This window comes from Macaca fascicularis, chromosome X (assembly GCF_037993035.2).
Source record: "Macaca fascicularis isolate 582-1 chromosome X, T2T-MFA8v1.1".
NCBI lineage: Eukaryota > Metazoa > Chordata > Mammalia > Primates > Cercopithecidae > Macaca > Macaca fascicularis.
Genome location: NC_088395.1, coordinates 1775811 through 1847899, shown reverse-complemented (window position 1 = coordinate 1847899; position 72089 = coordinate 1775811). Strand labels below are relative to the sequence as shown.

General features: G+C 46.2%; 1 long non-coding RNA gene across 1 annotated transcript; it reads left to right on the top strand.

Annotated features, from left to right (window-relative positions):
* Window positions 1-24966: 24966 nt before the first annotated feature.
* LOC141409395 (uncharacterized) lies at window positions 24967-61061 on the top strand. The gene is made up of 5 exons (XR_012429895.1): window positions 24967-28183; window positions 50219-50361; window positions 54325-56365; window positions 57998-58221; window positions 60081-61061. It is a non-coding gene; the product is annotated as an uncharacterized lncRNA (long non-coding RNA).
* The last annotated feature ends 11028 nt before the right edge of the window (window positions 61062-72089 follow it).

Genomic DNA, 72089 nt, shown 5'->3' with positions numbered 1-72089 from the left:
ATTTTACCCTGGGGAGACCCATTTCGGAGTTCTGACCTCTAGGACTGCGAGACCATCTATTGGTTTTGCTTGAAGTCACCTAAAGCAGCTTAGTGCTGTGGGCACTGGACATGCACCTCCCCCCCAAATCCCACCCTGTCCAGGTGGCCGTGATGCACGTTTAAGAGGCTCTGTATTGTAGAGATGGGGTCTCGCTACATTGCCCAGGCTGGTCTCAAACTCCTGGGCTCAGGCAGTCCTCCAGATGGGCTCATCCAGTTTCAAAGAAATTGCCCCACACGCTGGACATTTCTTACTATGGCCTGAGTTTCTCCTTGGCCTTAATATGGTCCAGCACTGAAATCTATCAGGACACAAACATGCAAGGTCTCCTTGCACGGAAGGAGAGCTCGCAAAACTGTGTGTTGGTGAAAATCAACTGCGCCCCCCACCCCTGCATTTTCCTGCTCCTCTCTTTCCCTCCCTTGCTGTGAGGATTCCTCTCTTCTCCTCCTTCCCCGCTCCCCTCCTCCTTCCCCGCTCCCCTCCTCCTTCCCCGCACCCCTCCTCCTTCCCCGCACCCCTCCTCCTTCCCTGCTCCCCTCCTCCTTCCCCTCTCCCCTCCTCCTTCCCCGCACCCCTCCTCCTTCCCCGCACCCTCCTCCTTCCCCGTGGCTCTCCTTCTTGGATTTCCATTTCAAATTTCTACCAATTTCCTATCAGCTGCCCCGCAGTGTTTGCTGGTCCCTCGGAAATTAATTTAGCGACTTTCACACGGACACATCATTTCTAACTTCAAAGTCCCGGACGCGGGGGTTGAGCCTCTGTCCAAGGGCACAGACACAGAGCCTGCAGTCAGAGCCCTGCCCCTCCGGGTGTTTGCTGCAAACCACATTAGTCACTGACGCCCTGACCTGCCGGTTTTAGCGCTGTCCTCTGAAAATTCCACAGGTCACTGTGGATCTCAGGATCTGTCAGTATGAATGATAAGCTAGAGAGAAAAACAAAATAAACAAAAAACAAAAGCAAAGGAAAAAGAAGGGCCTTCAAATTAAATAAAACCTTACAATTTAGATGCAATAGCTCGAAGCAAAGGCGTGCACCTGTGGATCTATAATACCTTATCCAAACTCAGCATAGGATCTCCTTTATAAGGGAAAGCTGGGTGGGGTAGAGGGGGCTTCAGCGGTCACTTTCAGCCCTTCCTCCCCCAAAGCTTGGGAGAGGAGACTCCTTCCATCCCGAAGCCCTCCACACAATACATTTTGAAGTGGTGGATTTTTGAAAAAGATCAGGGTTCTGCAGGAAGTACTGCTGGATAAGCGTCACGCGCGTCCGTGTGAAAAGACCACCAAACGGCTTTGTGTGAGCAATAAAGCTGTTTATTCGCTTGGGTGCCAGTGGGCTGAGCCGGAAAAGAGAGTCAGCAAAGGGAGATGGGGAAGGGGTGGCTTTACAGGAGTTGGGTAGGTAATGGAAAATTACAACCAAAGGTAGTTATCTCTTGTTAGCAGAGGAGGGGGTTGTAAGGTGCATGGTGGACAGACCATAAGACTCGTTGTCCAGAAAAAGAACATCACAGAGCTGATTGATCAGCTAAGGTAGGGCAGGGACAAGTCCCAATAGTAAAATATTGTAATTTTAGTTAAGGCAGGGACTGGCTGTTTTACTTCTTTGTAGTTTTTTTTTCTTTGCTGCAGACTTCCTGGCTCCTGCAGGCCAACTGGATGTATTTGTGCAGGTCACAGGGGGTTATAAGGGCTGAGCTTTGACTCAGAGGCCTGACAGATACGATCCCACTTGCTGGGAATGGTACCTTCCACCCAAGGCGGTGACCCCCCTTTTGCCCAGGAATGGTACCTTCCACCCAAGGCGGTGACCCCCCCTTGCCCAGGAACGGTACCTTCCACCCAAGGCGGTGACCCCCCCTTGCCCAGGAATGGTGACTTGCCGGGGAATGTACCTTCCCCCCAAGACGGTGACTTGCCGGGGAATGTACCTTCCCCCCAAGACGGTGACTTGCCGGGGAATGTACCTTCCACCCAAGGCGGTGACCCCCTTGCCCGGAAGTGGTACCTTCCAGCGAAGGCAGTGACCCACTTGCCCGAGAATGCTACCTTCCACCCAAGGCGGTGACGCACTTGCCCGGAAATGGCACCTTCCACCCAAGGTGGTGACCCACTTGCCCGGAAATGGTATACCTTCCCCCCAAGACGGTGACGCATTTGCCCGGGAATGGTACCTTCCACCCAAGGCGGTGACCCCCCTTGCCCGGAAGTGGTACCTTCCAGTGAAGGCAGTGACCCACTTTCCCGGGAATGGTACCTTCCACCCACGGTGGTGACCCACTTGCCCGGAAATGGTACCTTCCAGCGAAGGCGGTGACCCACTTGCCCGGAAATGGTACCTTCCATCCACCGTGGTGACCCACTTGCCTGGGAATGGTACCTTCCACCCAAGACGGTGACCCACTTGCCCGGAAATGGTACCTTCCACTCAAGACGGTAACCCACTTGCCCGGAAATGGTACCTTCTAGTGAAGGCGGTGACCCACTTGCCCGGAAGTGGTACCTTCCAGCGAAGGCGGTGACCCACTTGCCCGGAAATGGTACCTTCCACCCACGGTGGTGACCCACTTGCCCGGAAATGGTACCTTCCACCCAAGGCGGTGACCCACTTGCCCGGAAATGGTACCTTCCATCGAAGGCGGTGGCTCCAAGGTCATGGGGATTGTAAGTTGAGCTTTTGAGACACAGAGGCTGCTTCGGTGACAGTTTTGTGCTGAAACTTCCACTTTCGGGGGCGGGGTGGGGAGGTATCACCAAGTTTGCTGGTTTTGCATCAAAAATTGAGTGTCTTAAGATGCTTTTATTTTCTAAAACAACGTTTCTCAGCCTCAGCACTGCTGGCATGTGTGGGCCGGAGGATTCTCTGGGGAGGGGCTGTCCTGTTCGCTGTAGGGAGTTGCGCGGCGCCCCTGGGCTCCACCCACCAGATACCGGGAGCACCCCCACAGTTGTGACAAACGAAGCTGTCCTCAGATATTCCCCAGTGACCCCAAGGGAGAAAAATCACCTCCAGTTGAAAACCACTGTCATAGACAGATAAATGATAGCGATAGCTGGATAGATATAGATAGATGATAAACGGATAAAGATTATTGATAAAGAGATACAGAGATGATAAATGATAGGTAAATAGATGCTAGATAGATGATAGAGACACAGATGATAAACAGGATAGATAGCTGCATAGATAGGATATGATAGATTGAAAGAAGGACAGATGATTGATGCATTGATAGACGATTGATAATTAAATAGACAGACAGATAGAATCTCTTATGCCCAGGCATTACCTTGATGTCAGAGTTTCTCAACTTCAGCATCACTCACTGACATTTCAGACTGGAGGACTCTCTGTGGTTGGGCCATCCTGGGCATTGTAAGGTGTTGAGCAGTGTCCCTGGGATCCATACAGCAGAGGCCAGGATCTCCTCCATCAGGTGGTGACAACTAAAGATGCCCTCAGATGTTATGCAGTATGTCTTGAAGGGCAGAATTTTCCTTGGTTGCAAACCACTGCCACAGATAGATAGATGGGTGGGTGGATAGATAGATGATAGATAGATAGATGATAGATAGATAGATAGATAGATGGGTGGGTGGCTGGCTGGCTGGCTGGATAAATAGATAGATAAATACATACATACATACATGATAGGTAGGTGCATGGATAGATAGGTGGATGGGTAGATGGATATATAGATAGTAGGTGGATGGATGGATAGATAGATACATTATGGGTGAGTGGATGGATAGATAGGTGGATGGGTAGATGGATGCATAGATGTTAGGTGGATGGATGGATAGATACATGATAGGTGAGTGGATGGATAGATAGGTGGGTGGGCAGATGGATGGATAGATAGGTGGGTGGATGGATGGATAGGTAAGTGATAGGTGGATAGATAGATGATGGTGATAATATAGTTAGACACATGATGGTGATGATAGATGATGGTTAGATAGGTAGATGATAGATAATGATAGAAGGATGGATGGATGGATGGGTGGGTGGGTGGATGGATGGATGGATGGATGGATGGATGGATGGATGATGAACAGACAAGAAAATTGATAGGTAGATACAGATGGATGCTAGGTGATGGCCACATGAGACATAAACAGATAGAGCCTCTCATGCTAAACCAGAGTTTCTTGACCGCAACACTATTGCCTTGTGGGGATGGATAATTAAGGGGCTGTGCTGTACAGCATCCTGGGTCTCCACCCACTAGATGCCCATAGCATCCCTACTTTGTTATGACGGCCAAAAATGTCCCTAGATATTGCCAAGTGTCCCGGGGTGTGTGTGTGGGGGGGGTGTAGGGAACAGAACCACTCCCAGATAATAATCGCTACTATAGAACGAGGTTTTCTTTGCATGTAAAAAATATCAGAACGACTCCCCTGAGCGTAACATAGCAGACACACGTGCGCGTACGCGTGCGCACACACCCACACCTGTCTACACCATGGTGCGGACCCCTAGCCCTGCATGAGGTGCAGAGCACCTGCATGCATTCTGGTCACGTTCCAACAGGCGCTGAGTGTGTCCTTCCCGCCTGCAGGACCGGAGGTGCCGCTCCTAGGGATTTAAATGTGTCAGTGTGAATCATCGCAGAGACACCAAAGCCGCAGCATCGGGCAGCATTCAGGGATGAGGCACGGTCATGCACATAGATACAGGAAATGATCCCAGAGGATCTGGGGATGTCCAGTGCCCGGTATTGAGAATAGAGGCTGCCACCGTGATGCCTTCCGTGGAGCATAGAGCTGCAGGTCTATGCAGTAGATACATAATACATAATGCAAGTCCATGCAACCTCTCTGCAATAGATACATAATATATAATGCAAGTCCGTGCTACCTCCATGCAATAGGTACATAATACATAATGCCAGTCCGTGCAACATCGATGCAATAGATATATAATACAAGTGCATGCTACGTCTGTGCAATAGGCACATAATACAAGTCCATGCGACGTCTATGCAATAGGTACGTAATACATAATGCCAGTCTGTGCAACATCTATGCAATAGATACATAATACAAGTGCATGCTACGTCTGTGCAATAGGTACATAATACAAGTCCATGCAACGTCTATGCAATAGGTACATAATACATAATGCCAGTTCATGCTACGTCTACGCAATAGATACATAACATATAACGCAAGTCCATGCTACGTCTATGCGATAGATACATAATATATAACGCAAGTCCATGCTATGGCTATGCAATAGATACATAATATATAATGCAAGTCCCTGCTACTGCTACACAATAGATACATAATATATAACGCAAGTCCATGCCACATCTGTGCAATAGATACATGATACATAATGCAAGCCCATGCTATGTCAGTGCAATAGATACATAATATATAAGGCAAGTCCATGCTACGTCTATGCAATAGATACGTAATACACAATGCAGTTCCATGTTATGTCAGTGCAATAGATACATAATATATAAGGCAACTCCATGCTACGTCTATGCAATAGATACGTAATACACAATGCAGTTCCATGTTATGTCAGTACAATAGATACATAATATATAAGGCAACTCCATGCTACGTCTATGCAATAGATACGTAACACACAATGCAGTTCCATGTTATGTCAGTGCAATAGATACATAATATATAAGGCAACTCCATGCTACGTCTATGCAATAGATACGTAACACACAATGCAGTTCCATGTTATGTCAGTGCAATAGATACATAATATATAAGGCAACTCCATGCTACGTCTATGCAATAGATACATAATACACAATGCAGGTCCATTCTACGTCTGTGCAATAGATACATCATACACAATGCAAGTCCATGCTACCTTTATGCAATAGATACATAATAGGTAATGCAAGTCCATGCTACGTCTATGCAATAGGTAAATAATGCATAATGCAAGCCCATGCTACCTCTATGAAAGAGGTTCATTTGGCTTTGTTAATCCCACGTCTTTATTGTTCAGGCAACGTGAACTTAAAGGAGGGCATTTTGGGAACCAAGGCTTGCACGTAGAGAATGTTAAGTGTTTCTTTTACTCCTGGGTGTGACTTCAGCCATTCCAGACATTCCTCATTTTAACAGCGGAGCACAACTTCCTTGTCCTAGAGAAGGAAGAATTTGGCATTTGCCTAACAGATAAGGCGGATAATACAGAGACTGTTTCACCAAGACGTCCTGCGGTGAACAGCGGGTTCTGAGAAGCTTTAGGACAAAACCCTGTGAGGGAATCATGCAGAAAGGCCACTAAGCTCTTATTTTTATTTTCCAACTTCCGCCTTTTCTTTGTTGGAGGAGATCTGGAGACAATCTGCTGCCCAAAGACAGAACTCAAAGAAAAGAAAGAGACAGGATGTTGGCTCCTTACTCAGACGGAGGAATGAAGTTGGATAAAAATCACTGTACTTGGCCGGGCACAGTGACTCACACCTGTAATCCCAGCACTTTGGGAGGCTGAGGCAGCCGGATCACGAGGTCAGAAGTTCAAGACCAGCCTGGCCAACATGGCGAAGCCCCGTCTCTGCTAAAAATACAAAAATTAGCTGGGCGTGGTGGCATACGCTTGTAGTCCCAGCTACTTGGGAGGCTGAGGCAGGAGAATTGCTTGAACCCGGGAGGCAGAGGTTGCAGTGAGCCGAGATTGTGCCACTGCACTGTAGCCTGGGCGACAGAGCGAGACTCCGTCTCAAAAAAAAAGAAAAAAAAAACCGTGTAGTTCACGGTGCTTACAGTGTTAGCCCAGGGCTGATGCTTTAAACCCTAAAGTCAGCCTAGGACAGTGACCCACCCTACCTACCGCCTCTGCTTCCCATTAAATTCTCCTTCTCTAAGCCTCGTGTCTCCTGTTTTCTCATCAGAAATACTCAGAATTAATTGAGAAGATCCATGAATTTACTTAACGATGAATTTCTTCTTCCAACAAATATGTCAACGATGAGCCAGATACTGGTTTTTCACCTGAAATAGATTCAGGATTAAAAGGGAGAGGCAATGGGAAAGGAAATACAGATACAGATAGGAAACAGGAATGGAAATGGACCTAGGTACAGATAAAGCTATCGGCGTAGCTATACAGATACAGATAGACAGAGGCATAGAAATGAATTGGAAAGAGGCAGAAAATAGATATGGTCATAGATTCAGATACAGAATCTGTAGGAAGAGACACAGACATGGCTATGGATACAGAATTGGGTCTGGATACAGATGTACATAGATGCATCGGTCCATAAGATAGATGTATAGATTTGATGATTGATAGATGATAGCTAGATGATATAGATAGTAGCTAAACTAGATAACTGATGGACAACAGAGAAATAACAGATAATAGATGATTGATAGTCATAGATAAGAGATAGATTAGCTGGGTGCAGTGGCTCACGCCTGTCTTCGCAGCATTTTGGGAGGCAGAGGCAGATCATGAGTTCAGGAGTTCAAGACCAGCCTGGCCAAGATGGTGCAATCCTGTCTCTACTAAAGATACAAAAAATTAACTGGGCGTGGTGGCGCGCACCCGTAACCCCAGCTACTCAGGAAGCTGGGGCAGGAGAATCGCTTGAACCAGGGAGGCGGAGGTTGCAGTGAGCCAAGATCGCACCGTTGTACTCCAACCTGGGTGACAGAGCAAGACTCCGTCTCAAAAAAAAAAAAAAAAATAGATTGGATGATTGATGGATAATAGATAACAAGTAGTTAGATATGCATAGATTAGGTAGATAGGCAATAGATGACAGATGGATATAAATAGTAGACAAATTGATTTGATGACAATAGATAAGTATATTAGATGATAAACAGACAATAGATAGATTCATTGATATTAGATAGATTAGATAGATAATTTAGAAATAGAGACAGATAATGAGATACATAGATGATAAATAGATGATGGATAGATAGATGATGGATAGATATATAGATAGATGACGATGGATGGATGGATAGATAGATGACGATGGATGGATGGATAGATAGATAGATAGATAGATAGATAGATAGATAGAGAGAGAGAGAGAGAGAGATGGCAGACAGATGGATGATGGATAGATAGATATGTAGCAGGTCGAACCGCAGACAAAACCTCTCAGACACCGGGTTGTAGAAGGAAGGGCTTTATTCAGCTGGGAGTATTGGCAAGCTACCGCCTTAAAATCCGAACTCCCTGAGTGCACAATTTCTGTCTCTTTTAGGGGCTCACAACACTAAAGATTTCACATGAAAGGGCCGTAATTGATTTGAGTAGGCAGGGGGTACGTGACAGGGGCTGCATGCACCGGTGGTCAGAGAGAAACAGAACGGAACAGGGAGCTTCACAATGTTCTTCTATACCATGTCTGGACTCTATGGATAACATCGGTTTCTAACTTATGAGTTGATTTTTAACTACTGGGTTTAGGCCAGGCAGGCCCAGGCCTGGTTTCGGGCCTGGCGCTGGGCTGCCTGTCTTTCGTTTTACTTCCTTGTTTTTTTCTTAAAACAGGTACCGAGTATAAAACAATATAAAACAATGTGAGAGGGTCTCTCTCTTTCCTCAGATAGATAGATAGATATAGATAGGCAGACAGATGATAGATAGATAGATAGATAGATAGATAGATAGATAGATAGATAGATACATAGATAGATAGATAGATACATACATAGATACATACATACATAGATACATAGATAGATACATAGATAGATAGATAGATAGACGGACAGACAGAGATAGGCAGACAGATGATAGATGAGCTACATAGATGATGGATAGACAGATAATGGAGATATGATGCATAGATAGATATAGGTAGATACATAGATGCCAATAGGTAGGTAGGTAAGTAGGTAGATAGATAGAGATAGGCAGACAGATAAAGGATACATGGGCTACATAGATGACAGATAATGGATAGATGATGCACAGATGGATAGATGATGGAGAGACACATAGATGATAATAGGCAGATAGATGATCGATAGATACACACATAGATGACGCATAGACAGATCATGTATAGATAGCTGTGTAGATAGATGATAGAGAAATGGATGGATAGATAGATAATGCATAGATAGGTAGGCAGATGCGTAGGTAAATAGATAAATGGATAGATAGGTGGATGGCTAGATACAGGTGTAAATGCAGGTAGATGTGAGTGTGGATGTGGGATGAGACACAGGCATAGTCGCAGACATGAATATAGCCAGAGAACGTTGAGAGCCAAGAAGAAAGCTGAAGGAAGGTACCGGAGAGAAGCTTCTAGAGAGTGGTGAGAGGGTGAAGGAAGGGTTGGCCTTGAAGCCAAAGACACTCGTGATGAGAAGGTGAGAGCCACACGGGTATGCGGGGTGAGAGGAGAGGACTCCAGTGAGAGGGAACAGCACACACAAAGACCCCAAGGCAAGAATTGACGTCGCGATTCCAGGAGCAAGAGAGGTCACTGTGGTCAAATCCAAGAGTCTTCCCTGCACGTCAGGGCCCTGGGCTGAATTTCATTCCAGGAGCTGGGGGAGCTGAGCAGTGGACTGACATTGCCCAGGCTGGACAGGGCCTCAGAGATCTAGGCATGGAGGGCAACACGGGGCGTCAACAGTGAGGAAGGAAAGGCAAACTTGGGGTGCAGCTGAGAGTAGAGAGACCAGATAAAAAGGAGGGAAGGGCTGGGCGCGGTGGCTCATGCCTGTAATCCCAGCACTTTGGGTGGCCGAAGCACGCGGATCACGAGGTCAAGAGGTCAAGACCATCCTGGCCAACATGGTGAAACCCTGTCTCCACTAAGAATACAAAAATTAGCCGGATGTGGTGGCAGGCGCCTGTAATGCCAGCTACTTAGAAGGCTGAGGCAGGAGAATCGCTTAAACCCAGGAGGCGGAGGTTGCAGTGAGCCGAGATCTTGCCACTGCCTTCCAGTCTGGGTGACAGAGCGAAAAACAAACAAACAGAAAAGATTGTGGTTGCCATGGTCAAATTCTAGTGGAACCTATTCTCTTTAGTGAGACAGAAGCAACAAAAGAGACTGGCTAAGTTATTTGAGGTCACAGAGCTGGACTTGGGTTAACACGTCCCAAGCCTTTTTGCAAAGTTGAAAGAAGCATTGTTGCCCCAGACGGCACTGTAGGAAATGGAGCTGCTTTGGACCAAAGAGGATGGATTGTATTGTGGTTTTGCTGAATTTTAAGAGGCCAAATGCAACCACCCAGTTTTTATTATGTTATACACATCTCATTGTGCCTCAGGTGTCTCTGAATGCATGCATGTGTGTATATGCATACATATGTGTGTGTGTTGTGTTTGCATGAATTCACACATCCAAATGCACGTGTGCACACATCACTGCATGCCTGCAAATGCATGTGTGAATTTGTGTGCATGAAGGTGTGAATGTGTATGCATGATTGTGTGAATGCCTTGTGCATACACAAATGTGTGTTCAGTGCACACATGCATTTATGTGCACGTGAATTTGTGTGCCTGAAGGTTTGATTGTGTGTGTCCGATTGTGAATGCCTTGTGCATATGCAAATGTGTGTTCAATGCACACCTGCATTTATATGCACATGTGTGTGCATGCATGTGCATGCACTGTGAAAGTGTTCCATGTGTATCCTGCATGTGTGTATTTCTGTGTATGTGTACATGCATGTGTGAATATGTGTGTACCTGAGTCAGTGTTTGTGTGTGCATGTATGAAAGTGTATTCATGGGGATGAGAATGCTTCGTGCATGTGTAAATATGTGTGTGGGCCCTGCATTTATTCATGTATGTGTGTAGGTGTGCATACATGTGTGCGTGTGCTTGAGTGTGAAAAACTGCACCTGTGCCTGTGTGCAAATACCTCATGTATGCGCGCTTGTGTACAATGCACATATGCCTTTGGCTGCCTGCATATGTGTGTACGTGAGTGTGAAAACCTGTGCACGTGTGAAATGTATAGATATATGTGTGTGCATCAGTGTGAACACCTGTATGCATGTGTGAATGTGTGTGTGCAATGTACATGTGCCTTTATCTGCATGTCTGTTTCTGTGCACACATTAGTGTGAAAACCTGTGCACATAATGCAGTGTGTATGTATGTGCATGAGTGTGCATACGTGTACATACGTGTGTGCAGTGTATGTATATGCACGTGTGTACATGCAGATGTGAGTGTATCTGTACATGCATGTTCATGCCTGGGTTTGAGTGGATATGGGGAAACCAGGAGGAGAATCACTTAGACGCTGACACACAAGTTCTCATTTTGGTAGATGAGCTGGTTGTGTATGTAAAGAGGAGAACAGAGGACAAAGACAGGTGGGATCAGCATTTAGTGCTGATGATGACAGCTCTGGACTCCTCTTGATGAGGGCTGTGGCACACATTGAGGGAAGCACTGCTGAAAACAACATAGAATGTGGTTTGGACTCAGCGTGCAATCCACAATGGCCACGCTGCCAACACGGGGAACACGTTGGTTGACACGTTGGTGTTGGAGACGAAGATCTCCAAAGACGCTTTCTTGAAATCACCAAAGGAAAGGATCCATGCAGGAGAAGGAGTGCAGAGAGAAGGGCAGAGATCACAGAGTGCACCTGTGCACGTGTACAAATGCCTCACGCATGTATAAATGCATGCGTGCGCGTGTAAAATGCACATATGCCTTCAGCTGCGTGCATATGTGTGCAAATGAGTGTGAAAAGCTGTGCACATCTGCAGTGTATAGGTCCATGTGTATGCATGAGTGTGAATGGCTGTATGCGTGTGTGAATGTATGTGGATGAGCGTGGAAACCCTGAAGGGAACCTCTTTGCAGTTTCTGGAACACAGTTTGTAGTTAACTGGGACAGAAAGTCCATAGATTCCTTTACGGGATGCTGATGAATCAGGCCTGCTACCAGAAAGGAGTGTTGTGCACGCCAGGGTTTCTCTTTGGCTGAGGCTTTCTTCCACCAAATCTGTCCCAACCGTGCTGCCCTACCAGCGGCTGTCAATCCGCGTAGGGCTGCATGAAGACCCAAGTTCCTGTTTGGTTGCTTGGTAACCACTAGATGACATTGACTGCGTCCTCAGCGTGCACATTCTAATCCCTGTAATTTTGTTGACTCCGTCAGAGGAGAAACATGGTCTCTTCTCCACTTTCCCAGCTGTAATGCAAACCTTAGCATACAAGAAACAGAAGGAGGCAAGCTAAACACCAGAAGGAGGAGGTTAAGGGAAGGGAGGAAAGAGGAAACCAAAGGATGGCGGTGGGCTCAAACCACAATTTGTGCCACTGGATCGTGTGGTAATATTTCTGCGTGCTTGGGAATTACAAGCCCACATGGAATAGTATGCAACTGTGGAAAAAGAATGAGATCATGTCTTTTGCAGGAGTATGGATGGAGCTGGAGGCTGTCACCCTTAGCAAAGTAACGCGGGAACAGAAAATCAAATACTTTCTCACTTATAAGTGGGAGCTAGGCTGGGCGCGGTGGCTCATGCCTGTCATCCCAGCACTTTGGGAGGCCGAGTCAGGCAGATCACAAGGTCAGGAGTTCGAGACCAGCCTGACCAACATGGCAAAACCCCATCTCTACTACAAATACAAAAATTAGCCAGGCACGGTGCAGGCGCCTGTAATCCCAGCTACTCGGGAGGCTGAGGCAGGAGAATGGCTTGAACCCAGGAGGCGGAGGTTGCAGTGAGCCGAGATCATGCCACTGCACTCCAACCTGGCAATAGAATAAGACTCTGTCTAAAAAAGAAAACAACATGCGTGCATAAGTATCTTTTTCATATAATGACTTCTTTTCCTCTGGGTGAATTCCCAGTACTGGCACTGCTGGATCACATGGTAGTTCTTTAAAAAACCACCACACTGCTTTTCTAGTGACTGTATGAGTTCACCGCATCCACACCCACACCTATTATTTTTTGATGTTTTGGTTATGGCCATTCTTGCGGGAGCGAGATGGGATCACATTGTGGTTTTTTTTTTTTTTTTTTTTTTGGAGACGGAGTCTTGCTCTGTGGCCCAGGCTGGAGTGCAGTGGCCAGATCTCAGCTCACTGCAAGCTCCGCCTCCCGGGTTCACGCCATTCTCCGGCCTCAGCCTCCCGAGTAGCTGGGACTACAGGCGCCCGCCACCTCGCCCGGCTAGTTTTTTGTATTTCTTAGTAGAGACAGGGTTTCACCGTGTTCGCCAGGATGGTCTCGATCTCCTGACTTCGTGATCCGCCCGTCTCGGCCTCCCAAAGTGCTGGGATTACAGGCTTGAGCCACCGCGCCCGGCCACACATTGTGGTTTTGACTTGCGTTTGCCTGATCGTTCATGACGCTGAGCATTTTTTCATACGTTTCTTGGCCGCTTGTCTTGAACAGACAGTTCTCAAAAGCACATGTACAAATGGCCATTATCTGCACATTGCGAATTTGTGAATGCCCCTGCTCACTAAAATTGATTGGTCACCCCAAATCAATACTGAAGGTGCTTCCTGGGTCACTCACAGACATGCACTGGATAGGAAAATATTCGAGTCACCCGACACACACACGCACACACGCACACACACACACACACACACACTCCTAGCTGACATCTAAGAAAGAAAGGTTCTGTCTTGTGACTTCAGCTCTCACACTCTAAAAAACAAATAAACAAAAGTGTTCTTTTTGCTTTCTCTTCAGTGCCACACTTCTTGTCTTCTTAGGCTTTTTCTTTGTGACTTTGCTATTTAAAATGACCCCCAAGCAGGCCAGGCACGGTGGCTCATGCCTGTCATCCCAGAACTTTGGGAGGCCAAGGCGGGCGGATCATCTGAGATCTGGAGTTCCAGACCAGCCTGGCCAACATGATGAAACCCCTGTCTGTACTAAAAATAAAAAAAAATTAGCTGGAGGTGGTGGCAGGTGCCTGTCATCCCAGCTACTTGGGAGGCTGAGGCAAGAGAATCACTTGAACCCAGGAGGCGGAGGTTGCAGTGAGCTGAGATTGCGCCACTGCCCTCCAGCCTGGGCCACAAGAGCAAAACTCCGTCTCAAAAAAAAAAAGAGTCCTATTTAGTGTTCCGAAGTGCAAGAAAACTGTGATGTGCCTCGCAGGCAAGCTCCATGTGTCAGAGAAGCTTTGCGCAGACCTGAGTGATAGTGCTGTTCACTGTGACTTCCGTGTGAATGCATCTACAATGTGTATTCAGTAAAAGGTGTCTGTAAACAGAAACACACACACAACAAGCTGATGTATGGCTTGGCTGCCAACAATTTTGTGACCAGTTGCTCACGGGAAGCTAACTCTGTATTTCCCCTGGAATCCCTGGCTTCATGTTTGCTAATTTAGTATTTGCTATGACTTTATAGACTCTCTCTACCCTAAATAATAAGAAAGTACTGAAATTGTAAAGAAAAAATCTTTTATTTTTATTTATTTATTTATTTATTTTGAGACAGGGTCGTGCTCCGTCACCCAGGCTGGAGTGCAGTGGCATAATTTTGGCTCACGACAGCCTTGACCTCCCAGGCTCAGGAATTCTCCCACCTTAGCCTCCCATGCAGCTAGGACTACAGGTGCATGCTACCATGCCCAGCTAATTGTATTGTGTTTGTACAGATGGGGTTTTGTTGTGTTTCACAGGCTAGTTAAGAATGTAAATGTTAGCACATTCTCCTCCCACAATTTAGAAAGACTTGGAACCTACCCAAATGCCCATCAATAATAGACTGACTAAAGAAAATGTGGCATATATATACACCATGGAACACTATGCAGTCATAAAAAAAAGAATGAGTTCATGTCCTTTGCAGGGACATGGATGAAGCTGGAAGCCATCGTTCTCAGCAAACTCACACAGGAACAGAAAACCAAACACCGCATGTTCTCACACATAAGTGGGAGTTGAACAATGAGATCCCATGGACGCAGGGAGGGGAGCATCACACACCGGGGCCTGTCGGGGCTTGGGAGGCAAAGGGAGGGAGAGCCTTAGGACACATACCTAATGCATGCAGGGCTTCAAACCTAGATGATGGGTTGACCATCATCTAGGTGCCGCAGGAAACCACCACGGCATGTGTATACCTATGGAACAAACCTGCATGTTCCGCACACGTATCCTGGAACTTAAAGGATAATTTTTTTCTAAATGGAATTTTTGTTATGGTTGTTGAGACAGTCTCACTCAGTCCCAGGCTGGAGGGCAGTGGTGCAATCTTGGCTCACCGCAACCTCCACCTCCTGGGTTCAAGTGATTCTCCTGCCTCAGCCTCCTGAGTAGCTGGGATTATAGGCACGCACCACCAGGCCTGGCTAATTTTTTGTATTTTTAGTAGAGACGGGGTTTCACCGTGTTAGCCAGGATGGTCTCGATCTCCTGACCTCGTGATCTGTCCATCTCGGCCTCCCAAAGTGCTGGGATGACAGGCGTGAGCCACCGCCACTGGCCTAAAAATACTTTTTTTAAAGAGAAATTAAGAACAAAGTTATCAGCAGGTTCCAAGTCAATCCAGGGGGCTTTCTGGCATTCCTCATGTGGTTGGAGATACGAAGTGAAATAAATAAAGGTCCTTGTTTTTCAGGAGTGACCACCTAGACAGCAAGACAGGTCCACCGTAGCGAGACTGGCGTCTGACGAATTTAAGCCGAGCAGGCGCAGGAAGTGCAGGGAAGGTTGCGGCCATGGGGGAAGGTGTAGGTTGGAGATGGGAGGGGCTGTGTTCATCAGGTGGACCAGCAGAGCAGGCAGCACAACTAGAAAAGCACACGCCCATCCCAAGAGATACCCCACAGCCAGTTGTGTGGGAGAACACCACCAGCTAAGACGGAGACTCAAAGGGGAAGAGGATGTGGAAGAACATACCTGGGGGAAGACTGAGCCTCTCAGAGCTCCTTGGGATCCATTCCCTGGAGACTTTTAAGCTCTCGGTGACTCCTGCAAATGTTCAGTGTCGAATTCTCACCTTCACCTGCCTCCTGGAAGACAAACTCGAGACAGAGTCCCCAGTGGGAACGAACCACAGCATGAGCTGGAAAGCGTCGCTTACAATCATTTCACCTTGTTCTCTATTCCAAAGGCACGCAGCTGCCCGCTTTTCGTCTGAGGCAGCGGCTGGAAAGCAGCATGTGTCCGGAAACCCTGCCCGTGCACACAGCAGCACACGTCAGCTTGGAGGCTGCTTGCCTTGCGGCCTGGGGCTTCTGTCGTTTTGAGCTCCAATGCCCGTGCTCGTTACAGTGGACCAGCACAGCGTGGGCAGACGCCGTGCAGTGACGGGCATCCGTCCTGCAGCGTTCTGCCTGTCTCTAACAGGTGCTTCCAAAGCTCGTTCCCTGAGGCCCCTAAGTAGCCCTCAGGGGACAGAGACTCTGTGACTAAAGTGGCCAAAGAAACGTGCCCTTCATTCATCGTTGGAGCTCGATGCCAACTTAATTTTGCTTGGAGACCAGCACCCCGCTCTGCAGAGCTGCCGAACACAGACCCAGTCGCATGAGACGTTCCCAGCTGTGCGTCTGAACTCCTCTGTACGGAAAACGGAGGTCCTAAGACCTCCTCCGCTGTGTTGCTTGAAAGATCAAACGCAAAAGATGTGTGAGTCCTTACACAACAGTCTTGGGCAGTGACGCATTTGTAAAGCCTATTGATGTTTTAGGAACCGAAGAAAGCCTTGAGGACGTTCTTTGTGCACGGTGTCTGCCATACTGCCCAGAAAATACGCATCTGACATTTCATTTTCCACATCTTCCAGCAATCTCATGGTAGAAAGTCATTGGAAGATCATACACCAATATGGCACCCACTGCAAACCAATCACGTAGACGTATATAATACGCTTTGTCTCTTCTCTCTGTTCTGCATGTGGCAGAGCTCTGTCTTACTTAACACTGCAAAATCTGGACAAATCTGGAGATTCCGGAAGAAATACCAAGCCTGAGATGAAAGCTGTTGGTCCCTGGTGCCACCGTCCATGCCTCCTTTATGTCATTCTGACTTAGAACTTGCTAATGAGCTTTTCTCTTCATTTGTCTTTGAAACATTACTTTTCATGGCGGTGAAACAGCACACCACAAAACGTACCATCTTGACCACTTTTTAAAGTGTACAGTGGCGTTGAGTACATTTATAGAGTGGTGGGACCATCGACACCATCCATCTTCAGAACTCTCTTCCATTTGCAAAACACAAATTTTGAACTCATTAACAAGTAACCCCTGTTCGCTCCAGTCCCCAACCTACTGGTAACTTTTCTCCTTGACACTCTGATGATCTTATTTTTTTTGAGACGGAGTCTCACGCTGTCACCCAGGCTGGAGTGCAGTGGTATGATCTCGGCTCACTGCGACCTCTGCCCCTCAGGTTCCAGCGATTCTTCTGCCTCAGCCTCCTGAGTGTCTTGGACTACAGATGCACATCACCACGCCCAGCTAATTTTTGTATTTTTAGTAGAGACAGGGTTTCACCATCTTGGCCAGGCTGGTCTGGAACTCCCGACCTCGTGATCCTCCCCCCTTGGGCTCCCAAAATGCTGGGATTACAGGCATGAGCCACCGCGCGCGGCCTTCTGATGGTCTTATAAATAGCAACTGTGATGACCTCTTACGGGAGGCTGCCCTGGCCAGAACCAGAACATTTTGCAATTCAGAGGTGTGTGGAGCCATTGAACCAAATCATAGTGTCTACCCGGATCCCCTCGACTTACCGGAAATTCTTCGTAGGGAGCATAGCTCCCCAGGCAAGGTGAAGTTTCTCCAAACGGCCATACGCTGCACCTCCTTGGCTTCCTGCCGTGATCTGACTCCACCTCGAATTCTCACGTTCATCGGAACTCTCAGGAGAGAGAAGGGACTCTCCGGTCAGGGCAGGCCCCCGACGTAGGTCATCACAGTTGCTCTTTATAAGACCATCAGAATTCCCACACGTGGTGGGAGGTGCCTGGTGGGAGGTAATTGAATCATGGGAGCATCTATTCAAAAAGAAAATGAGCATATGAACAAATGAGCACCTACTTATGTCTGACAGTTACTGCCCAGCAAGGTCTCCCCCTCTGGGCCTCTTTCAATAATACCAGGCATGGTTTCCACACCACTGTTGCGTGCATTGATTTCCTGAGTGCTCCAGTTGTAACACTGAACTGAGCACACTGGATTTTAACCCTTGTCCCCGGTGGGGCAAAGAGCAACTCAACTGCTGTGTGTAGACTGGGCAGTGAGTGTAGATGGTCATATGCCAAGGAAAGGTCTTCAGTCAGAAGGCTGTGGACCTGTAATGTGAGGCGTGAACAAGGAAAAGTGTGAGAAATGGCCACAAGGGACTATGGATTTTTATCTACCCCAAGAGTAGTCCATAGAATCGATAATAGGAATATATAATACGTGTCTCATCGGAAGGCATCGTCATTCATTTTTGCAAATAAGACACAAACGTCATAAATTACGCGTGAAGGAGTAGTAGCTTTTGGGGGCACGGTGCATCTCCTCATTCTAAGAACAGTATGATACCCTTCAATCATGGGGGTTGCATGACGTTTTTTGATATCCAAAAGGAGCCCTGCTGCTCAGTATGGTTGAGACTGATTGGTGTGTGTGGCGCTGTTGGCAGCCGATGGTTCCTGAGATGAATCCAGATGTGAAGTGACGCGAGTCGTCTCGGCAGAATAACATCTGCTCCAGGCACAACTTCTTGATGCTGCCGCCAGAAAATCCAGGGCAGGGAATGGTTTTAAAATAGAGGCTTTATTATGATTCAGGTAGAGGAAGGTCAACAGACCAGGAGACGACTAAGAAGAGGGGGGTGTCATGTCAGGCAGGACCCCATGGGGAGCTCAGGAGACAGAAGGAGCAGGAAGAAAGAAATGGGTGAGAGGCGTTATTGTGGTTTCCGCAGGAAGGAACAGGTGAGGTAGGATGAGTCGTAGGCTTAGGATTGCCTGGTTTGAATAATTTCAGCAAGCTCTGGGGTATATTCCCACTCACTGTGGGAGGCACCTGCTGGGAGCTAATTGAATCATGGGGGCAGGTCTTTCCCGTGTTGTTATTGTGGTTTCCACAGGAAGGAACAGGTGAGGTAGGATGAGGAGTAGCATAAATGTTTGTCAAGGTTGGTTCTTCAAAGGGAGTGCTTCGGACCTCCCACGGCATATTTGGAAATGTCTGCAGACATTTTCCGTTGTCACCAGGGAGGTGGAGGAGGTAGGTGCTCCTGGCCCCTGGTGGGTGGAGCCCAGGGGCGCTGGTCAACACCGGACAGTGCACAGGACGGACGGCCTCACCACAGAGTCATGCACCCCCAAATATCCGCAGCGCTGAGGCCGAAAAAGTCTCTTAGCATGAGTGACTCTCACATTGCTCCTTCTCTCTTCTCCCTTTTCTCCTCCTTCCTTCCTTCACCCATCTCTCTGTGTATCAATCTATAGCTCTCTCTCCCTTAACCTCTCTCTCTCATCAATCTCTCTACCCATCCATCTACCATCTATCTAGTCCATCCATCCATGCATCCATCATGTATCTGTCTATCCATCGATCAATCATCTATCACCTATCAATCCATTCATCTATCCATCTTTCTACCTTCCAAAGTGCTGGGATTACAGGTTTAGGATTGCCTGGTTTGAATAATTTCAGCAAGCTCTGGGGTATAGGTACTGATATGGTGTGGCTGTGTCCCCACCCAAATCTCATCTTGAATTCCCACTCATTGTGGGAGGCATCTGGTGGGAGCTAATTGAATCATAGGGGCTGGTCTTTCCCGTGTTGTTCTTGTGATAGTGAATACGTTTCATAAGATCTGATGGTTTCATAAGGAGATATTTCCCCGCACAGGCTCTCTCTCTGCCTGCTGCCATCCGTGAAAGACGTGACTTGTTGCTCCTTGCCTTCCAACATGATTGTGTGGCTTCCTCAGCCACGTGGAACCGTAAGTCCATTAAGCCTGTCTTTCTTTTGTAAACTGCCCAGCCTGTGGTACGTCTTCATAAGCTGCATGAAAACAGACTAATACCGGGGCTCTCCGTATTCACCTGGCACCTGACCCTGCAGACCTTAGGGCAAGTGGAGAGTGGCCCTGGGATGCGAGACTCCCATACGGAATGTTGTTGGGGTGTGCAATCTAGATTGATTGTTTTTCATGTGAAAGACGTGCTCATAGAGGAGTCGTTCACGTTCTCCAGAAATGGCCTAACCCTGAGATGGTCGTGGGGTGTGCAATCTAGATTGATTGTTTTTCATGTGAAAGACGTGCTCATAGAGGAGTCATTCACGTTCTCCAGAAATCGCCTAACCCTGAGATGGTCGTGGGGTGTGCGATCTAGATTGATTGTTTTTCATGTGAAAGACGTGCTCATAGAGGAGTCATTCATGTTCTCCAGAAATCGCCTAACCCTGAGATGGTCGTGGGGTGTGCGATCTAGATTGATTGTTTTTCATGTGAAAGACGTGCTCATAGAGGAGTCGTTCACGTTCTCCAGAAATCGCCTAACCCTGAGATGGTCGTGGGGTGTGCAATCTAGATTGATTGTTTTTCATGTGAAAGACGTGCTCATAGAGGAGTCGTTCACGTTCTCCAGAAATCGCCTAACCCTGAGATGGTCGTGGGGTGTGCAATCTAGATTGATTGTTTTTCATGTGAAAGACGTGCTCATAGAGGAGTCATTCATGTTCTCCAGAAATCGCCTAACCCTGAGATGGTCGTGGGGTGTGCGATCTAGATTGATTGTTTTTCATATGAAAGATGTGCTCACAGAGGAGTCGTTCACATTCTCCAGAAATGGCCTAACCCTGAGATGGTCAGTTTCTCGAGGAAGCAAGACCCCCCCCCAAGCATCACATACAGAAATCAGGAAATGCGATAATGATAGGAACGTTCCCCTGCCAAAGGACCCTTACGCAGTCTTTAACTGCTTTCAAAGAGATGCTTGGTGGAGGGGAGGGGGTCCTCAGACCTACCGAATTGTGGAATAACGCAGTCTTCCGGAAATGCATGGACTTGTGCTTCTAAAGCGTAGCTCTAATACACAGCGAGTCTTGCTGTATTAGTCCGTTTGGATGCTGCTGATAATGACATCCTTGGGTATGTCTTCCACCTCCGTGAATCTGCCATGACTACAACTCCCCGTGTCTCATTTCCTAGCTATTTTTAAAGAAAACCAGAGCCAGAAAGCACAAAGCAATGGAAACTGGGCTGCTCTCCTTTACTTTCATAAATGCCTATTTCCACTGAGGAGAAAACATACCTGATAAAGATACACTTGGGGGACTGGGTAATTTATACAGAAATAGAGGTTTAATGGACACACGGTGTCACGGGGCTGGGGAGGCCTCACAATCATGGCGGAAAGCAAGGAGAAGCAAGTCACGTCTTACATGGATGACGGCAGGTAAACAGAGAGCTTGTGCAGGGAAACGCCCTCGTATAAAACCATCAGATCTCATGAGACTTACTCAGTTTCATGAGAACAGCATGGGAAAGACCTGCCCCCATGATTCGATGACCTCCCACCAGGTCCCTCTCACAACAACACGTGGGAATTCAAGATGAGATTTGGGTGGGGACACAGCCAAACCCTATCGCTTGCTTTTTATCCCTCATTTTTGGAAACAGCTCATCATACACATGTGGCTTTCCTCGTGCAGCAGAAATGCCTGATGTTTAATGACTAGATAGTAGGAGAATGACCTACCTCGACCATTGACTGGAGTCCTTCCTAGTTACATCCAGGGAGATTTTCATCTTTCTTGTTTCTTTTTACAACACCCTCAAAATCTGAAATTACTTCGGAAGTCTCCAAATTTCTTTTCTTTCTGTTTTTTTTTTTTTTTTTTTTTTTTTTTGACGGAGTTTCACCTTCTTTCCCAGGCTACAGTGCAGTGGCGCGATCTTGGCTCACTGCAGCCTCCGCCTCCCAGGTTCAAGCGATTCTCCTGCCTCAGCCTCCCGAGTAGCTGGGATTACAGGTTCCCAACACCACGCCTGACTAATTTTTGTATTTTTAGTAGAGACAGGGTTTCACCATGTTGGCCAAGCCGGTCTCAAACTCCTAACCACAGGTGATCTCCCCACCTTGGTCTCCCAAAGTGCTTAGATTCCAGGTGTGAGCCGCCGTGCCCGTCCAGAAGGCTCCAAATTTCTCAGTGCTTCCTGAGCGACACGGTGTCTTCCCTAACGTGCTTCTCTCTTTTAAAGTAGTTTCTTGGAAATACTCCACTTGTGTACATCTGCCATGACTACCACTCCCCATGTCTTGTTCCCTAGCAGTTTTTAAAGAAAACTAGAGCCACAAAACACACAAAGCAATGCATGCCGTGCCGCTCTTTTTTTACACTCATACATGCCTCAGGGAGAACACTCAGAGATACCAAATCCCAGTTCAGTGAACCTTTCTGGTTGTTAAAGGCGATGTCTGTGATCTAGTCTAGCAATTTCGTTCCACGGAGAGAAAAAACAGAGTTCACGTTTCTGAGCTTCCTGCCTAGGCTGCCTGGCGGGAATGAGTTGGTCAGCTCTGAGGGTAATTTCCTGTACCAAGTAGAGTGAGCTGAATAATGAGCCCTGAAGATATCAGGGTCTTAATCCTCAGAGCCTACTAATTTGTGACCTCACAGGATAACACACACCTCGCAGGTGTGGTTAAGAATCTTGAGATGGAGGGATTACACCGGATTATCCAGGGGGACTCCATATAATCAAAGTCGTCTTTTTTTTTTTTTTTTTTTTTGAGACAGAGTCTCTCTCTTTCTCCCAGGCTGGAGTGCAACGGCATGATCTCGGCTCACTGCAGCCTCCACCTCCTAGATTTAAGCAATTCTTCTGCCTCAGCCTCCCTAGTAGCTGGGATTACAGGCACCCGCCATCATGCCTGGGTAATTGTTGGATTTTTGTAGAGATGGGGTTTTACCATGTTGGCCAGGCTGGTCTCGAACTCCTGACCTCAGAGGATCTGCCAGTCTCAGCCTCCCAAAGTGCTGGGACTGCAGGCATGAGCCACCATGCCTGGTCTCAAGGGGTCTTTATAAGAGGAAAGGAGAAGGAGATTTCACACAGAAGAGAAGATCAATGTGGAGATGGAGGCAGAGACTGGAGTGATGCGGCCACAAGCCCAGGGACACCTGGAGCCCCCAGGAGCTGGGAGAGGCAGGAAGGATCCTCCCCTAGAGCCTCCAGAAGGAACCAAACACAACTGCAGTGGGTTGAATGGTGATCCCTAAAAGATGTGTTCATGTCCTAACCCCTAGAACCTGTGAATAGACCTCATTGGAAATGGCATCTTTGCAGATGTAATCAAATTGAGAATCTTGAGATGAGATCACCCTGGAGTAGGTGAACTCTAAATGGAATGACAGGTGTCCTTCTAGGAGACAGAAGAGGAGACACAGACACAGAGGAGAAGGCCACATGGAGATCAAGACAGAGACTGGAGTGATGTGGCCACAAGTCCAGGGACACCTGGAGCCTCCAGGAGCTGGGAGGGGCAGGAAGGATCCTCCCCTGGAGCCTCTGGAGGGAGCACAGCCCTGCCCATGCCTCGATCTCATGTCTCCAAGACTTGGAGAGAGTAAATTGCTGCTGTTTCAGCCACAGAACTTGTCATCATTGGTTAAAGGGGACCCAAGAAACAACTGCAGCGGCTTCCCACTGGGGTTGAGCCACCAACAGGCGCAGACGTTGAGCAGCATGAGAGAGTGGTCAAGACAAACCAGAGCCTTGGGGAAGGGAGGGGAGGTGGTGAGTCAGCGTCGCGGGGACGGGCTGTGGACACTGCAGCACACACATGGCCCCTGCCCAGTGTGCCGAGGTGTCCTCCTTACATCCTCCCTCTCCCAGGTGTAGGTTCTTAGATCTAATGCCCATGACTTGAGTGAACTGTTTGGGGCCTCATCTGCTTTCTCTTTTCTTTTCTTTTGTATTCATTTTGTATTTTTTTTATTTTTTTTGAGACGGAGTCTCGCTCTGTCACCCAGGCTGGAGTACAGTGGCCGGATCTCAGCTCACTGCCAGCTCCGCCTCCCGGGTTTACGCCATTCTCCTGCCTCAGCCTCCCGAGTAGCTGGGACTACAGGCGCCCGCCGCCTCACCCGGCTAGTTTTCTGTATTTTTTAGTAGAGACGGGGTTTCACCGTGTTAGCCAGGATGGTCTCGATCTCCTGACCTTGTGATCCGCCCACCTCGGCCTCCCAAAGTGCTGGGATTACAGGCTTGAGCCACCGCGCCCGGCCTCTTTTTTATTTTTTGAGATGGAGTCTCACTCTTGTTGCCCAGGCTGGAGTGCAATGGCACCATCTCGGCTCACCACAACCTCCGCCTCCCGGGTTCAAGCGATTCTCCTGCCTCAGCCTCCTGAGTAGCTGGGACTACAGGTGCCCGCCACCACACCCGGCTAATTTTGTAGTTTTAGTCGATACTGGCTTTCTCCATGTTGGTCAGGCTGGTCTCGAACTCCCGACCTCAGGTGATCCGCCTGTCTCGGCCTCCCAAAGTGCTGGGATGACAGGCGTGAGTCATTGCGCCCGGCCTCTTATCTGCTTTTTCTAAGTTGAGTAGGTAGAAGATGCTACAATAATTTATAACAAATATTTTCCTTTCAGGCCAGGCCTGGTGGTTCGTGCCTATAATCCCAGCACTTTGGGAGGCCGAAGTGGGCAGATCACCTGAGGTCAGGAGTTCAAGACCAGCCTGACCAACATGGTGATACCTTGTCTCTACTAAAAATACTAAAATTAGCCAAGCATGGTGGTGCGTGCCTGTAATTCTAGCTACTCGGGAGGCTGAGGCAGGAGAATCACTTGAACCCAGGAGGCAGAGGTTGCAGTGAGCTGAGATTGTACCATTGCACTCCAGCCTGGGTGACAGAGCAAGACTTTGAAAAAAAAGAAAAAGAAAGAGAGACGGAAGGAAGGAAGGGAGGGAGGGAGGGAGAGAGGGAGGGAAAGATAGAGAAAGAAAAAGAGAGAGAGAAAAAAAGAAAAAAGAAAGAAAGAGAAAAAAGAAAAGAGAGATGAAAGAAAGACGAAAGGAAGGAGGGAGGGAGGGAGGAAGGGAGGGAAATATTTTCCTTTCAAGGTGACGACCTGAATCAGTAAAATAGAGAAAATATTAGAGAGAAAAGACCATTGTCTGCTAGATGAGTTTTCTAGACCGCCAAAACAAATAGCCACAAACTGAGGTGTTTAAAACCACAGAGATTTGTCCTTTTCTAGTTCTGGAGACCCAGAGTCTGAGATCAAGGGATCTCACGGCTGTGCTTCCTCAGGAGACTAGGGGAGGATCTTTCTTGCCTCTCTCAGTTTCTAGGGGCTCCAGGTGTCCCTGGGCTTGTGGCTGCCTCCCTCCAGGCTCTGCCTTCATCTCCACATATCTTTCTCCTCTGTTTCTCTGTCTGCTCTTCTGACTCTTAGAACACCTGTCATTGCATTTAGGGCTCTCCCTAATCCAGGATGACCTCATGTTAACAGGATGACCTGCAAAAGCTCTGTTTCCAAATAAGGTTACATTCTGGGGTTCCAGGTGGACATGCATTTATTTTTTCTTTTTCTTTTTTCTTTTTTTTTTTCCTTGAGACAGAGTTTCGCTCTTGCTGCCCAGGCTGGAGCGCAGTGGCGTGATCTCAGTTCACCACAACCTCCGCCTCCTGCCTCAGGCCTCCCGAGTAGCTGGGATTACAGGCGCCCGCCACCACACCTGGCTAATTTTTTATATTTTTAGTAGAGACTGGGTTTCATCATGTTGGTCAGGCTGGTCTTGAACTCCTGACCTTGTGATCTGCCCACCTCAGCCTCCCAAAGTGCTGGGATTACAGGCGTGAGCCACCTCGCCCGGCCCAGAATACTTCTTAACAGACGCTCAAAGCAGTGTGTGGAAATGGTACCCACACTGTAATTGTGTAAATTGAAGGGTTTTTTTTTTTCATCATCTCTAGCCAGCGAACTGGAGCCATGTGAACTCTGTGAGAGGCACACGGTCTATGCACCTTGCTACTTGCAGCGTGTGACTTGGAAGAGAGCCTCAGTCTGCTGAAGACAGCTCTGGCCTAACGATGCATTTGCTGCCTCAGGAGGCGAGGGTTGGTTGGCTTTGCATAAGTGTATCTTAGAGTCCAGGAATTTTGATGAGACCGTCTTCATTCTCCTTTCCTTGGGAACAAGTCTCCTCCAAAAGTTCTGAACCAACAGTGCCAGGAACCATTTCAGCCTCTGTTTCATCGCTGACGTTGAATTGTGGGACTCTTCCACGAAACATTAAGCGGCGTTACTTTGCCAGGTGGATGACCAGTAGGTACAAATCCCAGGTACAGGATGACTCACGCACAGGTGGACCTTGTCTGGCTTAGACAAACAGGGAGAGGTGAGATGGAGGAACAGTTTCAACAGCACTCATCTCTTTAGGGTGATATCACCCCCGTAGCTCTCATGCCAAGTGGCTCCGTGGCCACCACCAGAATTACTTTTCACCAGCTCCTAAAGCTCTGAACCTGTGCTGTGGCAAAAACGGGGGGCAAGCTTCATGTTCCGGGTGTTGGCTGATTGCATAAGAAGCTAATATCGTCGGCAGTTTATTCTAAGGATCTGCCTTGTGTCTGCCATCTTCTCACAAAGCATTCCATTGTAAAGGAATCAGAATAGCGTGGAACCACCAGGCAAGTTGAAGCAGAGTGATATCCAAAAGTCCGACACCAGCACACGTGGCATTGCTAGGTTGTTCTCCATCCGGCAAAGCTCCTTCTCTCAGGGACGCAGTCAGAGAGAAAAGGTGGGGACTTTCCATGGTTGGGTAATTGGATTTAGAAAGTCACAAATTTCCGCAGGGTAATAGCAGCAATTCATCACCTGTGAGGTTGGCGTCTCTGAGTCTCCACTTGTCAGCACCCAGACTCGCTGCCAAGTCCGGCTCCTTCACACCTCCTGTTTGACTCCCCCACCTCAACCTCCTCAACAGAACGTGCATTTTCAAGACCAAGAAAGTTTCTGCAGAACAGAACTCACTTCATGGCAGGCATTTCTCCATCTCTGCAGCAAAGGAGGGTTCCACTAGACAACGGTTAGCCTTTCTTTGCAGGCTTGCAATCCTTTCACTGTTACCTATTTATTTAGAGCTGAGAAGCAGAATATAATCGAGGCTCAGGCCATTTTTGGAGACAGTCAGAGGCTCAGGACCGAGGGAAAGAGTGAGTTGAGAATCTCTAAACAGGCAGTTGTTATGCCCCACATAGAAATGAAAAGAAAGGGTCCGACGCAGTGGCTCACGCCCGTAATCCCAGCACTTTGGGAGGTTGAGGCGGGTGAATCAATGCGGTCAACAGTTCAGGACCAACCTGGCCAACATGGTGAAACCCTGTCTCTACTAAAAATACAAAAAATTAGCTGGATGTGGTGGCAGGTGCCCGTAATCCCAGCTACTCAGGAGGCTGAGGCAGGAGAACTGCTTGAACCCGGGAGGCGGAGGTTGCAGTGAGCCGGGATTGCGCCACGGCACTCCAGCCTGGGTGACAGTGTGAGACCCAGTCTCAATAAAAAATAAAAATAAAATAAAATTATAAAATAAAATAAAAATAATATAAAAAATATAGTAAAAATATAATTTTAAAAGTAAAGCAATAAAAAAAGAAAAGAAAGACCTGCAAGAACAGGAGAAGAACCCATAAAGTTAATTTCCCCAGTGAGTGAGGAGGAGAGAGTGGTAAACCAGGCAGAAATCAAACCTGAAGGAAACATCAATAAGCATGCCAACTCTTCATTTGGTATCTTAATTTTATCTTGTACTGATTTTTCATGAGCATTTTCTAGGTAGCCTTTTCTTTCCATCTCTCCCTGCTAAACAGTGATATTCTTGGCCTTTCTAATGAATCATTTTGACATGGACACGCTGTCAATACCAGTTAGTGCAGGATTTAACATTTTGGTCGTCCTCCAATCATGAACATATTCGAAATTCTTGGACATAATGAAAAACATGAGAATCTTAAAATTTGTTGATGAAGGTCTCTCTGTAGCTTTTGGATGCTCAAAATGCCATACTTCTCTCAAAATCCAAGGAGAATTAAAAGGATTGATGGGTTTAAACATCGCTATATTTACTTTTCTCTCCCCTTTCAATTGTACTCTGCCCAAGGTCTGCATTCGGGTGCAGACTCTCATCCCCTGGGAAATGGGACCTTATGATGGAAAAGGGTCTTTGAAGATGCAATTAAGGTAAAGATCACAAGACGAGACCACAGGGTGGGTATGACCTCCAATGACAGGTGTTGTTATAACCAATGGATGAAAAGACACAAAATGAAGGTCGTGTTGGAGAGAAAAGCAGAAATCAGGGTGATATGTCTACAAGCCAAGTGTCTTAGTCTGTTTTCACACTGATGACAAAGACATACCCGAGAGTGGGCAATTTACAAAAGAAAGAGAGGTTTAATGGACTTACAATTCTATGTGGCTGGGGAGGTCTCACAATCATGGCTGAAGGCAAGGAGGAGCAAGTCACATCTTACATGGATGGCAGTAGGCAAAGAGAGAGCTTGTGCAGGGAAACACCCCCTTATGAAACTATCAGATTTCATGAGATTTATTCACTCTCATGAGAACAGCATAAAAAAGAGTTGCCCCCATGATTCAATGACCTCTCAGCGAATCCCTCCCACAACACGTGGAAATTCAAGATGAGATTTGGGTGGGGACACAGCCGAACCATATCACCAAGGAATACCTGGGGCCACTAGAAGCCAGGAGATAGCCATGAGCCAAATTCCTCTCTTGCAACCCTCATAAGGAACCATGCCTCCCAACATCTTGATCGGAGACTTCTGTCTTCCAGAACTATGAGACAACATATGTATATTGTTGTAAACCACCCAGTTTGTATAAATTTGTTATAGCAAGTTCAGGAAAGGAACTCAAGCTCCAACCCAAATTTTGCTCTTTGAAGATCCTCTGAACCCCATATACATCATTCCCCCATCTGAAATACCCCCCTTTTATTGTACTACTTTTTTTTTTCCAAACTTTTTTTTATGGGTTTATTTGGGGTTGTTTTTGTTTGGTTGGTTGGTTTTATTGAGATGGAGTTTCACTCGTGTTGCCCAAGCTGGAGTGCAGTGGCGCGATCTTGGCTCACTGCAACCTCCGCCTCCAGGTTCAAGAGATTCTCCTGCCTCAGCCTCCTGAGTAGCTGGGATTACAGGTGCCCGCCACCACGCCCAGCTAATTTTTTGTATTTTTAGTAGAAACGGGGTTTCAGCATGTTAGCCAGGCTGGTCTCAAACTCCTGACCTCAGGTGATCCACCTGCCTCGGCCTCCCAAAGTGCTGGGATGACAGATGTGAGCCACTGCACCCAGCTATTGTACTTCTATTCCAGACGTGACATGAGTCCCTCATACTTAGGTGATTTAAGTATTATTCATTCATGAATGTCAATCCCTTGAGAAGGAGAATGTGGTTTTAGTTCTTCTCTCATCACCATGCCTCACGCATGGGAAGGGCTCACCAAATGCCCGTGCCCCGTGCAGAAAATAAACTGGCAGATGCTCAGAGTGCGATGTGTCCTGTGTCATAATGAACCTTTGCCACCAACAGAAATCTAGCAGTCACAAGCAATTAACTTTTTCTGTGAGTCGTCCAAGGCTAATTTTAGCGTCAGTAAGAGTCTCCTGCCAGATCTGGTAACTTTTGTCCTCTGCTTCTGACTGTCTGGTTCCTGATGGCAGTTGGCTATGTGGAAGCTGGCGTCTTGAGTACATTAACAATTTCCAGAAACTGAACTGCATAGCTGATGAATATGAATGACCTTCTCATGGGGTTATTGGATAAGGCTAATAGAATCTGACACTTTGGAGTTGCCCTGGGCAGTCTCCATTTTACCCAGATGGAAAAGGCTCTGCTTTGCAACATGGTGACAGAGAAGAGAAGAGACACCTAAACACACCGATGAAAATAAGTGGAGAGATGCGTCATGAAACTGCCCCATTTATATTTACAGAAAGCGCTTACTGTGGAGCTCTCTCTCTCAAATGGCTCAGGTTGGAATGTCCGTTTTGAAGAACAGAGAACACTCGAAATTCTCTCTTTCTTGAGAGAGATCTTGTGTGTTGGAAGCAAAAGCAGGTACTGTATCTCCATGGAAATATTCTGTATTTTGCCTGTTAACTGGATGCTGGACAATAGAACATAAAATTCACCAAAGCAGCTTTCCCTCTTGGGTTATTCATATTCATTCACCCATACTTACTTGCCTTAGTGGACATGGAGGTGGTCATTGAGATCCCTCTGCCAGAGTCCGTGGAGAGAGAGGTCAGACTGCCTGGGGGAGATTATCTGTTTATGTCAATCACACTCTCCCCAGGTGACCTCAGCAGATAGATCATCATCTGCTTCCTACAATGATGGAGAAATATTGGTTACGATGGATTGTCTATGAGATTTACAGCTTATGAAAACTGGTAAGGTAAAGGTGACACCTACTTGGGGACTCAAGATTTGAAAAGAGCAGTTACAAAGTGATCTAAAAAACATTAAAATATTGGACCTGGCGTGGCAGCTCACTCCTGTAATCCCAGCACTTTGGAAGGCTGAGGAAGATGAGTCACTCGAGGTCAAGCATTCGAGACCAGCCTGGCCAATATGGTGAAACCCAATCTCTACTAAAAATACAAAAATTAGCCTGGTGTGGTGGTGGGTGCCTGTCATCCCAGCTACTCGGGAGGCTGAGGCAGGAGAATCGCTTGAACCTGGGAGTCAGAGGTTGCAGTGAGCTGAGATTGCACCACTGCACTCCAGCCTGGGGGACAGAACAAGACTTTATCTCCCGCCAACCAAAAAAAGTAAAAAAAATAAATAAATAAATGACAGGGCACCCTGTCAAGGTAGACAAAATGTGATTCTGATCATACAATGAGGAAGAAAAGTTGGCATATAGTTTGGTCTCTACGGGTCTCTTTGAATATTTTCCAGTTTGAGAATTAGACTGTGGCATCTTCAATACTTTTCCAAAATGATTTTAAACTGTATTGTTAGGGCCATGACTGATGTCAGATATAAAATCACTAGCTGGGATGCCATCTTATACAATTTCAACATCTGAGGGTATCATTTGAGTGTCTGTCCCCTTGATGTTTTGTATCCTCTTCAACTAGGACAGGAATTGGAAATATTCACCGGTTTCAGACACTCACCTCATTGACTTCATTTTTTACTGGATGGATTCTACCTGGGTCTGTTTTTTTTTTTTTTTAAGTGAGCTAAAAAGGAAATAGGAATGGATATCTCATATAGCTTTGCACTCAACTCTGTTGTTAAAATTAGACCAACCACGGGCACATGGTACGATTCCTAAGACCCAGTGAGATGTCTACGATCCTGACTGTGCCTGACACAGTTTAGAGACCTAATCCTCTTTTTTTGCAGTTTCTAAGAGCAAGAGTGCATTGCCTGCATTTTCTTCTTCATTGTGAAGGCTATGGTAGCTTAGTTTCCTTGGTACTCATGCCCAGTCAGTTAAGCTCATACTCATGCCCTTTCTCCTTTGAACCATGCGGCTCTATTTCCCTCTATAGCAACCCACTGTGGCTAAGCTCATACTCATGCCCTTTCTCCTTTGAACCACGTGGCTCTGTTTCCCTCTACCGCAGCCCACCGCACCATTGCAGTCGTTTATTTTGGGATCTGCAGATTTTCCCGAAAGCTAAAATGAGCCTCCGCAAAGCAATGAGAAAACCCATGACGGGTGATTGACAGTGGGCTGTTTGTCAGATTTTTGGCAGCTCGGAGCAAGTTCAGTTTCTGCCACGCGTTTTTGGAAGAAGCTCACACACATCATTCTCATGTGTGGGATTTCTTGTTGAAGTCTATGGCTTTGTTTTAGGGATGCATTCACAACACAGCTGGAAGAAAAGAAATCTTTTAACTGTTTACAAGCAACGCAACACCCAGAGCCATGAAACCTGACACTTCTCTTGGAAATTCATACTGTGACCTCCTAATGCGGATGAGCCAGAAGTTCTTGCTCAACTCTAAGCTAAAACCATGTCGATAGTTGCAGTTTACTGTCCAGTGAAAACTGCATTTATTTTATTTCATTTTTGAGATGGAGTCTCGCTCTGTCACCCAGACTGGAGTGCAGTGGCGCCATCTCGGGTCACTGCAAGCTCTGCCTCCCGGGTTCATGCCATTCTCCTGCCTCAGCCTCCCAAGTAGCTGGGATTACAGGCGCCCACCACCACGTCCAGCTAATTTTTGTATTTTTGGTAGAAACGGGGTTTTGTCATGTTGGTCAGGCTGGTCGCAAACTCCTGACCTCAGGTGATCCACCCGCCTTGGCCTCCCAAAGTGCTGGGATTACAGGTGTGAGCCACTGTTCCTGGCCTAGAAAAGAAATATTTTAACTGTTTACAAGCAACACAACACCCAGAGGATGAAACCTAACACCTGTCTTGGAAATTCATACTATGACCTCATTCTACTAAAGAGCCAGCAGTTCTTGCTAAGCTCCAAACTAAAACCATGTTGAGAGCTGCGGTTTACTGTCCAGTGAAAATTGCCTTTATTTTGTTTTATTTTTTGACACTCAAACCTGCCTTTCCATGCCACTCAGTTCCAAGTCAATCTCCTGCAACTTGACTTGGACATTCTACTCACAAGGATGCATGACTGAATGCTTCTGTGATACGCTTCCTGCCAACCGCCCAGTCCATCTCTCTTGGGCACTCTCTGTTGACTTCCCCATCCTCCTATAGCTCCTAGTCTGGGCTGCCATGACTCTCCTCAGTCTTGGAGCCACTTCTACCTTCTCTGCCTTGTGATCTCTTGGTACCTATGATCTCCATCTCTTCTTCCTCCAAAGGCCAGGATTTCTTCACGCTTGGTACCTATGATCTCCATCTCTTCTTCCTCCAAAGGCCAGGATTCCTTCACACTTGGTACCTATGATGTCCATCTCTTCTTCCTCCAAAGGCCAGGATTCCTTCATGCTTGGTACCTATGATCTCCATCTCTTCTTCCTCCAAAGGCCAGGATTTCTTCATGCTTGGTACCTATGATCTCCATCTCTTCTTCCTCCAAAGGCCAGGATTTCTTCATGCTTGGTACCATGATCTCCATCTCTTCTTCCTCCAAAGGCCAGGATTTCTTCATACTTGGGTCCTTCTCTCTCTGCTGGGCCACACGAAGAGTGTACATTTTTGCACTTGAGATCCTAGTGTTCAAATTCCAAATTCTCCCCAGGACGTGTCTGTTACCCTGGGCAAGTCACGTTGCCCCGTGGACTGCCTGTCAGGATCTGTAGATTACGACAGTCACAGTATTCAACTCAGACGGTTTTCTTCAAGACAGAGTGAGTGACTTTATGTAACCCACTCACATCTAAGTCTGATACGTGCTAAGGTCTCAGGAACTATGAGCTTTGATATGATGCATTTGACTTCAAATCTTTCACTCTCCAATGTGCAAATAACTGTGGAAACTTTATCTGTCACCATGAACTTTTCCTCCTCTTCTTCTTTTTTTTTTTTTTTTATTTGAGACGGAGTCTCGCTCTGTCACCCAAGCTGGAGTGCAGTGGCGCGATCTGGGCTCACTGCAAGCTCCGCCTTCTGGGTTCACACCATTCTCCTGCCTCAGCCTCCCGAGTAGCTGGGACTACAGGAGCCCGCCACCTCGCCCGGCTAATTTTTTGTGTTTCTAGTAGAGACGGAGTTTCACTGTTAGCCAGGATGGTCTCGATCTCCTGACCTTGTGATCTGCCCGCCTCGGCCTCCCAAAGTGCTAGGTTTACGGGCGTGAGCCACTGCGCCTGACCCTAGACTTTTCTTAAGACCACAGATCTTTTATTTTTTTTCTTTCCTTTTATTTTTTTGAAACAAGGTCTTGCTCGGTCATCCAGGCTGGAGTGCAGTGGCGTGATCTCGGCTCACTGCAATCTCCATCTCCCAGGCTCAAGCAGTCCTCCCACCTAAGCCTCCCAAATAGCTGGGACTATGGTGCACACCACCATGTCCAGCTAATGTATGTAATTTTCGTAGAGATGAGGTCTTGCTGTGTTGCCCAGGCTGGCCTTGGACTCCTGGGCTCAAGCAGTCTGCCCTCCTCAGGTTTCCAAAGTGCTGGGATTACAAGCATGAACTATCGCACCCAGCCAATCTTCTCTATAAATATGAACTTGGCTTGAAATTTTCACCACAAAGTCAATGTGTACCAGTTTTCCACTTATTTATCATCACCATTATAATTTTGCTTTGACCTCCAGTTTCCAGACCTGGTCAGGAATATTCTTCCTCTTTTCTTTTTCTTTCTTTTTTTTTTTTTTTGATGGAGTCTTGCTCTGTCACCCAGGCTGGAGTACAGTGGCGTCATCTCAGCTCACTGCAACCTTCGCCTCCTGGGTTCAAGCGATTCTCCTGCCTCAGCCTCTGGAGTAGCTGGGACTACAGGCGCCCGTCACTACACCTGGCTAATTTTTTGTATTTTTAGTAGAGATGGAGTTTCACCGTGTTAGCCAGGAGAGTCTCCATCTCCTGACCTTGTGATCCGCCCGCCTCGGCCTCCCAAAGTGCTGGGATTACAGGCGTGAGCCACCGCGCCTGGCCTCCTGCTCTTATTAGTAAACCTGTTGGATTCAGTCCACCCTGAAATTAAATGTAGCGTCAGTTAGCTCAATCAGAGCTCAGTCAGAAGGAACAATTTAATATCATGAAATCTGCGGTGCTCCCGAGCCATGAAACGGTATTTTTTTTTTTTTTTTTTTTACTTAATGGATCATTTTTACCACAAATCGTATGACCAGAAATACAATATTCGTATAAATAGCGATAAATATACAATTGAGTGAGTGCTATATCTGATGAGTATATATAGTTTTACCTCAGTGAGTTTCTGGAGTTTTTGTTGTTGCTGTTTTGTTTCATTTTGATTGTTGTTGTTTTTTTAATTTTTTATTATACTTTAAGTTCTAGGGTACATGTGCACAACGTGCAGGTTTGTTACGTAGGTATACATGTGCCATGTTGGTGTGCTGCACCCACGAAACGGTATTTATGGGCATAAATTCACCAGAAACCAGCAGGTGATCCTCAGTTTTGGAGGCTTACAAGCTCGGATTGAGAAGGATAGTACAGCCACCAGTTGTTGCATTAGCTTACGAGAGACCAACTTCTGACCCACACGTTACTCTCTAATGTGGTGCCATCCAGCCAGGGTGGTCCTATGCTCTCTCAGGAGACACATTTGTCTGAGAAGCTACACATGACCAGAGAAGAAGTCGGTGTCAATAGAGGTTGAGGTGAAATAAATGGCATTGGGTTGGTGCAAAAGTAATTGTGGGTTTTGCCATGGAAAGTAATGGCATAGGCCGGGCGCGGTGGCTCACGCCTGTCACCCCAGCACTTTGGGAGGCCGAGGCAGGCGGATCACGAGGTCAGGAGTTCCAGACCAGCCTGGCTAACACAGTGAAACCCCGTCTCTACTAAAAATATAAAAAATTAGCCAGGAGTAGTGGCAGGCGCCTGTGGTCCCAGCTACTCAGGAGGCTGAGGCAGGAGAATCGCTTGAACCCAGGAGGCGGAGGTTGCAGTGAGCTGAGATCGCGCCACTGTACTCCAGCCTGGACAACAGAGTGAGACTCCATCTCAAATAAAAAAAAAAAAAAAGGAATGGCATATACATACGCCACATCAATAAATGTATACAAGATAAAACAATACAATATTCACTCAGCAGAATATCAATGAATTGTAAAAATAACTCAATATCCTCAAAGGGGCTGGGTGTGGTGGCTCATGCTTGTAATTACAGCGCTTTGGGAGGGTGAGGCAGGCATATCATCTGAAGTCAGGAGATGGAGACCAGCCTGGCCAACATGGTGAAACCCTGTCTCTACTAAAAATACAAAAATTGGCTGGGCGTGGTGGTGGACTCTTGTAATCCCCGCTACTAGGGAGGCTGAGGCAGGAGAATCCCTTGAACCCGGGAGGCAGAGGTTTCAGTGAGCTGAGAGTGCACCACTGCACTCCAGCCTGGGTGACAGAGCAAGATTCCATTTCAAAAAAAGAAAAATCCTCTAAGGATCATGTGATTACATACACACACACACATATATTTTTATATATATACACATATATATATAAAAGTGACACATGAACATATGTATATACAGTTTATTCTTGTGATATAGTGTAATAAAATATGATATAGTTTGTGCATATATTGATTGCATGCATATATATTTATGTGTATAGATAGGTGATATATAGATAGATACAGAGATACATAGACAGATAATCACATGAGCCTCTGAGGCTATTGAGTTATGTATGTAACTTATTAACATGCATCATATGAATCCTCTTCTAATTAGCACAGCCTCTTGACACACCCAGAAGGATGTAATTAACTGGATTCCCACTCCTGAAATCACAGTCATGCTCCCGCCTACCTCCAGGAGACTGGAGCCAGGTCCCTCAATGGGCGTTTCCGGTTTTCCTCAACTCTTCCGTTAGACAGTTCTAGAAAGTCCTCAGCTCTTCCATTAGTTCTAGAAAGTCGCAACTCTTCCCTTAGACAGTTCTAGAAAGTTGTCAACTCTTCCGTTAGATAGTTCTAGAAAGTCCTCAACTCTTCCGTTAGATAGTTCTAGAAAGTCCTCAACTCTTCCGTTAGATAGTTCTAGAAAGTCCTCAACTCTTCCATTAGTTCTAGAAAGTCGCAACTCTTCCCTTAGACAGTTCTAGAAAGTTGTCAACTCTTCCGTTAGATAGTTCTAGAAAGTCCTCAACTCTTCCATTAGACAGTTCTAGAAAGTCGTCAACTCTTCCGTTAGATAGTTCTAGAAAGTCGTCAACTCTTCCCTTAGTTCTAGAAAGTTGTCAACTCTTCCGTTAGATAGTTCTAGAAAGTCCTCAGCTCTTCCATTAGTTCTAGAAAGTCGCAACTCTTCCCTTAGACAGTTCTAGAAAGTTGTCAACTCTTCCGTTAGATAGTTCTAGAAAGTCCTCAGCTCTTCCATTAGTTCTAGAAAGTCGCAACTCTTCCCTTAGACAGTTCTAGAAAGTTGTCAACTCTTCCGTTAGATAGTTCTAGAAAGTCCTCAGCTCTTCCATTAGTTCTAGAAAGTCGCAACTCTTCCCTTAGTTCTAGAAAGTCCTCAACTCTTCCGTTAGATAGTTCTAGAAAGTCCTCAACTCTTCTGTTAGACAGTTCTAGAGAGTATCTTGGTCTGCATTCAACATTTAATTGCATGCTTTTGGTGACACAATGTGTGGTGTAGTTTGCAGGCAGGCTTATTTCTCGTACTATCAAGTTCTTTAGGGGAGAATGCTGCACGGATGCACCTACCTGAAGCTTGATCCTGAAAAGACTGTAGAAGTGATTTCTGTCTTCTTTTCCCAGACTGAAAGTCATTTCAGACTCCCTACTCCTCTGTGAGAACCAGCTCAACCTCCTCATCCACGTCCACTTGACCATTTGTAAGGAAAGAAATCTGAGTAGTGTTGGGGGAGAAAAGCTAGAGGAAAGTCAGACATTTTTCCTCTAACTTTTCAACTGTAACACTGTTGTTCAAAGATGGCGGTTGTGATTACACTGTTAATTCAGAGGGCAGGAGATCATGGTGGTTGGCTCCCAACTACTCAAATCTTTCAAGTATCTTTCCCCTCAAGAGAAGTCAGAAACTTGGTTTGCACTTGATATGGTTTGGCTGTGTCCCCACCCAAATCTCATCTTGAATTGTAGCTCCCATAATTCCCATGTGTGATGGAAGGGACCCAATGGGAGGTCATTGAATCATGGGGGCGGTTTCCCCCATACTGTTCTTGTGGTAGTGAATAAGTCTCATCGAGATCTGATGGTTTTATAAGGGAATTCCCCTTTCACTTGGTTCTTATTCTCTCTTGCCTGCCACCATGTAAGACCTGCCTGTTGCCTTCTACCACGATTTTGAGGCCTTCTCAGCCATCTGAAATTGTGAGTCTGTCAAACCCCTTTTTCTTTATAAATTTCCCAGTCTCGGGTATGTCTTTATCAGCAGCATGAAAATGGACTAATACACCCTTAGCCTCTGCATGCTAATTTCATAAACTCTGCACAGGTTGCATGACGGCCAATAGCTTTCTCTGCTGGTGGAGTTTGCCTCACCATTTTGGACATTGTATTAGAGAAACATTTTACTCATTCTTTTTGTTTCAGAACTAAATTAAAACTAAGTTTCAAAAAGAGCTGATGGATTTCTGGAGCCAATCACAGGCTTTGTCATAATCCATCCGTTTGGCTGGTAGGGGATGAGTTTCCTGTAGAAATTCAAATTTGTCTTAAACGCATCTTTGTGGATAAATCTTGTGTCCTCACACAATAATTCTCTCTCTCCTCTCTCTGGTTTATACAAAAAAAATTCCTTATAACACAATACCTCCTCCTCTTATCCACATGGGTTGTCAGCTTATGCTGGCTTAGAAGCACATTGATTTCTTCGAAAGAAACAAAGGATAAGAACATATGCACTGCTACCCGTGAAGAGGGGAGCAAGTTTAAAACACTTGTGAAAATGACGTGTCTTCTCCCTAAGTTTTCTATTATGTTCAGGAGTACACATGTAAGTTTGTTATGTAGGTAAACTTGGGTCATGAGAGTTTGTTGTGCAGATTATTTCATCATCTAGGTATGAAGCCTGGTACCCATTAGTTATTTTTTTCTAATCCTCTCCCTCCTCCCATTTTCTTCCCTGCAATAGTTAGGACACGCTGTGTCGTTCTGGGTGTGTCAAGTCGCTGTGCTAATTAGAAGATAATTCATATGATAGATGTTAATAAGTTAATAACATGATGGGTGTTTATGTTAATAAATTAAGTTACATATATAACTCAATATCCTCAGAGGCTCATGTGGTTATCTATCTATCAATCATCTATATCTATTTATCTATTTATCTATCTATCTAATCTATCTATCTATCTATCTATCTATCTATCTATCTATCTGTCTATCTATCTATTTATCTTTCTATCTGTCTTGAGATAATAGTGTCCAGCTCCATCCATGTTCCTGCAAAGGACATGATCTCTTTCTTGTTATGGCTGCATAGTATTCCATGGTATATGTGTACTACATTTTCTTTATTCAGTCCAGCACTGATGGGAATTTAGGTTGATTTCATGTCTTTCCTAGTGTGAATGGTGCTGCAGTGAACACACACTTGCATGTGTCTTTACGATAACATGATTGATATTCTTTTGGGTGTATGTCCGGTAATGGGATTGCTGGGTTGAATGGTAGTTCACTTTTTAGTTCTTTGAAGAATCGTCACACTGTTTTCCACAATGATTTCTTATCTCACGTGCCTTCTTTCAAAATTTCTCTTACGCCCTCGTTTCTGCATTGTCGCCCGCCTACTATGCGAAGTTCTTTCCAAAGCTCAGTTACAGCAATGGTGTTACAACTGGTTTCCATTCTTTCAGCCTCTCCCACTGGATTCTAGGTTTATCCTTTTTCCAGCTTCTCCCACTGGACCCCCACTGGGCTCTATGCACTAGAGCAATCCTGCATTCCTCCATGCCTTCACTACTCTCTCATTGCCCACAAGCCAAGCCCTTGGCCATCTGTTCATGGCCTTCTAGCCTTCGTTTCGACAGATCACTCATCCACCACGACCTGCCACGTGTCTTGTACCTGCTCTGGAGTCCATATTGCTCCTCAAGCAAGATCTTCATGAATAATAGTTGCCTTGTGTTTTTGGTATACCCTCTGCCTAGGATAGTTTTCTCTTCCCTCCATCAATGCAAATGCTGCCCTCATTCCGGCTTCTACTCAAGTTCAACCTCTCTTCTGCATTTTGTCTTTAACTTTCATCCTTGGATTTCATGTTCTTTCTCTTGGTCCTTACCTTTTCCTGAAGAGTCCTTCACTGCCCCTTCCCAGAATCTCCACCAACAGGGTCATTTTCAGGACTCTTCCTAGATCAATCTGAACTTGAGCTGGGGACCTCTTCAGCTAGCCATGGAGAAAGCCCTTCTTGTACCAGTACTTTTGTGGAGAGGGTAGAATGATGTCCTTGCTCTCATAAGTCTACCTGAGAAGGGGGTGTCTTGGTACTTATCAATGGATGCTAAGTTGAGCTCTGCCTTTTGTGGTCTACTCGTCTTGTTAAGTGAGGAATTGTGTCTGAATTACTAAATGCACGCTCCTCTCTGTTCCCAAGAAGAAAGAAAGAAGTTTCTTTCTTCTTGAAGCTCCAACTGTGGCCTGGAGCTTGGAGTTCTGTTAACTGGACTGTATCTTGATGCCCTGTGTCCCCAAGTACAAGGAAGTTTCTGACACATTATGTATGCATGTTGAATGGAAGGAAGGATGGATAGACAGAGGGACGAGTGGATAGATGGATAAATGGGTGGATAGTTGGATAAATGGATGGTGGATATGTGCATGAGTGGATGGATAAGTGGATGGATGGATCGGTAGATGGATGGGTTGCTGGCTGGCTGTCTGGATAGATGGGTGGATGAGTGGGTGGGTGCATAGATGGGTGGATGGTAGGTGGATGAATAAAGGGATGGATGGTTGGATGGATGGATATGTGTATAAGTGAATGAATGGGTGAATGGCAGGTAGATGGATGGATGGCTTATCCATATGCCTGAAGTTTTCCTGCCTGGATTTCTGAAGTTTTCTACCCTAACTTTCCCTCACCAGGCTCCATCTACCTTGACAAACACCTTACCACGTCACCTTGGCAGCCTAATGGCATTTATCTGCCTGAACAATTATTTGAGCTTGTGGAGTCTCAGGCTGGCCTTGTTGAGTCACAGCTTCCAGCTGGGCTGTCCTCCCAAATTCACGGAGGCTTGGATTCAAACTCTTACATTGCTGAGAAGACACTGCCAATCCTCACTGATGGCCGAGGACCCAACCGTCCATCATAGAAGCTCAGAAAGGCTTGATAGATTTGCCACCTTTGACTTTCTGTTGCTTATCCATGGGGCCCAGGAGTGACATCTGCTGTGGCCACGAGCAGATTTGTATCTTTAGTCCACTCAGACATAGCTGTATCTGATCCAAACAAATGCCATTGTTTTACATTTTCTCATAGAGCCCTTCTTCCTACTGTATCTTCACAGCTTTGTGGGCTTCCCTCTCCTACACACACGTCTAACTTCAATCTCACAGATGCACACTGCACATCTAATTCAAAATCAGTTTATTTCAAAACCAACGGTATTGGCCAAGAGATGGCCATAACCACAGATGGCTCCACTCCCCCTTATTTTCCCAGAAAGGTGAAGTAACAAAAATTAGCATTTCTATGCCTACACTTGTTCTGGACAACAAGTTCTTCCAGTGGGGGGGAAAAATGATACTTTTTGAAGGGAAGTGAAGACAGAAAGAGACAATCTCCAATTCTGTTTTTGTTAATTTATTCCCAAGAAACCAGAGTGACAGCACAACAAATGAGTGTACAGGCACTGAAGCGGCATTTAAAATGATTTAGGACTCTTGAACCAGACCAATTTGTTATAAGGTCACTTAGGTGGTGGTGTCTCTCAAAGAGTCATCACTCTAAGTTGTTTCTAGGTCACAGAAGATGCTTCATAGTCCAAAAGAGAACATCAGTCAAACCACTGCCATTCTGGGATTAAAAAAGAAAGGGAGAAAATCCTTCCAGGGCATATTGTTCTCAGATGTCCCAGTGGCAGCACTGCTGACTCGTCTTGTGGGATTCAGAGTCTTATAGCTGATTATCAACATTGTAGTAATGATGATGACAATGATGATGCTGCTGGTGTTGGTGTGATAATGACAATGGCGTGGTAAGATGATGATGGTGATGATGATGGTGATGATGATGATGGGGTGGTGATAGTGGAGATGATGATGATGATGGTAGTGATAATGGAGATGATGATGGTGATGATGATGGGAGAGGTAATGAAGATGGTGATGATGACGATGGTGAAGATGGTGGTAGTGATGACGATGGGAGAGGTAATGAAGATGATGGTGATGATGATGGTGACGATGGTGATGGTGATAATGGAGGTGATGGTGATAATGGAGATGATGGTGATGATAATGATGGTGGTAGTGATGATGATGATGGGAGAGGTGATGGAGATGATGGTGGTGAGGATGATGGTGATGATGATGATGGAAGAGGTAATGGAGATGATGGTGATGATGATGGTGACAATGGTGATGGTGGTGGTGGTGATAATGGAGATGATGGTAATGATGATGATGATAATGGTGGTAGTGATGATGATGATGATGATGGGAGAGGTAATAGAGATAATGGTGATGAGGATGATGACGGTGAGGATGGTGATGATGATGATGATAATGGTGGTAGTGATGATGGTAATGGGAGAGGTAATGGAGATGATGGTGATGATGATGGTGAGGATGATGATGATGGTAAGGATGGTGATGATGATGATGGGAGAGGCAATGATGATGGTGATGATGGTGATGGTGGTGATAATGGAGATGATGACGGTGATGATGATGATAATGATGGTGGTAGTGATGATGATGATAATGGGAGAGGTAATGGAGATGATGGTGATGAGGATGATGATGGTGAGGATGACGATGATGGTGAGGATGGTGATGATGACGGGAGAGGTAATGAAGATGATGATGGTGATGATGGTGGTGGGGGTGATAATGGAGATGATGATGGTAATGATGATGATGATAATGGTGGTAGTGATGATTATGATGATGATGATGATGGGAGAGGTAATGGAGATAATGGTGATGAGGATGATGATGGTGAGGATGATGATGGTGAGGATGGTGATGATGATGGGAGAGGTAATGAAGATGATGATGGTGGTGATGGTGATAATGATGGTGGTAATGATGATAATGGGAGAGGTAATGGAGATAATGGTGATGAGGATGATGACGGTGAGGATGATGATGGTGAGGATGGTGATGGTGGTGATAATGGAGATGATGATGGTGATGATGATGGTGACGATGGTGATGATGGTCGTGGTGATAATGGAGATGATGGTAATGATGATGATAATGATGGTGGTAGTGATGATGATGATGATAGGAGAGGTAATGGAGATAATGGTGATGAGGATGATGATGGTGAGGATGATGATGATGGTGATGATGATGGGAGAGGTAATGAAGATGATGATGGTGATGGTGGTGCTAATGGAGATGACGATGGTGATGGTGATGATGATGATGATAATGATGGTGATAGTGATGATGACAATGGGAGAGGTAATGGAGATGATGGTGTGAGGATGATGATGTTGGTGAGGATGGTGATGGTGGTGATAATGGAGATAATGATGTTGATGATGATGGTGATGATGGTGGTGGTAGTGATAATGGAGATGATGGTAATGATGATGATGATAATGATGGTGGTAGTGATGATGATAATGGGAGAGGTAATGGAGATGATGGTGAGGATGATGATGGTGAGGATGATGATGTTGGTGAGGATGATGATGTTGGTGAGGATGGTGATGATGATGACGATGATGATGGTGATAATGATGATACTTTCTGCTAAGCTCTGAGGCCCATTTGACTTGGAAAATAAAATCATGCACACTTTAGTTTTGGACCATTCATACAAGATCTCCTTTGATTGGTCTTATATTTATTTATTTATTTATTTATTTTGAGGCGGAGTTTTGCTCTTGTTGCCCAGGCTTACGTGCAATGGTGCGATCTCAGCTCACTGCAACCTCCGCCTCCTGGGTTCAGCCGTTTCTGCTACAGGCATATGCCATGACACCCAGCTGATTTTGTATTTTTAGTAGAAACAGGGTTTCTCCGTGTTGGTCAGGCGGGTCTTGAACTCCCAACCTCAGGTGATCTGCTCGCCCTGGCCTCCCAAAGTACTGGGATGACAGGTGTGAGCCACCGTCCCTGGCCTGGTTGGTCCTATTAAATAGGGTTTAAAAGCACACACTAGAGTCAGTTTTGGGCACCATGTAAAATGACCAGTGCTTGTCTTCTAGGGAGGATGAAACAAATTGGTTAGTCATTTATCCACTCATTTTTGTTTGACCAATGTTTAGTGTGCATATCTTCAGTGTGAGAAGCTAGGTATATAGAAATAAATGAGCAGGCAAGGTAATGGTCTACCATGCAACTGTGCTTTTTGAATGAATGAAGCCCATGGTCTCTTGAAAAAAGCTGATCCTGATAACACTGTGAGGTCTACATTTTAATCTACGTTATGGCTGTGGTGCTGTCATTCCTACTGGGTTGTTTCCTGGTAACACACATGCCTATGTGCACACACATTGATATTTCATACTAGCTTGGATCAATGATCTATGCTTGAACCAGAGTTGTAAGGACAAGTTAGACTATTCTGAAGGCAGTGTCCCCAAAGCGGAGGTAAAACTTGGCACAACAGTGGACTTCTAGGTATTCGTATGGGATTTCTGCCTTCAAACCCCAGCAGTCACTGGCTTCAGATTGACAGGAGAAGAAGACATTCAATAGACCTCTCTTAAGCTCTTACTCTTGGTCCACAAGCATGCCAGACACCCCTGTCTTCCACGAGTTTGCTCTGATGTTGTGTCCCATTTATATCAGCCTCTTCTCTGCCCAGCTGCTTTCATGAATATACTGTTTACTTCTAATCCCTTGCTTTATATTTCCTCTTCCTTTTCTTTTTAAGCATTTCATTTAAGTAATAATATTTGTGATGGTTAATTTTATGTGTCTCCTTGTCTGGGTCACCGTGCCCAGATGTGTGGGCAAACATTATTCTGGATGTTTCTGTGAATGTGTTTTTGGATGGGGATGATATTTAAATCCGTGACTTTGAGTCAAGATGATCCTCTCTCCATAATGTGGGTGGGGCCTCACCTAATCAGTTGAAGACATGAAAAGAACAAAATCTGACGTCCACAGAGCAAGAGGAAATTCTGCCAGGAGACAGCCTTCAAATTATTTTTAAAAATAGTTAAACTGGCTGGGCGCGGTGGCTCACGCCTGTAATCCCAGCACTTTGGGAGGCCGAGGTGGGTGGATCACGAGGTCAGGAGATTGAGACCATCCTGGCTAACATGGTGAAACCCCATCTCTACTAAAATACAAAAAAATTAGCCAGGCGTGGTGGCGGGCACTTGTAGTCCCCGCTACTTGGGAGACTGAGGCAAGGGAATCGCTTGAACCCAGGAGGCAGAGGTTACAGTGAGCTGAGATCCGGCCACTGCACTCCAGCCTGGGCGACAGAGTGAGAGTCCGTCTCACACACACACACATAAAAATAGTTAAACCATGGGCATATCACATAGGAGACAAGACCAATTATGTTGATTACTTCATTCCCATTAATTTTTTAGATAAACTAACCATGGAGTTGGCCAACAAAGGGAATATCTGGGATACGGCATTTACTCACAAGAAGAAGGACTTCCTCCTTCCTTCCTTCCTTCCTTCCTTCCTTCCTTCCTTCCTTCCTTTCTCCTTCCTTCCTTCCTTCCTTTCTCCTTGCTTCCTTGCTTTCTTCCTTTCTTCTTTCTTCCTTTCTTCTTTCTTTCTTCTTCCTTTCTTCCTTTCTTCTTTCTTCCTTTCTTCTTTCTTTCTTCCTTTCTTCCTCCCTCCCTCCCTCCCTCCCTCTCTCCCTCTCTCCCTTCTTCTCTCCCTTCCTCTCTCCCTTCCTTTCTTCCTTCCTTCTTCTTCCGTCATTCTTCCTTCCGTCATTCTTCCTTCCTTCTTCCTTCCTTTCTTTCTCCCTTTCTTTCTCCTTCCTTCCTTTCTCCTTCCTTCCTTTCTCCTTTCTTCCTTCCTTTACCCTCCTCTCTCACTCCTTCCCTCCTTCCCTGTCTCCTTCCTCCTTCCCTGTCTCCTTCCTTCCTTCTTCCCCCTCCCTTCCTTCCTTCCTTCCTTCCTTCCTTCCTTCCTTCCTTCCTTCCTTCCTTCCTTCCTTCCTTCCTTCCTTCCTTCCTTCCTTCCTTCCTTCCTTCCTTCCTTCCCTCCCTCCCTCCCTCCCTCCCTCCCTCCTTCCTTTCTTTTCTTTCTTCTCTCTTTTGTTTGTAGATCTTGGTTCTTGTTATGATTGGCACAACCACGTAGGAGCCATCTGAATGGAGATAGCTTTTTGTGGGGCATCATGAGGAAATTGTATATTCTGTGACACAAGCTCTCGACTCCCTGCTTTTCCCTGCAAGTGGTGGCTAATTACTGGCTGGGACACATCCTTGGATTAATGTATGCACGCCTCTCTTGCTTGTTTCGGAGAACCGGAACGCCCTGGCTACAGAAGCCCTGTCATTGGAGCTGTCGTCGTCGTCTCCCCACAGCGAGAAAGGTTTTGCAAGTTTAATCTCATCATTGAGGAAGCTTTCAGAGACTTCACAGAAAGTATTTGGTGCTGAGCTTTTCCCTTCCACCCAGTGAAGAATGTGCCCGCAGTGCTTGTAACAAAACAGTCTCTGTGGCCGGTGCCGTTCAGATCCCAACTTGGTATAAAAGCCGTGCCTCGGAGGAAACACAACTGAGTTTTAAACATTCCCCTCTTTTTTTTTTTTTTTTTTTGGTTTTTGGTTTTGTCATTTATTGTGTAGTAAAAGTCTACAACTGTTTAGTGATTTTGTTGTTTGGTAATTATCATATTATTCCATAAGCTTTTTCATAATCAGTGAGCTATAAAGATGAAACTGTATCCAATAGAAACTAAGCTTCTTAAAAAAAAAATCTGACCTACTAGGTTTGTCTCCTAAAGACTGTCCTTTCTTTTATTTTGCTTGTTACTGCTTACTTGGTGATTTCCTTTGGAGAAGGGCTAGCCTTGCTCAGATAGGATTTTAGAAATTGTACCATTTGATACTCCTTCTCCTCTTCCTCCTTCTCCTTTTCCTTCTACTCCCTCTCCTTTTTCATCTTTTCTTGTTCTCCTTCTTCATTTACTTCTATTTCTCCTCCTCCCACTGTCTTTGTCCTCCTCCTCCCTCCCTTCTACCCTCTCCTCCTCCTCCTCTTCCCCTTCCCCTCTTCCCCTCTTCCCCTCTCCTCCTCCTTTCCTCTCCTCTTTCACCTCCTCCTCCTCCCTTCTCCTCCTTGTCCTCCCCTCTCCTCCTCCTCCTCTTCCTCTCTCCTCCTCCTCCCTTCTCCTCTTTGTCCTCCCCTCTCCTCCTCCTCCCTTCTCCTCCTTGTCCTCCCCTCTCCTCCTCCTCCTCCTCTCCTCTTCTTTTCCTCCTCGCCTCTCCTCCTCCTCCTTCTACCCTCTCCTCCCACTTCTCTTTTTACTCCTCCTCCTTCTCCCCTCTCCTTCTTCTCCTCCTCTTTCTTCCTCCCCTCTCCTTCTCCTTCTCCTCCCCTCTCCTCTTCCTTCCTCTCCTCCTCCTTCTCTCCACCTCTCTCCTTTCCCTGCCCAGCCACACACACATACACCATAGCTTCTGGCTGTCTTCCCTTTCCTTCCAGTTCCAGGAACCATCCACTGATTCAAGAGAGAGGCTCAACAAGAACAATTTGTTGGAGCGACTTGGCCAGATGCTGAATTCTTAGTGGCTGATTCCCCTGGGATTTAGGTCCTTCCCCTGCCTTCTGCATCTGTCTTTCCCTGAGAGAACATCATCCCTGCTGGGTGACCAAGGTCTACCCGGCACGGAGCCCTCAGATAATGTCTGCTAAACGTCTCCTTGAAGAGTGTGATGTTGGAGGTGAATATTCAGCATCTGGGAGGGTGAGGCGCGTGACTCATTAAAATGGAGCCACATGGTGGTGGACCGTGAACCAGGACTGAAATAGCTCCTTGCTCTGCTAACTTTTCTTATCCTTTCCCTGGTGTGTTCCGGCTGGCAGCCCTCACCATATGCCAGCCAGCAGGTCAGTTACACTGATGTCCGAAAACCTGGGTTGTGAGCAATGTACATGCTATGTGTGCATATCTACACACGTAGGTTACAAAGGCGACCAGCCACAGGTGGTCCCCATTGCTGGTTCTCTGGGTGACCCAGGTACATGTCCCTGAGTTTCATCCCCTTCCTTTTGAGAATTTAGTCAGGATGTGACATTCACCAGACTGAACACAGCAGCTGTGGCGTTTTGAAAGGGCAGCTCCAAGTCCAGATGGAACTGCAAAACAGGACCAAAAAATATGATTAAAGAAGGTACCCGTTAGAGTTGGCATAGCATATATATACGTAATATAAAATACAAAATATATTATACCTATTTTATATTCATAATATAAAATATAATATAAAAATATGTATTTGCTCTGTGTATATGTAAATATTACAAATATATATAAAATATGTTTTATATTACGCATATATTAACTAAAATATGTATATTATGTACATATGTATTATATACTTATATTGCATATGTATTGTATACGTATATTATATTACATATGTATTATATTTATATTATATATTACATATGTATTATATATTAAATATTTTATGTTATATATTAAATATGTTGTATATTAAATATATATTAAATATAAAATATTTGTATATAGTATAAAATATATATTATATATTTTATATATATTTATATTAAATATAATACATATGTATTACATATATTTATATTATATTGCATATATTATATAATGCTTACATAATATAGATATATTTTATTATAAAAATATATATTTTATACATACACAGACACATAAGAAATATATATATTTATTTCTACAGGTATACATATAGAAAATTACAACTTCTTTTTTAGAGGTTGTTTAACTTTTTTTTTTTTTTGAGACAGAGACTTGCTCTGTCACCCAGGCTGGAGTGCAGTGGCCGGATCTCAGCTCACTGCAAGCTCCGCCTCCCGGGTTCACGCCATTCTCCTGCCTCAGCCTCCCGAGTACCTGGGACTACAGGCGCCCGCCACCATGCCCGGCTAATTTTTTTTTATTTTTTTAGTAGAGACGGGGTTTCACCGTGTTAGCCAGGATGGTCTTGATCTCCTGACCTCGTGATCTGCCTGCCTTGGCCTCCCAAAGTGCTGGGATTACAGGCGTGAGCCACCACGTCCAGCCTTTGCGTTTGTAACTCTGTCTTGCTTTCTGCATTCCAGAACCCCCAAGTAACACAGACCCTCTTCATAGGCTTATTTTGCTACTTAAGCATCTTATTTAGTGACAAGTCCTTTCGATTCTATTTCCTAATTTTTATTGGGTCAGATGCAATCGTCATATGACTTGTAACTATGCTTCCTAAATGTTGGCCACAAGTCCTTTAGGAAATTTATTGTCTTTCCACTAGTTTCTCACATTCTGTGTCTTGTCTTTTCGCTTTCTTCAGAGTATTTCTTTTTTGTGTGGCTTTTCCTCCCTCACTGGAAAACATCAGGCCTATGTAAGCACCTTATAAGCCGTAAAATTGCTTTTTCTGAATTTTGCAATTTAGATTTTGATTTTGACCATGAAAAAAAGACTTGTTGGCCGGGCGCGGTGGCCCACACCTGTCATCCCAACACTTTGGGAGGCCAAGGCGGATGGATCACAAGGTCAGGAGTTCAAGACCAGCCTAGCCAATACGGTGAAACCCCGTCTCTACTAAAAATACAAAAAAAAAAAAAAATTAGCCAGGCGTGGTGGTGGGTGACTGTAGTCCCAGATACTCGGAAGGCTGAGGCAGGAGAATCTCTTGAATCCAGGAGGTGGAGGTTGCAGTGAGCCGAGATCACACTGCTGCACTCCAGCCTGGGCGACAGAGCAAGACTCCATCTCAAAAACAAAAGAAAAGAAAAAAAGAGAATCATCATAGTCCCTTGGCCTCCTGTAGAAGATACCATCGTTAAATGCAACTCATTTTTTTTTTTTTGAGATTATAGAAGCCACAGCACGCAATGGTTTTGTATTTTGAGTTAATTTGTATCAAAGCTAGCAGGTTGAGGTTGCGATTCATTTTTTGATGTTGCTCACTGTGTGTCTCCTTGCTCCAGAAATTTCAGTGAAATGGATATTCCTCCTCCATTCAATTACTTTTGCTCCATTGTCAAAAATTAGTCGGACATAATTCTAGGTATTTGTTTCTGGGTTCTCTATGCTGTTCCATTTATTTATGTGTCTTATCTTTGTTCTGTGCCATACTCTCTCCATTTTATCACAGCAATATAATAAGCCCAAAACGTGTGTGATCTCTGTCACTTAATTCTTTCTCAAAATGGTTTCGACTCGCTTTTCCATCGCTTTATACATGTTACCATAATCTTTTCTATGTATATTTTTAAAAAATTTCTAGGTATATTTTTTAAATGCTTGGATTTTTATATGAATTTTATTTGTTTGTTTCTTGAGACGGATTCTCGCTCTGTCGCCCAGGCTGGAGTTTAGTGGCACAGTCTTAGCTCACTGCAACCTCCACCTCCTGAGTTCAAGCAATTATTTCTGCCTCAGCCTCCCAAGTAGCTGGAATTACAGGCGCCTTCCACCACACCCAGGTAATTTTTGTATTTTTATTAGAGACGTGGTTTCATCGTGTTGGCCGGGCTGGTCTCAAACTCTTGACCTCAGGTGATCCGCCTGCCTCAGCCTCCCAAAGTGCTGGGATTGCAGGCGTGAGCCACTGCATCCAGCCTGAATTTTGTTAACTCTGTAAATCAGTTTATTGAGAACGGACCTCTTTACTGTAGTGAATGTGCTCCATGAACGTAGTGTGCCTTTCCTTTATTTGGGTCTTCTTTGATGTTTTTCATGAGAATTGTATAATTTTTATCATACAGAACTACATATGCTTGGAGAGATTTATATATAAGTATCTCATTCTCTTTGGAGCAATTTAAAATAGTTTGTTTTTTCTTTGAGACAGAGTCTCGCTCTGTAACCCAGGCTGGAGTACAGTGACACAATCTCGGCTCTCTGCAACCTCCACCTCCTGGGTTCAAGTGATTCTCCTGCCTTAGCCTCCCGAGTAGCTGGGACTACAAGCACCTGCCACCTCACCCAGCTAATTTTTTTGTATTTTCTGTGGAGACCGGGTTTCACCATGTTGGCCAGGCTGGTCTCAAACTGCTGAACTCAGGTGATCCACTCGCCTCGGCCTCCCAAAGTGCTGGGATTACAGGCGTGAGCCACCACACCTGGCCTAAAATAGTATCATATTTTGTATTTTGGTTTCCCCTTGTTCATTGTCACTGTATAGAAATACAATGGATTTTTATACATGTATCTTGTATCCTGTGAACGTATTGAGTTCATTTATTAGTTCTAGAAAGTTCTTTTCCAGATTATTTGACATTTTCTATCAAGACAATTGTATCATCTTCAAATAGAGACAATTTTTTTCTTTTTTTTCCATGAGGGTTTGTTTTTACTCTTTGACTATTGTTTGTATATTTCAAATTCTTCATAATGATTTTTTTAAAGCCAAATGATGTTTGGATCCTTCATATACTTCCCTGGACCCCATCCTGGAAAATCCCTCAAGTTATCCTCAGGTCAGAGGTCTTCAAGGAGCAGGTGCTTTAAACGCTGCTCCGTGACCACGTGACTTACCCAAATGCTTCCAGAAAATGGCTTTCTTTAGTCTTTTGCTGAAACGTTTAATCAATTCACCAGTTTAAAATTTTTTATTCATAATGTAAATAAACCAGAGTTTCCCTGTGACTTTTCCCGTTTATAGTCAAAGCTGTACACACTGAGCCCAGTGCCTTTTAATGCTTTCTGCTTTGCCAGAACCACCCTTTTTTCTCTGCCTATTTAAACATCATCGTCAGGGCCGGGCCTGGTGGCTCACACCTGTCATCCCAGCACTTTGGGAGGCTGAAGCAGGCAGATCACGAGGTCAGGAGTTCGAGACCAGCCTGGCCAATATGATGAAACCCCATCTCTACTAAAAATACAAAAATTAGTTGAGTGTAGTGGCAGGCGCCTCTAGTCCCAGCTACTCAGGAGGCTGAGGCAGGAGAAGCATTTGAACCCGGGAGGCGGAGGTTGCAGTGAACCAAGATCGTGCCATTGCACCCCAGCCTGGGCAACAGCGTGGGACTCCGTCTCAAAACAAGAAACAAAAAACATCATTGTCAATATTCATCTTCGGTTTGAGCCTCCGTTTCTTTCTCCTTTAAATGAAATTACTTAAGAGCAGATGTTTTTCAGCACTTTATTCCTCCTTCCCAGTTCTCTTTGTTTCTCCTGCTTGATTAAAAATCTTAAATAATACCCATCATGTTGGCACCAGACTCTCGTTGCCGAAACCTCATTTGGCTAAGCTGGTGCTGTGATCTCCCGGGTCTCCTAATGACCTGCTTCAGCGTGCGCCCCTCGGTGTGTGCGGAGGAAGCTGTGTCCCTCACGTTGATCGGTCAGAAACGAACACAACAGCTCCTCTGCCAGTACACGATGCCCCGGGCTGGGCTCTACCTGTCGGCTCCCTGAGGGAAGGTGGCTATGCCATTTCTCATGCTGCCTTCTTGAATAGTACCCAGAGTGCATCCACAAAATAATGCTGTGGCATGCTGAATTACAGCCCCGTCGTGTACAGGTCCTTATCCTTAAAACCCATGAATAGCCTGTAATGAGGCTGAGGTGGGTGGATCACCTGAGGTGAGGAGTTCAAGACCAGCCTGGCCCACATGGCGACACCCCGTCTCTACTAAAAATATACAAATTGGCCGGGCACGGTGGCTCATGCCTGTAATCCCAGCACTTTGGGAAGCCGAGGCGGGTGGATCACAAGGTCAGGAGATCGAGACCATCCTGGCTAATGCAGTGAAACCCTGTCTCTACTAAAAATACAAAAAAAAAAAAAAAAATTAACTGGGCGTGATGGCGGTGCCTGCAGTCCCAGCTACTCAGGAGGCTGAGGCAGGAGAATGGCATGAACCCAGGAGGTGGAGGTTGCAGTGATTCAAGATTGCACCACTGCACTCCAGCCTGGGCGACAGAGCAAGACTCCATCTGAAAAAAAAAAAAAAAAGGAAAAAAGAAAATTAGCTGGCTGTGGTGGTGCGAGCCTGTAATCCTGGCCACTCAGGATGCCAAGGCAGGAGAATCGCTTGAACCCGGGAAGTGGAGGTTGCAGTGAGCCGAGATCACGCCACTGCACTCCAGCTTGGGCGACAGAGCAAGACTTCATCTCAAAAACAAAGATAAGCAAACAAACAAACAACACTAAAACACGAATAGGGTTACATTATATGGTAACAGACTTTAAAGATGCAGTTCAGTTAATGATCTTGAGATGGGAGGATGATATTGGATTATTGATGTGGATCCTCAATGTCATCATAAACACGAATAGGGTTACATTATATGGTAACGGACTTTAAAGATGCAGTTCAGTTAATGATCTTGAGATGGGAGGATGATATTGGATTATTGATGTGGATCCTCAATGTCGTCATCAGCATCTTTCTAAGAAGGAGGCAGAGGGAGACTGGACTAGCAAGAGAGTACACGATGTCAGGACTAAAACGAGGTACGATGTTGCTGGCTTTGAAGACGGAGGAACGGGCGACAGGCCGAGAAATGAAAGGAACACAGCTCTGAAAGCTGCACAACGCAAAGGAACAGCTCCTCCCCTAGAGCCTCCAGAGAGACACTGCCTGCTGACACCGTGATTTTAGCCCAGGGAGGCTCATTGTTGTAGTTCTGACCTCTAGAACTGTAGGACCATATACTAGTGTTGTTTCAGCCCGATAAATGATAACTTATTACAGCAGATAGCGCTTCCTGTAGCCAACCTTACTGAGACTTCAGTGGGAGCCTGTTTGGACAATGTGATAATTGGAGTTCTCCCCTTGCCATCAAAGTGACAGCTTTCAGCCTGCTGTTGGGGAAGAGATGATGGCTGCCCACGGGGTCTGCCTTCCATCACAGGCTTCTATGCAAAGAGGTTTTGTGTCTTTGATGTTGTTTGAGACAGAATCTCGCTCTGTCGCCCAGGCTGGAGTGCAGTGGTGCGATCTCGGCTCACGGCAACCTCCGCCTCCCGAGTTCAAGGGATTCTCTTGCCTCAGCCTCCTGAGTAGCTGAGACTACAGGCGCCTGCCACCAAGCCTGGCCAATTTTTGCATTTTTAGTAGAGACGGGGTTTTACCATATTGGCCAGGCTGGTCTCGAATGCCTGACCTCAGATGATCCACCCACTTCAGCCTTCCAAGGTGCTGGGATGACAGGCGTGAGCCACCACACCCGGCCTATATGCAAGGAGTTTCTAAGAAAGAGCGTGTTCAAGGAAGAGCATCAGGTAACGTGTTTTGAGAACTCACAACCTGCAGAGGCAGCAGTAAACGTGTCTGATGCACTTTCCTGAGAATGTTCAATTGAGTTAGTGTAAGAATCCCACCATTCCGGGTTCCCATGTCCTCTAACGTAGACATACCACCTCTGGCTTTGCAGAAGAAACCATCTGCAATAGAAATGACAGCAATGTCCATATTATCATTCCCTCTTATCATTAGAACAGCTGATGCCTCTGGAACTGCGCGTACCGGATTGAATCCTCACAAAGGGAAAGTCGGAGATTGGAGATCAGCCTCATCTGCAAGGTCAGGCAGGAGTCGTGTACCAGCTAAGCACCGACTCCAACCTGCGTGGATCTCACCGCAAAGCACAGGCTAATGTTAACCCCCAGGCCATTTTCATGTGGATCCAGTCTCTGGGACACATCGCGTGTCATTTACATCAAGACTGAGCTTGCAGGAGGGAGGTTTTATCCTGACAGGACAGACCTGGGTGTTCAGGCTAATCTCCAACCATTACCTCCACTCAGGTGTGTGTGGTAAATCCCAGTTCCTAGGAGCCCCGTGTCACTCTGACCTAATTCACTTGCTCCCTACGTACTCTCTGGCTGCGTCTGTTTTGTGTTGCTGTGAAGGAATCTCTGAGGCTGGATAATTTATAAAGAAAAGAGGTTTATTTGGCTCATGATTCTGCTGGCTGGAAAGTTCAAGATTGGACATGTGCATCTGGTAAGGGCCTCGGGCTGCTTCCACTCAGAGCGAGAGAGTGTATTCCTCTGTTTTCACACTGCTGATAAAGCCACACCCGAGACTGAGGTTGTTTTGGACTTACAGGTCCACATGTCCAGGGAAGCCTCACAATCATGGTGGAAGGCAAGGAGGAGCAAGTCACGTTTTACATGGATGGCAGCAGATCTCGTGAGACCCGTCCGTTATGAGAACAACATGAGGAAGACCCGCCCCCATAATTCAGTCATCTCCCATTGGATCCCTCCCACAACCCATGGGAATGATGGGAGCTAGAAGATGCGATTTGGGTGGGGACACAGAGAGGAAGGGGAGCCGGGTGTGCAGGGACCACATGTAGAGACAGGACACAAGAGAGAGCGAGCGAGAGAGAGTGGGGAGCGTCCAGGCTCTTTGGAACAGCCAGCTTTCGTGGGAACTCATAAGAGAGACACTCTCAAGGATGAACACTAATCTGTGCATGAGGAATCCACTCCCGTGACCCAAACACCTCCCATTACTCCCCACTTTCAGCATTGGTGATGAAACTTCAGCACGAGGTATGGAGGGGTACAAACATCCCAACCATAGCATTTCTGAAACCATGCAATGAAACCATCATTGTCATAGCAACTCTCAGAAAAGCAGCTCTGAAGTGGGAACGATGCATTCTCTGCCTCTCACCAGCATCATGATTTTCAGACTCTGGAAATTTTGCTTTTGCCTGTTGTGGGTTTGCTCTGTCTTTTCAATAAATGTATCTCTAGCAACAACAAGTGGCTTCTCCCTTGTGAATGCCTTACGAGAAGTGAGGTAAACACAGTGTAGTGGAAATATCGGGATGCAGCAGGAGCGCCTCAGAAAATGAGATCCTGTCCTCCAATATCTCCTTTCATCATTGGTGCTGGTGCGATTCATCTGTCCTTGCTTTGCAGTAGAAATGTAAACAAATTTCCAACCCAACGGGCATCCCTGGTTGCTCCCTCCCCTCTGTCCAGTTAGTGACGGTGTGAGCCATCCTCCTTTTTTTCCGGTCCTAGCGGTCTAGCAGGAGACAGCATGCCTGAGTCTGGAGAAATCCCACTGGAAGAGACCTGCATGGTGAAGAACGTCCTGACTCCTCCCAAGAAAGACAAATGGCAGTCTTCTAAGGTACTGGCCGATGATGGAGCTCCCATTAGTCAGACGCATGTGCCCCAGACTTGGAATCAGGCACAAGAACATGGCTATAGTCTGGATGATGGTGCCTCTGCCAAATTCACGTGTCGGAACTTAACCCCCCAGATAATGGGTATTAGGAAGCGTGGGCCATCAGGAGGTAGGATGACTGCCCTCATGCATGAGCTTGACAGATTCTGCTGGCTCCTTCTGCCCCTCTGCCATGTGAGAACACCAGGAAAGCACCATCTCTGAAGCAGAGATAGAGCAAGCCCTCAGCAGACACTACGCAGCCCTCAGCAGATGGAGGCTGAGAACTGGGAGAAGGGTCTTTATTGCTTGAGCTTATGGATGGCAGGAGGCATCGGGGTCTCAGGTGAGACTCCTTGTGTTTGAATCTTCCATGTATCCTAAAAAGTCATGAAAGGAACGAGACTCTGTTCACACACTCTTTCAAGTTTCTTTTCTTCTTCTTCTTCTTCCTTCTTCTTCTTCTTTCTTCTTCTTCTTTCTTCTTCTTCTTCCTCCCCTTCTTTCTTCTTCCCCTTCTTCTTCCTTCCCCTTCCCCTCTTTTTTCTTCTTTCTTCTTCTTCTTCTTTTGTTTGAGATGGAGTCTTGCTCTGTCGCCCAGGCTGGAGTGCAGTGGCGTGATCTCGGCTCACTGCAACCTCCGTCTCCCAGGTTCAAGTGATGCTCCTGCCTCAGCTTCCCAAGTATCTGGGACTACAGCGCCTGTCACCACACCCGGCTCATTTTTGTATTTTTATTAGAGACGGGGTTTCACCGTGTTAGCCAGGATGGTCTTGATCTCTTGACCTCGTGATCCACCCGCCTCAGCCTCCCAAAGTACTGGGATGACAGGCGTGAACCACCGCACCTGGCTCCTAGTTCCGTCTTCTATAAAATGCAGGAATGATAATATAGGTTGACCGTTCCTCATCTGGAAGTCCAAAACCTGAAATGCTCCAAAATCTGAAACTATTTGAGCACCAGCGTGGTGCCACAAGTGGAAAATTACAATGATACTAAGGTGGTATGTGTCAGGATGTTCATTGATGAAGGACAAGGAACTCTTGATCTTATGTGCAAAGTCACAGTCAAAATGCAGTCAAAACTTTGTTATATGCACAAAATTGTTAAAATGTATAAAATTACCTTCAGGTCATCTGTATAAGACGCTTATGAGGCCGGGCGTGGTGGCTCATGCTTGTAACTCCAGCACTTTGGGAGGCCGAGGCGGGTGAATCATTTGAGGTCAGGGGTTCGAGACCAGCCGGACCAACATGGTGAAACCCTGTCTCCACTAAAAATTCAAAAAAATTAGCCAGGTGTGGCGGCATGCACCTGTCATCCCAGCTACTGGGAGGCTGAGGTAGGAGAATCCCTTAAACCTAGGAGGCGGAGGTTGCAGTGAGCTGAGATCGTGCCACTGCACTCCAGCCTGGGTGCCAGAGCAAGACTCTATCTCAAAAAAAAAAAAAGAAAAAGATGCATGTGAAACATAAACAAATTTTGCATTTAGACAAGAGCCCAATCCCAAGATATCTCATTAAATATACAAATATAACAAAATCTGAAAAAAAATGTTTGAAACACTTCCAGTCCCAGGCATTTCAGATAAAAGATCCTCAACCTGTATTAACTTTCTGGTTTTCTGAGAAAATGAAATGAATGGTTTTAAATCAAGAATTGGACACAGGGCTTGGTTCTTAGTAAGTGCTCAGAATGTTCTTGTCATTCTTATTATAGTCCTCAACAATCCTAACGATTATTCAGTATTTCTCCTACTTGTCAAGAGCAGGAACAAATTCAGTCTTTTCCATGTATGCACTCCTCTTCGTTTGCTGATTTCTCTATAAAATACCCATGCGCTTTTTTTCCCCCAATAGCTTTTTGGGCCCATCTGCTCTTTGTTTTGCAGAAGGGAATTAGAAGAAATTAGGCTGGCATCACCAAAAGTCTTTTCTCTCTTTGAAAATTATTCTTATTTTCCACCAATCTCTGACAGCATCTTTATCTTCACCGAAAAGAATCCATGTGGAAAATGCCTTCCCTTCCACACAGTTCACTGGAGACATGTGAAAACCTGCAACTGACATTCCTGGCTTTACTCAAGTTTCTGAGGAAAGGGCTCAGCAGAGAAATAATTCCTCCCAGGGACTTTAGGCTATGACCTTGGGAACTGAAATCTGGAGACAAAGGGAACGGGTGTTTGCCTTCACCTCATGAAAGGTGAATGATGTTCTGCGGTTGCAATGGCTTATGTATTTCCTTCCTTCCTTCCTTTCCTTCCTTCCTTCCTTTCCTTCCTTCCTTCCTTCCCTTCTTCCTTTCCTTTCCCCTTCCTTCCTTCCCTCCTTCCTTCTCTCTCTTTTTCTCTTTTCTTTCTCTTTCTTTTTTTCTTCTTTCTTTTCTCTTTTCTTTCTTTTTGAGACAGTTTCCTTCCTTCCTTCTTGTTCCTGTTTCTTTTTCTTTTTTTTTGAAACAGAATCCCTTCCTTCCTTCCTCCCTCCCTCCCTCCCTCCCTCCCTCCCTCCCTTCCTTCCTCCCTCCCTCCCTTCCTTCCTTCCTCTTCTTTAAGACAGAGTTGGGATGGAGTCTCGCTCTGTTGCCCCGGCTGGAGTACAGTGGCACGATCTCAGCTCACTGCAAGCTCCGCCTCCCAGGTTCTCCTGCCTCAGCCTCCCTAGTACCTGGGACTACAGGTGCCCGCCACCATGCCTGGCTAATTTTTTGTATTTTTAGTAGAGATGGGGTTTCACCGTGTTCGCCAGGATGGTCTCGATCTCCTGACCTCGTGATCCACCCACCTCGGCCTCCCAAAGTGCTGGGATGACAGGCGTGAGCCACCGCGCCTGGCTGTCACTGGCCATTTTTAATTTTTTGTTTTCTTTTTTCAGATGGAGTCTCACTCTGTCACCCAGGCTGGAGTGCAGTGCTGCAATCTCTGCTCACTGCAACCTCCACCTCCTGGGTTCAAGCGATTCTCTTGCCTCAGCCTCCCAAGTGACTGGGACTACAGGTGCCTGCCACCACGCCCAGCTAATTTTTGTATTTTTAGTAGAGACAGGGTTTCACCATGTTGGCCAGGCTGGTCTCGAACTCCTGACCTCAGGTAATCCGCCCACCTCGGACTCCAAAAGCGTTGGGATTACAGGTGTGAGCCACCACACCTGGCCCATTTTAAATTATTGTAGTATTCTATTTTTAAACTCACATCCCTTAAACGTATTTAGTTCTTATTTTTAGTCACCGCCAACACTAGGACATAAAACCATAATAACTTCAGCAGTTTATAAAACCCTTGACATTTGAACACCTGTAGGAACCAATCATCTGAGATTATTTAAACCACACTTATTTGAAATTAGAGAATGAATTGCAGAATCCCTTTAGAACTGTGGACTTCTTCAGCCCAGAGGTTATCGATTCTTTATCTACTTTATCTACCGTCTTATCAGTCAGTCAGCGGGAAATAAATCCGCATTTGTTGAACAACCTGCTGACCAAATTAATGAATATGCCTTGGTGCTTTCTTGCAATTCTGTGGCTTAATTAAGGATCTTTAAAAATATTAGTTTTTCGGCTGGGCGCGGTGGCTCACGCCTGTCATCCCAGCACTTTGGGAGGCCGAGGCGGGTGGATCACCTGAGGTCGGGAGTTCGAGACCAACCTGACCAACATGGTGAAACCCCGTCTCTACCAAAAATACAAAATTAGTCAGGCGTGTTGGTGCATGCCTGTAGTCCCAGCTACTTGGGAGGCTGAGGCAGGAGAATCATTGAACCTGGGAGGCGGAGGTTGCGGTGAGCTGAGATTGTGCCATTATACTCTAGCCTGGGCAACAAGACTGAAACTTCATCTCAAAAAAAAAAAAAACGTAGTCTTTCATCCAGTTTTTTAAATAAAAAACTTGATGAAAAAATACTAGTTTTCCATGCCGTTTTTTAAGAAATTGGTGGTCTATATCAAAAGATAGGAGCTGGAGCATATAAATACATAGAATAGCAGGGGGCTTTTCTGTTCTTTATTGATTGTGCTTGTTTGTTTTCGATGCCCTCTGACACAGTAAGTGACCTTTCTCTACCCAGACAATGCTTCACTGTATACCAGCTCATACAACGAGAAGAAGTTCGCACGGGCACGCCAGCACGATCTTCAGAATCCCTGTGGGTAAACACAATGACCCTGCCGGCTTTTGAGACCAGACGCCAAGAACTTATTCTTTCCCTGATACTATTGTTCCTCCTAATGTCTTTGACATTGGAATTCGATTGAGAAAAAACGAGAGAGCGAGGGGGGATGCTGGTGGCGTTTGACAATTTGTTAAGGAGTGAGTATCAAAAACTACTTACTACAGAAGTAGAAATTTCAGAGGGTAGCTCTAAACCCAACTGTCCCAGTAGGATACCCGCTTTACGAGGGGAGGAGGGGGGATCTTAAAAGCCTCACAGTTCAGTTGGGTCTTAAGAGTCTCACAGGTGGGTCAGGTGCGGTGGCTCACGCCTGTAAAACCAGCACTTTGGGAGGCCGAGGAGGGTGGATCACCTGAGGTCAGGAGTTCAAGACCAGCCTGACCAACACGGTGAAACCCCGTCTCTACTAAAAATACAAAAATTAGCCGGGCGTGGTGGCGGGCGCCTGTAGTCCCAGCTACTCGGGAGGCTGAGGCAGAAGAATCGCTAGAACCTGGGAGGCCGAGGTTGCAGTGAGCCAAGATTGCACCATTGCACTCCAGCCTGGGTGACAGAGCAAGACTCCGTCTTTAAAAAAAAAAGAGTCTCACAGTTCATCAGGGTTCTTGCACGAGACGATGAGGATAAGGGTAGGTGAGCACGCCGAAAGGGTGAGAACAGGTCATTTGTGTTGGAGAAAAGAAGAAAGACAGAAAAGCCGGAAGACCGCCTGGGAAGCCAACCTGCCCCAGCAGATACAAAACTACAGCCAGCAGAAGCCGTCATAGACCCCTGACCTGTGCACAGCTTTTTCCATCCTTTATTTAAATAGAACGCTGCCTTTGAAAAAAAGTTTTAATAAACATGAAAATCACAAATCCTTAGTTACGTAAATAATATATCCTGGTCTTATTCTTAGAACCACTGATTTTTCACGGCTCATTAAGAAAGCTGGGCGCGGTGGCTCACACGCCTGTCATCCCAGCACTTAGGTGGGCAGATCACGAGGCCAGGAATTCGAGACCAGCCTGACCAACACGGTGAAACCCCGTCTCTACTAAAATACAAAAAAATTAGCCAGGCATGGTGGCGGGCACTTGTAGTCCCAGCGACTCGGGAGGCTGAGGCAGGAGAATCGCTTGAACCCGGGAGGTGGAGGTTACGGTGAGCCGAGATCGCGCCACTGCACTCCAGCCTGGGTAACAGAGCAAGACTCCGTCTCAAAATAAATAAAGAAATAAATACACATAAAGAACTTGGTCCTCAGTCAGTCGGTGGCAGGATAGAATCTCCAGGGGCCCCTCTTTTCTTACCCAGTCATGAAAATTTAGCCATCAGAGAGGGGTCAGAACGGCCGACTTCTCACACGCCCGGAAGGCTGAGAATACCTTGATGCTTGTTTTCCCTCCTCCTCAGCGAGTATGCCCATTGCTACTTTCTAAGTGTCTTGGAGATGTTTATATTACAGTTTTGCATTTTGTGACAAGTTCCATAGAGTCTGCTTTTGGCCAGGAGCCTGGTAACCTACCTTCCTCACATGACGTCTCAGGCCTGTTCACAGCCACTGAGTCCACACCGTGTTTTAAACACCCGGCATTGAGTAGAAGCTCAGCCGTGGAAAGCAATTCTTTTCCTCACGGCTCTGCCCTCCAGTGACACACAAGGCAGATTTCATGTGCAAGACACGTGGATTTCCGCAAGATACAATTAATACTGTGTCACTTTCTGCTCTGAAAGTTGCCTTTGTTGATTGCACTGCAAAATTGAAAGTTGGCAAGGTGAGAAGTAGTTCCCTGTGACAATACATTGTGATTTTTTTTTTTTCCTGTAAGAAATTTAAGATGACAGCTAGGCGTGGTGGATCCTGACTGTCATCCCAGCACTTTGGGAGGCCGAGGCGGGCGGATCACCTGAGGTGGGGAGCTCAAGACCAGCCTGGCCAACATGGTGAAACCCCATCTCTATCAAAAATATAAAGACTTACCTGGGTGTGGTGGCGTCATCCCAGCTACTCGGGAGGCTGAGGCAGGAGAATCGCTGGAACCCGGGAGGCGGAGGTTGCAGTGAGCTGAGATCGCACCACTGCACTCCAGCCTGGGCGACACGGCAAGACTCCATCTAAAAAAAAAAAAAAAATTTCAGATGAGATGACGGCTAAAGTTTTAGGAACAAGGAGTGATACTGTGACGGCTATGGGGGAAATCCCACTGTTTAAATGTAGGGAAGAGGTGAAGAAAAGGGAGAGGGAGCAAGGAGCCCAGAAACACACAGCAAGCAGACACGCCCAAGTTCAGAAAGAGTCTGAAAAGGTTCACTTGCTTCGTTCCAAGAAAAACCCGAATGTACCTGGATTCAGAGAAGTCGTTTAGTCCATGATTTGATTTTTTTTTTTTTTTTTTTTTTGAGACAGTGTCTTGCTCTGTCTCCCAGGCTGGAGTGCAGTGGCGTGATCTCAGCTCACTGCAACCTCTGCCTCTTGGGTTCAAGCAATTCTCCTGCCTCAGCCTCCCCAGTAGCTGGGATTACAGGCACCCACCACCACAGCCGGCTAATTTTTGTATTTTTTGTAGAGATGGGGTTTCACCATGTTGGCCAGGCTGGTCTCGAACTCCCGACCTCAGGTGATCCACCTGCCTTGGTCCCCCAACGTGCTGGGATTATAGGCATGAGCCACCAACCTGGCTAATTTTTGTATTTTTAGTAGACATGGGGTTTCAGCATGTTGGCCAGGCTGGTGTTGAACTCCTGACCTCAGGCGATCTACCCGCCTCAGCCTCCCAAAGTGCTGGGATGACAGGCGTGAGGCACCGCGCCCGGCCAGAGGCTGTGAGTTTCTGATGTGAATTTTTGTTTTGACTTCATATGCACCACGGACAAATGTATCCCCCTTTGATGACTGTAAATTCCTTCTCTAGTCATTTTCTTCTCGGATCTTAGCAAGCCTTTTTTTTTTTTTTTTTTTTTTTGATGTTAACCCTTGTCTCTTTGAGCCAAATCAAATACATTAATTATTGGAGCCAGGAGAACGGTTATAAAAGGGTCTGGGACAAGGATTAACATTCTCCTTTTCTTGGCTGGTCTCTTTTGTCCTGAAATCTTTCTTTGACTCATTCATAGTAAAATACGTATTTTTCACACTCCTCCCTTCCTTTAGCAAACGCCAGAGGCTTCAATGCATTGAGAGCAGACGCTTCTCATTATTTGTAATTATCCCCTCAGCCGAATGCAAGAAGAGGGTCCCGTGGGTAAAGCAGGCTGTTCATGAAAACGCCAGCGTTTTTATCACCATCGATACCATCTCCGCTCTTTGCTCCACTCCCCCGACGATCCTGGCTTCCCCCAGCAGGATAATTACTGGGTTATTACACTTGAACCCTGGCTGCTCTCCACAAAAAAAAATGTATCCTGTCCTCCTGGCACATGGGCATTCTGATTTTAAACAGCCAGGGACGGCCCTCCTGGCTCATGGTTTCCGCTCTGCAGGATACCATTGTCATTTGCTAGCAGGGGAAATGTGGCCGTGCATCAGAGTCCAGACTCCAGGAACCCCAGATGCTCAGATTTGTGTTGAGGCTGCTCTGGGGACTGACAGCACATTTTTTGTGTGGTTGTGGTTGACGGTTTTGTGCGTGATTTGCATCTCCCATCCTTTTTCTACCTGTGACTTCTCATCCAGGAGGTCATGGGAACGGACGCTGATGTCAGCATTTCGACTTTTTTTTTTTTTTTTAGTAAAAATGCATAGATTGGCCAGGTGCGGTGGCTCACGCCTGTAGTCCCAGCACTTGGGGAGGCTGAGGTGGGTGGATCCCTTGAGGTCAGGAGTTCGAGACCAGCCTGGGCAACATGCGGAAACCCCGTTTCTACTAAAAATACAAAAATTAACTGGTGATTACACACCTGTAATCTCAGCACTTTATGAGGGCAAGGCAGGGAGATCACCTCAGGTCAGGAGTTCAAGACCAGCCTGGCCCACATCGCAAAACCCCGTCTGCAGTAAAAATACAAAAGTTAGGCGGTGTGATGGTGGGTGTCTGTAACCCCAGGTACTTGGGAGGATGAGGCAGGGGAATCGCTTGAATCCAGGAGGCAGAGGTTGCAGTGAGCCAAGATCACACCACTGCACTCCAGCCTGGGCGACAGAGCGAGACTCTGTCTCAAAAAAGAAGAAATAAGCCAGGCTTGGTGGCTTATGCCTGTAATCCCAGCACTTTGGGAGGTCAAAGTGGATGGGTTACGAGGTCAGGAGTTCGAGACCAGCCTGACCAACATGGCAAAACCCTGTCTCTAGTAAAAATACAAAAATTAGCTGGACGTGGTGGCGGGTGCCTGTAACCCCAGCTACTCAGGAGGCTGAGGCAGGAGAATCACTTGGACCCAGGAGGCAGAGGTTGCAGTGAGCCAAGATCATGTCACCATACTCCAGCCTGGGTGACAGAGCAAGACTCTGTCTCAAACTACAAGAAATAGGCCAGGCGCGGTGGCTCATGCCTGTAATCCAGCACTTTGGGAGGTCGAGGTGAGTGGATCATGAGATCAGTAGTTCAAGACCAGCCTGGCCAACGTGGCAAAACCCTGTCTGTAGTAAAAATACAAAAATTAGCCGGACATGGTGGTGGGTGCCTGTAGCCCCAGCTACTCAGGAGGCTGAAGCAGGAGAACCACTTGAACCCAGGAGGCGGAGGTTGCAGTGAGCCAAGATAACGCCACTGCACTCCAGCCTGGGCGACAGAATGAGAGACTCCGTCTCAAAAAAAGAAGAAATAAATACAATAGAAATAAAAAGAAAAATGCATGTGTCTTGATTATAAATGTCTACATTTCATAGCTCACCTTAGCTGGGCTGTTTGCATTTGGTTTGTTTGTTTGAGATGCAGTTTTGCTCTTGTTGCCCAGGGTGGAGTGCAGTGGTCCGATCTAGGCTCACCGCAAGCCTCCACCTTCCAGGTTCAAGCGATTCTCCTGCCTCAGCCTCCCGAGTAACTGGGATGACAGGTGCCCGCCACCACACCTGGCTAATTTTGTATTTTCAGTAGAGACGGGGTTTCTCCCTGTTGGTGAGGCTGGTCTGGAACTCCCGACCTCAGGTGATCCGCCGGTCTCGTCCTCCCACAGTGCTGGGATGACAGGCGTGAGCCACCGTGCCTGGCTGGGCTGTTTGCACTTTGAAGCCAAGGGCAGAGTTGACAGACGATGGAAAAGAACCTGGAGTTGGAAGCAGCCGTCTACAGAGAACATGACACACAAGGGCACCTGCCATGGTGGCTCAGATGGCTACCGGGATCTCACAGGCCTTCAGGCTCTGCTCCATCCCTCGAAACTCTTCATCTATCTTCTGCGACAGTCTGAGGACTTCCTGAGTTTTCCATGGCTCCCCAGGGGACGTAAACCCCTGGGAGTCAGGCTTCCCTGATGGTATTTCTTTTTTGTGTCCTGTTGAGCTGCAAGGGGGTTTCTGTCTCTTCCTCTGTGTCTACAAAACAAGTAAGGAAATGCCTCAAAAACCATGCAGGACAAAGGAACCCAAAGGCCAAGCATCACACTCACAAAGGATGCATCAACACGGCAGGTGCATATCAAAGTGTGGGACACAAGAGCCAGGAACTAATCCTTTTCCAGCATCTCAACTTTTTTTTTTTTCTTTTTTTTGAGATGGAGTCTCGCTCTGTCCCCCAGGCTAGAGTGCAGTGGCGCGATCTCGGCTCAATGCAAACTCCACCTCCTGGATTCACACCCTTCTCTTGCCTCAGCCTCCTGAGTAGCTGGGACTACAGGCGCCCGCCATCACGCCCGGCCAATTTTTATTTGTATTTTTAGTAGAGACAGGGGTTTCACTGTGTTAGCCAGGATGGTCTTGATCTCCTGACCTTGTGATCCACCTGCCCCTGTCTCCCAAAGTGCTGGGATTACAGGCATGAGCCACTGTGCCCGGCCTTTTTTTTTTTTTTTTTTTTTTTTTGAGACGGAGTCTCACTGTGTCACCCAGGCTGGAGTGCCAGTGGCACGATCTCGGCTCATCGCAATTTCCACCTCCCAGGTTCAAGCGATTCTCCTGCCTCAGCCTCCCAAGCAGCTGAGATTACAGGCCTTCCACCACCACACCCGACTGATTTTATATTTTTAGTAAAGATGGGGTTTCTCCATGTTGGTCAGGTTGGTCTCAAACTCCTGGTCTCATGTGATCTGCCCCCGTTGGCCTCCCAAAGTGCAGGAATTACAGGCATGAGCCATCGTACCAGGCCTGATTTCAACATTTTTAAATAATGTGTATGTTGGCCAGGAGCGGTGGATCACTCCCGTGATCCCAGCACTTTGGGAGACCAATGTGGGTGAATTGCCTGAGGTCAGTAGTTCAAGACCAGCCTGGCCAACATGATGAAACCCCATCTCCACTAAAAATACAAAAATTAACCGGGAGTGGTGGCACATGCCTGTAATCTCAGCACTTGGGGAGGCCGAGGTGGTCACTTTAGGATCGCCTGAGGTCAGGTGTTGGAGATCAGTCTGGCCTACATGATGAAACTCCGTCTCTACTAAAAATACAAAAATTAGCCGGCTGTAGTGGCACGCACCTGTAATCCCAGCTACTCGGGAGGCTGAGGCAAGAGAATCGCTTGAACCTGGGAGGTGGAGGTTGCAGTGAGCCGAGATTGTGCCATTTCACTCCAGCCTGGGCAACAAGAGTGAAACTCAGTCTAAAAAAAAAATAATGCTTCTAATGGAAAATGGTTTTGTGGTTCCTCAAAAAGAAAGCATCCATATGACCCAGCAACTTCACTCCTAGGTACAGACCCCAAAGAATTAAAAACAGGAGCTCAAACAGGTACATGGTCCCGCCAGCATTATTCACAATAGTCAAAAGGCGGAGATAGCCCAAGGGTCCATCCGTGCATGAATGGATAAACAGAATGTGGCCCATGCACACAGTGGAATATTATGCAGCCAGGAAAAAGAATGGAGCACTGGCAGGTGCTATGGCGTGGATGAGCCTTTGAAAAACTTCATGTTCAGTGAAAGATGCCAGATACACAAGCACACACGTTGTCTGCCTCAATATACATGATATGTCCAGAATAGGTAAATCCATAGACTCAAAGTGGCGTCAAGGTTACCAGAGGATGAAAGAACGGGGAATGACGAGTAATTGCTCATGAGAATAGATCTCTCTTTGAGATAATGAAAATATTCTCAACCTAGACAGAGGTAGTGGTTGTACAACACTGTGAATGGACTAATTGCCCCCGAATTGTCCACTTCGAAACAGTTGATTTTAGGCTGTATGAATTTCACCTCAATAAAAGATATTTCTTTATTTTGTTTTGTTTTTTTTAATTATACTTTTAAGTTCTGGGGTACATGTGCAGAATGTGCAAGTTGGTTACATAGGTATACATGTGCTATAGTGGTTTGCTGCACCCATCAACGCGTCATTTGCATTAGGTATTTCTCCTAATGCTATCCCTTCCCCTGCCCCGCACCCCCTGACAGACCCCGGTGTGTGATGTTCCCCTCCCTGTGTCCATGTGTTCTCATTGTTCAACTCCCACTTATGAGTGAGAACATGCGGTGTTTGGTTTTCTGTTCTTGTGTGAGTTTACTGAAAATGATGGTTTCCGGCTTCGTCCATGTCCCTGCAAAGGACATGAACTCATCCTTTTTTATGGCCGCAGAGTATTCCATGGTGTATACTCGTGGAATATACATCATCCCTGGTCATTAGAGAATTGCAAATCAAAACCACAATGAGATATACCATCTCATGCCCATTAGAATGGCGATCATTAAAAAGTCAGGAAACAACAAATGTTGAGAGGATGGGGAGAAATAGGAACGCTTTTACACTATTAGTGGGAGTGTAAATTGGTTCAACGATTGTGGAAGACAGTGTGGCGATTCCTCAAGGACCTAGAAGCAGAAATACCATTTGACCCAGCAGTCCCATTTGACCCAGTAATCCCATGACTGGGTATATACCCAAAGGATTATAAATCATTATACTATAAAGACACATGCACACGTGTGTTTACTGCAGCACTGTTCACAATAGCAAAGACTTGGAACCAACCCAAATGCCCATCAATGATGGACTGGATAAAGAATAATTTTTTAAAAATAGTCTTTGAAAATGGAAAGAGAAGAGAGCAGAGGGTAGATACCAGGATGCCATCCACAGCAGAGCTCTGCCTGTGCAGATGCTGAGAAGAGACAGAACCTCAAACCCTGGGGCTCCTGGGTGTCCACAAAGCATTGGCTCCTGGTTTGTAACAAAACTAAGCATTCAGAAACATTTGCCATGATTTTCCTAAATTATGTTGACTCTGCTGGTACTTACTGAAAGGTATTTGAGGTCTGTGGGCTACGATCATCATAATAACAAATTGAGTTTGTGTGTTGCGTATCTTTACTCCGATTTTTCAGTGATTCAATTTCACTATGTTTACAAAAGAATTCATCTTCAATATATTGGAGGAAAAACGACAAAAACGAACACTGACAGTGGAAGAAGGCTTGGTTTCCATCACCTGTGTCTCAGGTCCCCCCGGAGAAAATTTTAAGTGCATGGATGGGAACTTTCTCTGTTTGGGGTTCCTGTAACTCTTTCCAAGCCTGAAATTATCATCATCACCATCATCACCGTCACCATCACTAGCATCTTTGCCATGGTCATCATCACCATCACCATCATTGCCATCAGCATCATCTTCACCATCATCATCCTCATCACCATCACCATCATCATTATCACCATCATAACCATTACCATCATCAGCATCACTAGCCTCTTTGCCACTACCATCATCACCATCACCGTTACTATTACCATCATCACTATCACCATCATTTTCACCATCATCACCATCATCACCGTCACCATCACTAGCATCTTTGCCATGGTCATCATCACCATCACCATCATTGCCATCAGCATCATCTTCACCATCATCATCCTCATCACCATCACCATCATCACCATCATCATTATCACTGTCATAACCATCTTTATCACCATCATAACCATTACCATCATGACCATCACTAGCCTCTTTGCCACTACCATCATCACCATCACCGTTACTATTACCATCATCACCATCACCATCATCAACACCATCACCATTATCATTATCATCATCGCCATCACCATCATCACCATCACTAACTTCTTTGCCACTACCATCATCACCATCACCATCATCTTCACCATCATCGTCCTCATCATCATCACCATCACCACCATCACCACCATCATCATTATCACCATGATTATCACCATCATCACCATCATTGCCATCAGCATCATCTTCACCGTCATCATCCTCATCATCACCATCACCACCATCACCATCATCATTATCACCATCATAACCATTATCACCATCATAACCATTACCATCATCAGCATCACTAGCCTCTTTGCCACTACCATCATCACCATCACCGTTACTATTACCATCATCACTATCACCATCATTTTCACCATCATCAACACCATCACCATCATTATCTCATCGTCATCCTCATCATCGCCATCACCATCAGCACCATCGTCATTATCACCATCACCACCATCACCATCACTAACTTCTTTGCCACTACCATCATCACCATCATCCAAACCCTCTGTGTAAAAATGAATGAGAAAAATCACGACTCCCCCATGACACCCGTTGGCAGAGAAACCCACACAGAATCAGACTCAAACACGCTGTTTCTCCGTCTCTCTTTCTCTCTGATCCTCTCTCCCTACCTCCTTCTCTCTGTCTCTTTTCTCTCTGTCTTTCTCTCCCAGTCTCTCTCCCTTTCTGTCTGAGTCTCTTTCTCTCCTTCTGTCTCTCTTTGTCCCTGTTTCCCTCCCTCCTTCCCTCCATCTCTCTCTCCCTCACTGTCTCTCTCTCTCTCTCTCCCATTCTGTGTCTCTGAGACTCTTTTCTCTCCCTCTTTTTCTCCTTCGCTTTCTGTCTCTCTTTCTGTCTCTTTCTCTCCATCTCTCCGTCTCTCGCTGTCCCTGTCTCTACCTCCCTTCTTTCCATTTCTCTCCCTGTCTCTCTGCATCCCTGTCTCTGCCTCCCTCCTTCTCTCCATCTCTCTCTCTGCCTGTCTCTCTCTCCCTCCTTCTCTCCATCTGTCTCCCCCTCTCTGTCTCTGTGTCCCTGTCTCTCCCTCCCTCTTTCTCTCCGCTCTCTCCCTCTCTGACTCTCACTGTTCCAGTCTCTCCCTCCTTCCTTCTCCCCATCTCTCTCCCCCTCTCTGTCCTTCTCTCTCTGTTCCAGTCTCTCCCTCCTTCTTTCTCTCCATCTCTCTCTCTCTCCCTGTCTCTCTCTCTGTCCCTGTCTCTCCCTCCCTCCTCTCCATCTCTCTCTCTGTCTCTCTTTCTGTCCCTGTCTGTCCTTCCCTCCTTCTCTCCATCTGTCTCTCCCTCTCCATCTCTCTCTGTCCCTGCCTCTCCCTCCTTCCTTTTCTCCACCTCTCTCTCCCTCTCTGTCTCTGTGTCCCTGTCTGTCCCTCCCTCCTTCTGTCTCTCTCTCTCTGTCTCTCTCTCTCTGTCCCTCTCTGTCCCTGTCTCTCTCTCTCTCTCTTCCTCTGTCTCTCCCTCACTCTCTTTTCCCTTGCTCTCACCTCTCTTCCCTTCTCTGTCTCTTGACAAAAACTCTTTCCTTTGACTGAAACCTAAGCCAGGCCTCTCTGAGTCCCCTGCCCGACGAGGCCGGACCTTGGGCTTCCCTCCACGTCCTTGTAGAATCACTTCTGAGCAAGAATCCTGCTACACCAGTGGGGTGAAAGTCCCCCACCCTTGAGGCCTGACGGTCCTGATCACCCTGGCTGGCGGTCCGCAGTGATCCAATCAAGTCAGTGTAGCCTCCTAGGAATTTCCTCTGAGTAATCCACGGCGCCTACCCATGTCACCCCATCGTTATAAATCCCCACTTCTCCACGTTGGAGTCAAGATGGGCTGCTCTCTCCCCATTGCAAGACTTTGCTACGGGGGGTTTCCTGATAGCTGCCATTTTGGATGCCTTCAATGAAATCTGCTTTGCCATCTTTCACTGACATTGAAATATTTCTTTAAAATGTAAATTTTATTTTATGTTCTGGGATACATGTGCTGAACATGCAGGTTTGTTACATACGTTTACACGTGCCATGGTGGTTTGCTTGTGCCTATCAACCTGTCATCTAGGTTTTAAGTCCCACATGCATTAGGTATTTGTCCTAATACTCTCCCTACCCTTGCTCCCCACCTGCCGACAGGCCCCCTGTGTGTGATGTTCCCCTCCCTGTGTCCATGTGTTCTCATTGTTCAACTCCCACTTATGAGCGAGAACATGAGGTGTTTGGTTTTCTCTTCCTGTGTTAGTTTCTTGATTATACATCATTGTACTGTAAAGACAAGCACACATATGTTTATTGCGGCACTGTTCACAATAGCAAAGACTTGGAACCAACCCACATGCCCATCAGTGATAGACTGGATGAAGAAAATGTGGCACATAGACACCATGGAATACTACGCAGCCATAGAAAAGGATGAGTTCATGTCCTTTGCAGAGACATAGATGAAGCTGAAATATTTCTTTCTTTAACCCTACATTCTCTCCCTGTCAGTGTCTGTCTGTCTCTGCCTCTCACCCCACGTTGGTTCTGAAATGTCCACCTTGAATGTAAAGACCCAGGGAAGTGGGGCCCGAAGAGCTGTCATGGTTCCTGACACGCCCATTGCATGGCGTTCTGCCTACCTGAGACGTGGCCCTCGATCTCGTCCTCTGGCCCGCCCTGCATTTTCCAAGGGCGTCTTTCCTTATCCATGGCTCAGAGTCCCCTTCCTAAGTGTCCACGTCAGCATCCCGGAGACAAATGATGGCTGCAGGCTCTGGGGCACTGTAGTACCCACCAGCTCCGGGGGCCGAACCCATACGACGCTGGAAT